General features: G+C 35.3%; 2 protein-coding genes and 2 long non-coding RNA genes across 5 annotated transcripts in view; 1 reads left to right on the forward strand and 3 right to left on the reverse strand.

The window, feature by feature from the left end:
- The window catches only part of LOC127876364 (ectonucleoside triphosphate diphosphohydrolase 3-like), a 29759-nt gene extending 24746 nt beyond the window's left edge, over positions 1 to 5013 (reverse strand). Inside the window, exon 1 of one of the 2 annotated variants that reach the window (XM_052421541.1) lies at positions 4901 to 5013. The gene's annotated coding sequence lies outside the window, so the exon portion shown is untranslated. Of the gene's footprint in view, positions 1 to 1981; positions 2049 to 4900 lie in introns of those variants that run through there. The other variant, XM_052421542.1, reaches the window with a different exon arrangement.
- Positions 5014 to 9994: 4981 nt separating this feature from the next.
- LOC127876367 (uncharacterized) lies at positions 9995 to 14605 on the forward strand. The gene is made up of 4 exons (XR_008047839.1): positions 9995 to 10123; positions 10451 to 10532; positions 12608 to 12786; positions 13457 to 14605. It is a non-coding gene; the product is annotated as an uncharacterized LOC127876367 (long non-coding RNA).
- Positions 14606 to 15582: 977 nt separating this feature from the next.
- Positions 15583 to 17383, reverse strand: LOC127876368 (uncharacterized). The gene is made up of 3 exons (XR_008047840.1): positions 17223 to 17383; positions 16811 to 16880; positions 15583 to 15835 (listed from the first exon to the last, which is right to left on the reverse strand). It is a non-coding gene; the product is annotated as an uncharacterized LOC127876368 (long non-coding RNA).
- Positions 17384 to 28358: 10975 nt separating this feature from the next.
- On the reverse strand, positions 28359 to 60268 carry LOC127876365 (ectonucleoside triphosphate diphosphohydrolase 3-like). Its single transcript, XM_052421543.1, has 7 exons — positions 59947 to 60268; positions 54801 to 54990; positions 54317 to 54558; positions 53074 to 53219; positions 52350 to 52493; positions 30286 to 30445; positions 28359 to 28922 (listed from the first exon to the last, which is right to left on the reverse strand). The coding sequence occupies exons 1-7, from the start codon at positions 60266 to 60268 to the stop codon at positions 28843 to 28845; spliced, it is 1284 nt and encodes a 427-aa protein (XP_052277503.1). The 3' UTR covers positions 28359 to 28842.
- Positions 60269 to 60948: the final 680 nt, after the last annotated feature.

The raw sequence follows: 60948 nt of genomic DNA on the forward strand, positions 1-60948 counted from the left end.
TCTTAACATATTGTTTTCTGAGTGCCATCTTTAAAACGTGTTGTTGTTATTTAATAAAACCCTTTACCGGTAAATATTATCTTATAGGCCAATGTGATAAATGGTTTCCGCGAACGGGTTGGATGATATGATTACACGACGTTGTGGTTTTATTTATTCATCATAAAGTTATTTAATAAACTTTTCATGGGCAGAGTATTTTGCACAGAGTGTTAAAGACATACAATGAGAAAAAAACCTCTCATGGGACACTTATAGTCAGCATGTGCAAGTTCAGTGTTACTCCGAGGAATTTTGAAACGCACTCTCTGTTCATTATATTTTGTAAATTATCTTTCACATTTTTGTTCAGCTCGAAAATATGTGGATTTTAATTTCAAGAGGTTTTATTGATTGCACGACCAAAGAACTAACATGCTATGTCGGAAACGATTTCAGTTAGAACGTGTTATCAAGGTTACATTTACTAAAATGACTCGTTATTACGTCGCGCTCAGTACTGGCGTAAAGTTACGTAACGTCAAAAATGCGGAAAATGAATGCTGACGTTATGGGTTTTCTTTTAGCCGTTGACTCTTGATTATTTGTATTGTTATGTGGCAGTTATTCTTCCGAATGTGAAAGCTTACATATCAAAACACGCAGAGTTTATTAATCTTTTCGACGAGATAAATATTGTTTTGGAGACATGTTGCAGAACAACTAGATTTCTTATTAAACTGAAACATCCTTTATATATTTACAATTACTGTTTAATTGACTATTTGTCTTAAGTTATTAAAGGGATTTTATAAATGGAAGTGTAATGTTTGTAACAACTATGCGAGGAAAACACTATGTCGTGAGATCATATGAGCCGCGTTCTGAGAAAACTTGGCTTAATGCATGTGCGTTAAGTGTCGTCCCAGATTAGCCTTGCAGTACGCACAGGCTAATCAGAGACGACACTTTCCGCTTTTGTGGTATTTTTAGTTTCAATGAAGTCCCTCCTCACCGGAAATCAAGTTAAGGCGGAATGTGTCGTCCCTGATCAGCCTGTGCACAGGCTTATCTGGGACGACTCTTTACGCACATGAATTATTCCCAGTTTTCTTAGAACACGACACAATTCTTAATTATCTTGATTATCTGCACTGTCTTGATTAGTAACGGTGGTCTAGACGCACTGAAATACAACAACTTATCCATTTATATCAGTCTCGTGCAAATTTAAAAAGTTAATGTAACAATTTACAAAAAAGTATCATATAAAAGTGTTATGAAATTAATGTATGTTCTGTGAAGAACTACACGAGGCTTCATACTGAAACAGCATTTTGTTGCTTATTAACATCAACATAATTATAAGAAAGACATGACATAACATAATAGAAATAATTCACACAACTTAATAATACATGTACATTACCGAAAAAGTTCTAGACAGTTACATAATTTTTATTTCAGTTTTTCGTGTACGTTTACATCCTATGAAACAGAATTTATTTATTCTAACGCGTTGACTATAAAAGGGCCTTGGATTGGAAAAAAAACACGCAATTCATTTTTAACGACAATATCTCAAACATAAAAAATGCCAGCATTACTCGGTGGCTAGACATTTTCGGCGGTCAACTAGATCTATCAACAAATACTTAATTAATTACCTTATACAGCATATATAGATATTTCCATTGAAAAAATAACTTTTCACCACTGCTTATTAATTTTGAATCATTCATTCCTTTCGAATGGATATATATGCTTGAATTTTGTACCCGGAAAAGGTTTTAAATTTTTGAACGCCCATTACATGACGGCTTGACATTTTCCAAGAAATAATAACATAATTTACGCACGTTCAATTCACAAAGGAACCATATCATCGGTTTCAGCTGTTCAAGAACTTTTAAAATATATGAAATATGATTAATCAGCAAATAACTTATCCGCTCGTACATACTTCTAATATATCAAATAAATATAAAACAAAAAATATTACCTGTTTTTCTTATTTGAACAAATTCTTTCTGCGTTACCGTTGTTTTTCATATCACGCTAAAGAGACGTATATTTTCCCGGGTAAAAACGGTATACAGACGGACGCTGTTTCGTTTTGAAATCATTTCGTTGTAGATATTTTTTACGCCTTACACGCATTTTTTTCTGCGTCATTTCTAAAAAACATCTCTTTATTAACCCAACAGTTTCTTTTTCCCATTTTATAATAACATTTTCAATTAGGTTTGTTTTAACTCTTTCCATCGATGTATACATTATGGATTTGTTAAAAAAAATGTTAATACTGTGGGAGATTTTTTAATAACCCTCCCAGCTTTTTCCTAGACTTGACGCCAGTACTGAGCGCGACGTCTATGCGTGTCAGTAAATGTTCATAAATTGGTTTTTAACATCGGAACTGTATAGCTCTATTGTAATAACAAATATATAAAACTATATATATTATAATTTAAGACAGTAAAAACGGAATACAGTGAGAACCATTGAGACTCATAACAGAGTCATTTACCACTTGGCTGTCCGTGCTCAATAGTGATTGAAAGCACATGACACTTTCAATAACTGATTCAGGTGTTATATCACAATTTAACGAACCTAACTTAACATTCCAAAGTATTCAATCGTTTCGCGTTTGTAACGATTGATAGTTTTATCGATTTCAAATGCTGATTATTCACAATTTAACGACCTAACTTAACATTCCAAAGTATTCAATCGTTTCGCGTTTGTAACGATTTATAGTTTTATCGATTTCGAATGCTGATTATTCAAAGACGAAATAGTATTTCCAGTATGAGTGCGTGTTCGCTCCCTTATCTTACATCTGTCAATACATAGTACATTTAGTAATTTCGGATATCTGTGAGTAAGTCCTTTAAAAGTAGTTTAACCATTTATTGGTCGCTGTTGTATATACAGTAACTGCAAAGTTAACAATTAATAACAACGTTGAGCCCTAACAATGACTTAAACTAAACATTATATGTTAATTTTCCTTAATACATTGTAAGAACTGCAAAAAACAAGCATACTCATTGAACGGAACTACATTTGTTTCGGTAAATTTTCAAATATATAACTAGTTGAGATGTGACCGACAAACAGTTTACAGTAAGAAACCGTAACATTCTTAAAATAAAGCAAAAATAAAAAAGAAGAAAAACAGCGATTTGCATGAAAAAAAAACTGATTAAACACATGTTTTTTTTCATTCGCGATATCCCATGCTTTGTACAGTACGCAAACATCTAAATTTTGTCATTCAATGATATTTGCATTTCCTAGCAAAAATATCTTCACAATGCATTATAATTATTTAATTAATTATGGAATAATATTGATGCATTTTTATTCAACACAAAAACATCGTTTGTAATTAAGTTGAACACCAAAGTGGTAATTATATCCTGAGGATGGTACTCTCGCAAACACAGTTATAGCGAGTCACTTTAGTCTTGTTGTATGCTTTCTTCGTGGGATGTAACGGGTAGTAAATGTTTTTGGGTCGGGTCGCGTATCGTTTGTCGGAACGGGTATTTTAAGGTCGGGTTAAAAATTGATCGCGAAACAAGTTTACATCAACTTTTAAGTTCAATTAATTATTACAAATCAACTTTACGACCCAGCGTGGATTTTTGAAGTGGTTCCGAATTCGAGCTAATTTAGATGGAACTGAGAATACGGGTGTGTTCTGGTACCGATTGAATCTCTGCTATATTTTAGCAAAACGCATACATAACAGACAGTCCAGTTTTAAAACGGTTTTAATATGTTATTAAATACAACCAGTTCAAAGATGTCTAAAATAATAAGCAAAAAACATGTATGAACCATACGAAAATACATATGTGAATATTTTACTACTATTTTCAGGAAGTGTACATTTCCCTTCAATCATAGCCTTCATATTGACGTAAAATAAAACGTAAACGTTAACATATTTTTACGATAAAATAACGTTCGCGTTATATTTTGCTATAAATTCGTATGACATACTATTGAGGTTTAGCTTATATGCCTTCTGTCGAAACATTTATTATAAAATCATGATAAAGACGATGGATAGTACTTCATGCAAACACACATTGCATCATGAGCAGTTATTCCTTTTTGTGTCAAGTTGGAAGCTATACAAAATGTTCAATTTCTGAATACAAACCTATTTCCAGAAAATATGCATACATTTTTAATATTATGAATATGTTTATTTACTCTTTGTTTCTGAAATATGTGCAGAAGAGAGACAAAGACCAACCAATATTAGTATTGAAAGAAGGGCGAGATTATAGATGGAACTATCCGGATTACGTAATATTTTTGTATAAGTGTGTCGATGGCAGCAGTATTAATAATAAATGGTTAAAAATTACTGTAACACCGTTTAAAAAACCTGACAGTGGACAGGCGATACATGTAGTATCGCTTCGTGTGTCTAGTGTCGCGGTCTGAAATTAGACCGCGATACACGAGATTCGGATAACATGGGCGATATTTGAAGAATAACATATCGTGCGTTGCCGCGACTGTCGCGTAAAATATCGTGTATCGCTTCGTGTGTCTAGTGCCGCCCTTTAAACGCGACAATAGATGCACAAAGCGATACTTAATCTTTTGACAGTCGCGGCGACGCACGATATTTTTCTTGACTCTCGCGGCGACGCACGATATTTTTCGCGACAGTCGCGGCGACGCACGATATATTTAACACGATATATCGCCTTTTGGGCTACATACACAAGGGCGATATATCGTGTTAAATATATCGTGCGTCGCCGCGACTGTAAAGAAAAATATCGTGCGTCGCCGCGACTGTCAAGAAAAATATCGTGCGTCGCAAATAAGTTATCCGCTCGTACATACTTCTAATATATCAAATAAATATAAAACAAAAAAATATTACCTGTTTTTCTTATTTGAACAAAATCTTTCTGCGTTACCGTTGTTTTTCATATCACGCTAAAGAGAAATGACGTAACGTCGGTAACGTCTATTTTCCCGGGTAAAATCGGTATACAGACGGACGCTGTTTCGTTTTGAAATCATTTCGTTGTAGATATTTTTTACGCCTTACACGCATTTTTTTCTGCGTCATTTCTAAAAAACATCTCTTTATTAACCCAACAGTTTCATTTTTCCCATTTTATAATAACATTTTCAATTAGGTTTGTTTTAACTCTTTCCATCGATGTATACATTATGGATTTGTTTAAAAACATGTAAATACTGTGGGAGATTTTTTAATAACCCTCCCAGCTTTTTCCTAGACTTGACGCCAGTACTGAGCGCGACGTCTATGCGTGTCAGTAAATGTTCATAAATTGGTTTTTAACATCGGAACTGTATAGCTCTATTGTAATAAAAAATATATAAAACTATATATATTATAATTTAAGACAGTAAAAACGGAATACAGTTAGAACCATTGAGACTCGTAACAGAGTCATTAACCACTTGGCTGTCCGTGCTCAATAGTGATTGAAAGCACATGACACTTTCAATAACTGATTCAGGTGTTATATCACAATTTAACGACCCTAACTTAACATTCCAAAGTATTCAATCGTTTCGCGTTTGAAACGATTGATAGTTTTATCGATTTCAAATGCTGATTATTCACAATTTAACGAACCTAACTTAACATTCCAAAGTATTCAATCGTTTCGCGTTTGTAACGATTTATAGTTTTATCGATTTCGAATGCTGATTATTCAAAGACGAAATAGTATTTCCAGTATGAGTGCGTTTTCGCTCCCTTATCTTACATGTGTCAATACATTATACATTTAGTCATTTCGGATATCTGTGAGTAAGTCCTTTAAAAGTAGTTTAACCATTTATTGGTCGCGGTTGTATATAACTGCAAAGTAAACAATTAATAACAACTTTGAGCCCTTACAATGACTTGAACTAAACATGATATGTTAATTTTCCTTAATACATTGTAAGATCTGCAAAAAACAAGCATACTCATTGAACGGAACTACATTTGTTTCGGTAAATTTTCAAATATATAACTAGTTGAGATGTGACCGACAAACAGTTTACAGTAAGAAACCGTAACATTCTTAAAATAAAGCAAAAATAAAAAAGAAGAAAAACAGCGATTTGCATGGTACGCAAACATCTAAATTTTGTCATTCAATGATATTTGCATTTCCAAGCAAAAATGTCTTCACAATGCATTATAATTATTTAATTAATTATGGAATAATATTGATGCATTTTTATTCAACACAAAAACATCGTTTGTAATTAAGTTGAACACCAAAGTGGTAATTATATCCTGAGGATGGTACTCTCGCAAACACAGTTTTAGCGAGTCACTTTAGTCTTGTTGTATGCTTTCTTCGTGGGATGTAACGGGTAGTAAATGTTTTTGGGTCGGGTCGCGTATCGTTTGTCGGAACGGGTATTTTAAGGTCGGGTTTGAAATTTATCGCGAAACAAGTTTACATCAACTTTTAAGTTCAATTAATTATTACAAATCAGCTTTACGACCCAGCGTGGATTTTTGAAGTGGTTTCGAATTCGAGCTAATTTAGATGGAACTGAGAATACGGGTGTGTTCTGGTACCGATTGAATCTCTGCTATATTTTAGCAAAACGCATACATAACAGACAGTCCAGTTTTAAAACAGTTTTAATATGTTATTAAATACAACCAGTTCAAAGATGTCTAAAATAATAAGCAAAAAACATGTATGAACCATACGAAAATACATATGTGAATATTTTACTACTATTTTCAGGAAGTGTACATTTCCCTTCAATCATAGCCTTCATATTGACGTAAAATAAAACGTAAACGTTAACATATTTTAACGATAAAATAAAATAATAAATAAAATAAATAAAATAAATAAAATAATATTGAAAGAAGGGCTAGATTATAGATGGCACTATCCGGATCCCGAAATATTTTTGTATAAGTGTGTCGATGGCAGCAGTATTAATAATAAAAGGTTAAAAATTACTGTAACACCGTTTAAAAAACCTGACAGTAGACAGGCGATACATGTAGTATCGCTTCGTGTGTCTAGTGTCGCGGTCTGAAATTAGACCGCGATACACGAGATTCGGATAACATGGGCGATATTTGAAGAATAACATATCGTGCGTTTCCGCGACTGTCGCGTAAAATATCGTGTATCGCTTCGTGTGTCTAGTGCCGCCCTTTAAACGCGACACTAGACGCACAAAGCGATACTTAATTTTTTGTACAGTCGCGGCGTCGCACGATATTTTTCGCGACAGTCGCGGCGACGCACGATATATTTAACACGATATATCGCCTTTTGGGCTACATACACAAGAGCGATATATCGTGTTAAATATATCGTGCGTCGCCGCGACTGTCAAGAAAAATATCGTGCGTCGCCGCGACTGTCAAGAAAAATATCGTGCGTCGCCGCGACTGTCAAGAAAAATATCAAGTATCGCTTCGTGTGTCTAGTGTCGCTCTTGATGAAAGAAGGGCGAGATTATAGATGGCACTATCCGGATTCCGTAATATTTTGGACAGGGCTTTCACTGATATTCAAATCTGTAAAGTCAAGTCAAGCTTATTGTATGCTTAATTTACTCAACATGTACAGGTTGGCTTAAATGTGATTGATCTCCTTCATGTAGCAAATGCATCAATACTAAGTTCTTGCATTATTTAGGTTCGAAAAGTCAGTTTTATTTTATATTATTGCAATTTTACACTTGACATATATGCAATCAACAGCATTGCTTAGCTGACAATTACATCATTATAAGCATGAACCAACAAGGGAGGCAACTTGTCAGATATTGGCAGTGAACAAAAAGTGGTACTATATTATCTCGCTTAACATGGTTCTAAATAACGTTTTAAAGCTCTTTTCTGATTGGATTGAACAGTCCGAAATCAGCCAATAAAGAAATTCGACAAATTATCTTGCAGAACATTCAATGCCATGCCGCAAGCAAGCAATTTTGAATAGAATTTCGTAAACCAAAATGTTTGTTATGATTTTTTTCGCGGTCATAGACAGTGTTCCTGGCTGAAAACAATAAAATATTACTTTCAAATCATTCATGTATTAGTATTTAGCACGAAAGTGGTAGAGTATTTGTGTAAAGGATAAGAATTTTGATTTAGACTTGTGTCTGCTACAATTTAACGAGTGGTTACGGAAATTATCAATTTGACAGATCTATCGACAGACATATGCAAAACAACAGAATAGCTTTCATATTTCAAGTTTATCAGCCTTGAAATCACCAGTGTATCAAATGAGAATACAAAATCATTAATTTATCAACCAGTAATAGTCACAAACACCAACATCTTAGTGCGCAACCATCGTGTTTTTCGGAAACCGCGACATATTGTTTTTCGGAAACCGACGATCGGTAATTTCCGTAATCAATTGAAACATTTCAGCTGAAAAGTTTTCGTTTCTAATGTTGTCCTCAAATATTCGACCACAAAATATCTGTATACCATTACACAAATGAATAACAAGTCATATTTCCTTGAATTGTGTGAGGAACACTGTCTATAACTGTTATACGTACGCCTTAAGGCTCAACTTAAGTGCATAAAATATAGAAAAATAAATCATATTTCAGTTTATCCTTCTATCCGATAGTTATATCAATTCGCATAGCTTGGTCACTCAATTATTTTGGAAATTATGACCAATATCTGATAAAACTTATATTACTTATTTTTATCTTGAAACTTCTCTTACATAAATGTGTTTTTTATACAAGTGGCCAATATTATATATAGTTTGAAAAACATTTAGACAAAGATTTCGCATTAAATATATAATGCAAAATGTTTAGAAAATATATTCCCTTTTAATCAGTACGTTGGTTTTATTCGTCAACAGCAATATCACTTTATTTAATTCTTTAAAAGATATAACAAACATTTAATATTTTCCGATAAAATTATTCAAGACACATATAACAGATTAATAGGAAGATATGAGCAAATCAGGTTTGCTAGGTTTCCCGCCTAGAATTGTCATGTTTGTATGGAAGTACTTTATATCTTAATGTATAAGTCTTTGGTTGTTATTTAGACATAAAATATGTAATACTATGTCTCAAAGTATGGAAAATGTTTTCATTTAGTAAAAAAAAGGCAACATAACTCTTCAGTGGCTGAAAAGAACTTGTGGCTAAATAAAAAGGAAAAGAGGCTAAATGCTTGTTGAAAAAAGTAAAAATGATTATGTATGCATTGATCAAAAGTGGCCTTTTTAGTGAATAGAGTAGAAACATTTTCAAGAACAAACAATATAAGTATAAATATTTTTTTGTTAGAAAATCAATTGAATTATTGTAAAGTTCGTAACCCCTTGCTGCCAAAAAATTCATAAAAATATATTTTTCGAAGAAATCCATTAAAACAAACAAAAATACCTTCTTATAACTTTAAGATTAATCATGTAAGCGTTTTCCACCAATTAATTATGTTTAAAAAAAATCATTGATTCATGCTACCATGATCATGGCCTAGTATCACGAACATACTTAAGTCGATATTTTGACTCAACTTTGAGATTTTGCTCAACTTGTGAGATGAGTGTAAACACCTTGCTCAAGTTGGTGATCACGAAACGTTTTTGAGTACTGAGTCAGACTCATCTTTGAGTTTGAGCAGAAATAATTGAGCAAGCGTTCTACCTGTCTCAAGTTATAAAGCAGTACTCAAATATGGCCGCTTTTGTTGAACGCATTCAACGTTTACGAGGACGTTAGCCGATTTAACGCGTTTTGAAGACAGCAGCAACCCTTAAGAAAAAGTAAGCGATATATATCGATTTCACTCGGAAACTATTTATATATTTCATTGTTGGATTGCTGATTTATGAATTGGACGCACCGACTCGTCATTCATTGCCGATGCAATATTTGCTGTCAGTTTTGATAGTAAATAGGGCAAAGAAACCTTTGTTTGACACCTTTATCATTGCTAAATTGCATTGATTTTCAAATGGCAAATACGTAGAATTTAACCCCAAAACGTATAGAGTAGTTCCCCTTTGTTGACATAGCATTTGACAACATATGCCTTGGTTTTAGCATAACATTTTAACGATGAATGTTTTAATACTGTATAAATGAAATCTTATGATAATAAGTAAGTTTTATCTAAAATTCTGGTGTTTCTTAATACATTATTTATGTTTACTCATTCTATAACTGCCAGCGTGTATTTATCGATGTAAATAAATGAAGACTGATTTACCCCACCCGCTAATGACTGTTGAACATGTAATACTTCAGGTTACAGTATACTAAATACTTTTGGTGTTCAATGCTATACCCTCTAAAAACAAAATCGCCATTTATTTGAAGACACAATTCTCTTTATGGGCACTTGCCATGACTTTATTATTGAACATGTCTGTGTGCATGTGGTAAGGAAAACATTGCTGCATACTAGAAAATCACTGTTTTGCTTTAGGTTGGAGACAGTATAGTACCAGAAAGGCTGTTTACCAAAAGGCGTTGGCGGGAAACCATCATCAACTTGAGATATAAAACCGGTAAAAAGATGGCCATAAAACAGTGAAGGTTGATTCGCGTGGAGTTCTTTTTTACATACCACATGATCTATATTTTTTATTGTTTAAATCAATTCGTCTTGGAATGCTCTTTAAGAAAAGGTATGGTTATGGGGGTCTCTACGCGCAAAAGTTTGACTTTATTTTTTGTTGAAGTTATTGCTTTTACATTGAATTTGTTAAGGAAATCTTTTAGTATATTGTGACCTTCAACAAGTTTTAATTGAACAATACTTAACTACGCTATTCAGGCCTCGACACTAACGGTGGTCCGGTAACCCGAGGCCCCCAGATTTTAGATCTTTACCTAGGCTAATACTAAAAGATTTCGAATTAACTTCCATGTTAGAGCTTTAATATTTAGAATAATCTTTTGTTGTATAAACAAAATTGGGTTAATGTCCATTTCATTATATTTATTATGCCCCCCTTAGAAGAAGAGGGGGTATATTGTTTTCACATGTCGGTCCGTCCGTCCGTCCACCAGATTGTTTCCGGATGATAACTCAATAACGCTTATGCCTAGGATCATGAAACTTCATAGGTACATTGAACATGACTCGCAGTTTACCCCTATTGATTTTCAGGTCACTAGGCAGGCTTCCTAAAAAGGCCATACCGCCAGTCTTGTCAGGCAAAATTCTTTACGGTCTGGCGAAGTTTCTAATATTGCCGGTCCTTGTGACAGGCCAAACAAAATATGACTAAATACCGAAAACTCTAATACTTGCCAAAAGAACGATTAAACCCAATTGGAATCACTCTTTTCGTGAATTTCGAGCCTTTTTGTCATTAAGAACACTAACGCTTTACTAGTTCTTAAGAGTACTCTCCCTTTGTTTTTGTTTTTGGAAAACGTCAATCTCATTGTTCCGACATATTACCATCTATCAAATTACAAAGGTTGTTTAAAAAAACTACACATGAAAAAAATGCTTATACAAATGATTGATATTGTCAAATTTGAAGTTGTCATCATCATATATAAGCAATGTTTTACTTTATGTATCGTCGGAACGCATGAAATAACACGGAAATGTGCTTATATCAGTGTAATATCGCATAATGCCATTATCATTTTATTTTTGATAATATAAAACAGATAGTTTTGTAAAAGATTGATATTGTACGGAGAATATATAAGAGTATATTTTGTACAAGTTGACTACATAATTACATATTATATTGAATGAATTCCATATTTTAAAATTACAGTGTGTTACATTTGCATAAGAATCACATGATGATTTGATGTTAGTATGTTCCAAAATCAATTACTTATAGTTGTCCAATACTTATACACAGGCTGCACATTGCAATAAATACGAGTTAAACTTTACTTAATTCTTCAGTTATAAACTCACGCTGTTCGGTCAGGTGATTTTTTGTTCAGACAGGCTTACTTTTCCATCAGCCTGTCCGGTTGACAGGCACTGTTTGGGACTTTTCAGGAAGCCTGACTAGGTCAAATGTCAAGGTCACAGTGACCCGAAATAGAAAAATGGTTTCCGGATGATAACTCAAGAACGCTTATGCCTATGATCATGAAACTTCATAGGTACATTGATCATGACTCGCAGATGACCCCTTATTGATTTTCAGGTCACTAGGTCAAATGTCAAGGTCACAGTGACCCGAAATAGTAAAATGGTTTCCGGATGATAACTCAAGAACGCTTATGCCTAGGATAATGAAACTTCATTGGTACATTGATCATGACTTGCAGATGACCCCTATTGACTTTCAGGTCACTGGGTCAAAGGTCAAGGTCACGGTGGCTTGACACAGTAAAATGGTTTCCAGATGATAACTCAAGAAAGCTTACGCCTAGGATCCTCAAACTTCATAGGTACATTGATCATGACTCGCAGATGACCCCTATTGATTTTCAGGTCACTAGGTCAAAGGTCAAGGTCACAGGGCAAAAAAACATATTCACACAATGGCTGCCACTACAACTGACAGCCCATATGGGGGGCATGCATGTTTTACAAACAGCCCTTGTCTTATTTCCAATTGTTATACTTAGTTGAATAAAATTGTATTGATATTTTCAGATTTCCTCAAGAACCAGCTTTTATGCTTTTGAAGCAGAAATGTTGGCTGCAAAATGTAGTTGGAGCAGTAGACGGAACTGTAATTCTAATTATAAAACCAGCTGAATCTGAAGAAGCTGATGTGTGCAGGAAAGGGTTAATTAACATTACTGAGGGGCTGTCATTGATGCCAACATGAGGTAAATGTAAATGCAGTTTTATGATTCATCACCTTATAATAAATTTGATAATAAAGCTGAGGAATACCATAACAGAGTGAACTAGTGTACTGCTTATCATCTTTGACATAAAATAATGATTATTGTATGTACATGCAATAATAACATTAACTACCAATAATTGACACCATGAGCACTGTGTAATCAAGCTTCTATTCTTTAATGCTTAAGCAAATGCAGCTATCAGTTATATCTTGAAAAATTGTCTGAAGTAAAACATTAACTCTTCTTCATGGTTCATTGATGCTGATGTAAAGATTGCAGAATGCTACATATGATACTTCGGTGTTTGATAGCAGTGGCTTTAAGATAACGTGTTGCATTAATTCACAAAATAGATCAATTGACAGCAATATCTGAACATTTTATTTGAACTCTTAAATATACTTTGGCTTGTCCTCTTTTTATCCTCTTAACTAATACAGAACACAAATAACGTGTTTCATAGGCTATTGATAATTTTTTTAAATGAACATACAGAATAACTTTATATTGACATCAAATAAACCTCAGTGGAAACAGCATGATTTAGTCAATTAAAATGTAGAAAATTGTTGACGATTTTTCAAGAAGGAGGACAATCTTTTAGACTAAGTGCTATGTTAAAGAAAGACTTGTGATATTTGTTTAGATGCCTGCATTGCACTGGTGGATGCCTGACTTTCCAAGCCAAACGAGTGCTGTGGAACAGCAAAAATTTGCATGCGCCTGCTCAACCTGTGCTTGGAATTATTCATTCCGCTGATAGAGGTAGAAGTTTTTGACATGATGGATCCTGAGGTTACAAACAACGCACCAGTAAAGAGAGCAGCAGTCAATAAGAGGCAGCAGCTGATCGAACTGTTCAGTTGAAAATGTCGTAAAGTGATTGTTATATATAGGATCTGGCACGAGTTGCCATATCATACCATATTTTATTATATCATCCAGGAATTGTGTTAGTAAGCTCGCCTTTTATGAAATGCCAACAAGTGTCATATCTTTTTTATCACATGTTTTTTAAATGAGCAAACAAATATTTACGCAAACATAATGATAAATCCTGAATGTTGTTTACATTTCGTGATGTCATTTGATGTTGCAACAGCATTTCAGCAAAATAACAAAATTAGATTGGTCAATCAAACGAAATCTAAGCCAATGAAAACGCTTAAAAAGTATATATCACATGTGTAAGATAAAAATATTTGTAATGGTAATATTACATGGGGAACAGGGTATGGCATGTGATAAAAATATTTAAAGTGATATATTGCCGTAAATTTTATATTTTCCAAATAAGAAGAGCTATATTACACGCCCAAATATCAGTTTTTGCTTCCTCATGCTTTAGTTCCAGTAAACATCCAATAACGGGATATAATGTTTGCGAAAGAAAGTGTAATTAAATATTCTTCATAATTATCCGAGCTGCAGAAAAGAAGGTATTTCTTCCTATTAACGTTTTTTTTTCAAGTGATTTTTCTTTGCAAACTGACCATTGGCTCTAATGGGTATTGGAGATTAGTACTGAGAATTCTCAAAGTGACATTAACACGAAGGCTTTTAAATGTATGTTTATAAAATTATAGAGAGTGTAGAGTATATAAACATGGATATTATTGTCATATTAGAAGCTTGGTAAATGAACAATTACATATTTTTGCTAAATGTTATCATTCATGTACTGAAAGACATCCTTGATATGATGCTTTGTTATAGAATACAGTCTTTAGTTACCCTAAAAACTATTATTTATGTTAAACCTGTTATTGACTGGTGCAATTTGTTTAGTAATTTTATAAACATATTAATGATTATAACATTTAGTTGTTTTTATGACCTCTCCCCCCCCCCTCGAATGATCGGGGGTATATTGTTTTTGGCCTGTCTGTCTGTCATTCTGTCCAAAAACTTTAACCTTGGTTAAAGTTTGATAACTTTTGCAATATTGAAGATAGCAACTTCATATTTGGCATGCATGTGTATCTCATGGAGCTGCTCATTTTGAGTGGTGAAAGGTCAAGGTCATCATTCAAGGTCAAAAGTAAACAAGAGGGCCTGAAAAGCCCAAAGTCGCTCAGCTGAGATAACAAGATATTATTGGGACAAATCTTTTGACCAAGTTTCACGAAGTTAGGAAAATAAATGTGGCCTCTAGAGTGTTAACAAGGTTTTACTATAGCCATATAAGAAAAATACCCCGCCCCCTGACGGCCATGTTCTTCAACCAACCGGCATCATTTTTGAACTTGTCCAAGATATTATTGGGATGAATTTTGTGACCAAGTTTTATGAAGATCAGACAATAAATAAGGCCTCTAGAGTGTTAACAAGATTTTACTATAGTCATATAAAGCCATATAAGGAAAAATCCCCCGTCCCTTGGCAGCCAAATTTTTCAAGCAGACGTAACCATTTTTCAACTCATCCAAGATATTATTGAAACCAATCTTTGACCAAATTTCATGAAGATAGGACAATACCGGTAATTGTGGCCTCTAGAGAGTTAACAAGGCAAATGTTGACGCCGCACAACGGACGACGGACAAAAAGCGATCACAAAAGCTCACCATGAGCATGTTGTGCTTAGGTGAGCTAAAAATACATTCCAAGGGAAGTAATATGATTAAAAAGGGAGATAATTTCTAAACCTGCCAAATTATATATTGACATTTAATTTCAAAGCAGCGCAATAGGGGTCTCGTGTTTCTGACAAACACATCTCTTGTTTTATAACAGTTGCAATTGCATGAGTGAATAAAACATTAAGAACATTCATATTTATTAAGAGTTATTTATAATATTTAGAGAGTACAATATACACATCATGTCATATCAGTAAATACAGATTACGATTTCTGGAAATAATTGAACGTTGAAATATTTCTTTTTTTAAAGACACAAGTTGGGCGTGAGTTCTTCATCCAAATTTGTGTTTATGTCCCGAAGAATATCATTTCTGGTTTTGGACTCGTATAGCATTTGTTCTGGGTTTATGTGAAGCTGTGACTTCATGCTTGACATGGCACTGCAAGTTAATAAATTTAACAGTTTAAATTGTATTTATTCCAAAAAGATATGTTCTAGACAAAACATACAGATATTTCATGAATCATGCGTGTGTGGTTGTTGAAAATAACACAAACCATTAATAATAAGACTATAATGCTTTATGAGCTGGTTTTGGTTCTAAAAGTTTTTGCATCATAAAATTTAATTAGCCTTACGAAATTAAACTTAACATGAGAATGTGACTCTCATGCCCTACATTCAAATTACGTCATTAAGTATATAAATGTTGAAAAAGAATTTAAAACAAACACAGACACACACATATACACCCTGGATAATTTATTATTTATGTTTAAACAACAAAGCAGCAATAAAGACTTACAGATATCCACAAAAAACCCAATTTAATATACCAGACATACTAATAAATAGTCATAGCCTTATAATAGCATATATATAAACATAGTGCTGTTTTATCATCAAACACCAACGTTCTGTACAGTTTCTAGCATTTTCAATGTGCTTTATGTGTTCAACAAGACATGTGCCTGTTAAACGTGCTGATGGATAGTAATTTTGCAAGGCAACTAGCCCAAACAGACTAGTGCTTTAAAAAAACAAGAGCACCACAAAATGGGTGTCAACGCTCGGCTGCGGGTGCAGTATTAAATAAATGAAATTTGTCAGATTTGTTATATTTTTTTTTTAGAGGTCACAGTAACCTTGACCTTTGACCTAGTGACCCAAAAATGGGTGTGGCGTGTAGAACTCATCAAGGTGAATTTACATATGAAGTTTAAAATTGTAGGTGGAAGCACTTTGATTTTAGAGCATATGTTAAGGTTTTAGCACCGTGGACGCCGGACGGCGGAAAACACGACGAGCTGACTATGACAATACCTTGGGTTTTCTCAGAAAACAGCCCGAGCTAATAATTAAGTTAAAAACTGTTACATTGTGCGCACAAACTATTCACTATAGAAAAGTTTACCTCTTGTTTTTGTTTTCCCAAACATTTTCATAATTTCTGAAAAGTTCTGTCGCCTTGAAGCTTCCAGTTGCTAAAACAAAACAAGTGAAGTATGTAAGTTACCTATAAAAATGATGAAAAAACTAAGTTAAGTGATCTTGATTTTTAAATGTGTACAGCAGGCATGGCATTACAAAACCCATCATTCACTAGAACATGACTAAAATGTAACACAAAAGAAACGTAGGCTACATAATACTAATAGCAAACCACACATTTCGATTTTACTTCTGACTCTTTCAGTCATATATTGCCTTAAAAAATTGTACAAACTATTTTGGAGTTTCCGTACATTGTCATCCTTATCACATGTTAAACACATTAAATGATTTACTAGACAAAATAGTAATTTGCACACACACTAGCCCATTACCTTCGCAAATTTGTCAGCATAGATTTCCATGTTTCAGCTCGCATCGTATTGCCGTTTGAGCCCGTCCTGTTGACCGTACAGATCATCGTAATGGTTAATTATTTTTCAGACAGAGCATTTTGCTTTCAGAAAAAAATATCTGACCAAGGCATTTTCACTCTCGTTGAGGTCACATAACCCCAAACCGGCAGTCAGTTTGATACTTAGCACACATTGTTGAGTGCATGCTGCCTAGGATTTGTAAAATACATTGCAAATGGTTGGTTTTGGTATCAACTTGAAGGTATATTTGTAAGCAATAAGAAAATAAGCCATTTTTGTGCTCTACTTTTTCACTCTGGATCAGCAGACGATTTATTTCATAAATCAATCTCTGGGTTAATAGTCGCCATCTTTCGAACTACTTTCAAAAGTACAACAACAACAATAACAGTAGAAGACAATTTTAATTGCGAAAAGTTGAAAAATTGAGTACATGTGTCACGGTTGTTGAGTGGAATAGTGTTATTTTCAACTGTGTACGAAGCATGTGAACTGGTAGTGGAATAACCGATTTGTTGGTGGAAATGGAATTTAGAAATATATCTAATAATTCATCATTTTTCATGTCATGATCGTGTAGAATTATCATCAGCATCATTTCTGTGGAACATTGCAATATTCAAAATACAAGTGTTTCATAGCTATGGTGCTTTTGACATAGTTCACTAACCATCAAGACTGAAATGATTCATGCACACAGGTAAAGTAAATAATAGTTCTGGCTTCCATAACTTTAAATGTCGCTTTTTATGATTTTGACTGGCGCGACTTTATACAGGTCTGTCAAAACTATATAAACTGTACGCTGAAGTTTTTTAGCTAAGTAAATAATTGAATTTGTGCAGAATGTTTATTTTTTACAGATTATTATTTAATTTAACCAATTTATTTTAGATAGATTGCGCTGAAACTCAAAGTCTAAAGCTTAGTAAGACACTTAAGCCAGTTTTATCACCCCTGACCATGCCTCGCCCGTTGTAGTTTTCTGCCTCCCGCTTAAATAGGGCCTATATTTAAGTATTTGCACATGCAGAGAAATTTGTTTCAGCCTTTTTTTCAGCAGTTGAGCGATACAGGGCCATCATGGCCCTCTTGTTTAAATACTCAAAAAGTGAAACCGTGTTCATGCTTGCATGAACGCAGTTTATAAATGCTGTCAGAATAATAAAATATGCAATTACTATAAATACAAATGCCAGGGAAAAGTGCTTTTTGTACTAAAAAATTTGAATGAATATTACAATAATACATTCTGAATACTTTGGTATGTAATTAACAGTTTTGTCTGAGAAAATCACTACATTTTATATATTTATTCAAATTCACATAAATCATATTTCAAAAACACATAATTACTTCAAATCCTTTCACACAATAATGAAAAAAATGCACAGTTTCTGATTGTTATTGATTCTTTATTAATTTATACATGTACCATTTTTAAACTTGATGCATCCTAAATTGTATTATGCACATCTTAATCTGTTTTAACAATTATAATATAAAGATTAAGGCTGACTCAGTAAAATAATAATCCATGATTTCTGCAGTACTTGCAGACAAACTAGGAATACTGCTGTAATATTATCTATCTATCTAATGGGTTATTAAGTTGGCTTCAATAGAAAAAAATCAAAGCATGCACATGTATATAATGTGTATGTATATATATATATATATATATATATATATATATATATATATATATATATATATATATATATATATATATATATAAATATATATATATATACTTGTAAAACTAAAAATAAAATATGTATGTTTCTATTACATCATTTTGGACTTTTATTTTCAGACAAAGTAGAGTGAAGCTTAAAACAGTATCCAATTGTTACAGTCAATTTTGGGAAAATCAACCTTATAATTATTTTCTGTGTTGGTCAATGTCATAATTGGTATAAAATGTATATTGAACTGGAAGTTTTCTTTATTTTAAATGATAACATTTGCTTGGTCAGCCATAATTGTCACAATCAAGTGGTCTTTTTACACTGTAGTTTTCTCACTGACTATGGGTTTGTTCTGAGAATGAGCCACACAAAGTATCATTGGGGAGATGAGTTGTCAATTTTATGTTTATCAGTCTTTCATAATCCAGTATACCTGTAAAAAGTGAATTTGTAACTAATAATCACACAATTTACACAATTAGAATTGTATGCATTTAGATTTATTTAGTACTGCACATTAATCATTTTCCAAAAATATGTAGCAACATTATATTATATAATGCTACAATACTAAAGTAATTTACTAATTAAAGGTCGCTGATGTGTAATGGATGTGGTGTCCACCTAATGATCTGGAGGTCACTGGTTTGATCCCCAGTGTGGGAGCATTCTTAAGAAATCTCCAAGAGACACCCAAGTACTGGTTCTAGGCCCAGGAAACGAACTCAAGATCATTTCACATACATGTATGTAGTAAGAACTTTAAATTTAATCGAACTAAAAATTGGATAAAAATTAAAAACTGAAACCCTTATTAATACATTTTATTTTGAATCAAGCAAATGTGGAAATTCATTAAAAATAATGAGAAAAATTTAAAAATTCTACTTTAAAGTAATCATGATAATTTAGATTATTTTCAGAATATTTAATGATGATAATGATACAATTATATATTACCTAAATGATAAAAATAAAACATGTAATGTTAATGTTTGAAAAAAACGTTTCAATTTTATCAATATCATGGTAATTACAACTAGATACAGGCAATTAGATCAGAAACGTGCATTATTAATTATATTATTGATCAACCCAGACATTTGTAGTGATTTATGGTCACTATTTTGATTAACGTTCTATACATGACTTGTCATAAAAGGTATTTTTTAGCCAGTACTACAATCGGCAATGATAGTCTGTATTGCATACATATTCCACAGTCTATTATCGATTCGCTTCCTCAAACTGAACAAATATTTAATGTTTACATCGCGAAACGTAATGCATCTAGTTTCACTTTCGGTTTGGTTGGTTTTGTAAACACCGTAATTTCATCTTAAAAATTGGATGATAGGGTGATGAAATAATAATGGAAAAGTAAATCACTTGGATAATAGGTCAAAATGCAACAGAAATGAACGTTAATAGTGCTCTTAATATCAAAGTTTCGGTAAAAAGTTTGGCGCTAGTTCAACGCGCATCGTATACAGCCTCATAACAATAGACTGACAACCTTTTGGGTAGTAAAGTAGTAATACAAGGCAATATGGCGACCGTTAGCCACGAGGCCTATCTTACGGAGGAATCCGAGATAGCCGATGTATCACGATTGCTACTTTTTGTGTTGATGGTTCCCGGCTTTGAAAGTAGGTCATACTATTTGAGCCCAAAATGGTTGTCTGCACAGCTGTCAAAACCGGTTTGCCTATTCTTAGGTAAATATTTTGAGTTTGCGCGTATAGAATTTAATGACATGCATTTTTTTCAAAAGATTATGCATTAATCTTTCCAATGATGTATGATGATGTAGTGGGTATGCGCTTGATCATGGTAAAAATTGATATCGAACTTCAACTATTTTATATGTAATATAGAAGGAAATTAATTGCGCATGCGTAACCTTGACGAAAAGAAAACTGACACTATTTCCCGTAAAAATGTTATAAATCAATCTCCTTTTGAAGAACGTCGCGTACATCTTTAATAAATAATAAATATTTGAGTTGAGTCGGAAAGTTGAGTCAATCTCAACTGAGATGAGTTTTGAGTTCGTTTGTGAGATCCCCTTTATACTCAGTTCTCAGCTGAGTGTATAATGCTAATTATCATCGCTTTTCGTACATGTATTGATATATTTACATATGAAACTTGCACTTTTTAAGCCGGATGTTGTGATCGCTGGGCACATGCGCACTTGCATAATTTACGGGTCTTACAGATTTGACGCTACATCGGCATTTAATTTCCGATTTATTTAGTAGGATTGTGTTTATACATTGTTTACAGTAGAAACTTATTCCAAATTTCTAGTAACTTAGGTTTGTTTAAAAATGAATATGATTGTTATGTACGATTCTAAGAATGTGATCTATAATAACATAAACTCAAATTTTACAATATATATATATATATATATATAATGTAAAATTTGAGTTTATGTCATTATAGATCACATTCTAATATATATATATATATATATATATATATATATATATATATATATATATATATATATATATATATATATATATATATATATATATATATATATATATATATGTATGTGTACATTGTAAGTTCCAAACAAGTGCCGGTATTTTTGTCTTGACACGTAAAATGTTAAATTTGATGGAACTAGTCCGACTGACCAAGTGGATTAAAAGGTTAATGTCTAGCCCAGTAAACAAAGCAGTGGCAATCAAGTGCATTTTACATGTTCAACATAAAACACACCAATCTTTTACGTATACGTGTATTGTTTTTGAAATGGCATCGTTATTTATGCTTTATATTAGGGTGATTCTAAAGAATGAAAAACTCAGGATAGTGTTCTCCAACCCTCCATCACATGATGCTTGTCGAAGAGAGACTGTAAAAAAAATGGCTGACAAAAACAATGTTTCTGCACTAGACATAATTATTCACATAGCTCAAATATAAAGTTTTAAGTTAGAGGTAAGGGGTCAGATGTGGACACTACATCGCGTTTCTGGGCTTTTACTTCATCATTATTCGGGCACTTTAAAATCACGTTACCACAAAAAAAATTCCCATGGCTGGAAACAAAACTCAACTAATAAGTACATTAAAATCACACACACACACACGCGACATAATTGTTGTAAGAAAGTCTACCAACAGAAATTGTATCATTATAAGTAACGACAGCATAACGGAACTTTAAAAATGTTCGTCAAACTAGCATTTTTAATTTTCGATATAAAGCTAGGTTAATCATGGTGAGTCACACTTGCCAGGGAAAGAATAACTCCACGCAATTATCCAGTAATCCATGTATGGTGATATAGTGCACAATGAAACTAGTTATTGATCTTTTGTTCTGTTGCCAAAAGCGACTCATTTTGTCTTATATTTATATTGTATTACAATTTGAAACAACCCAAAGGTTAAGATGTGAAGTTTGAAGGCTTCACAGATTGATGAATTGACAACGTTATATGTTTTGTAAAAAAATAACAGTGATGAACTATTACACATATTCAAGTACGAATGGCCGTAGTAATTTCTAGCATACAGCATCGCAACTTCAATATCCAGGATTTGATCTGTCAAAGATTTCAAGTCAAGTTCGATGTAAATTACGACTGAATTTTACAGTAAAAAAAATCACAGCTTCATCAGCCTTAACTTATCGTCGGACATTCTAGTTTTATACATTGTCATGAAGTTACGCGAATTAAACGTTTAACGATGTCAAGGAAAGCGCATGTGCGTAGAGTTACGTTAATGAAAGCATGAACGTGTCGTCGGAAATCTCTGCTAAGTGAGTTTGCAAAACTTTACGTTTATGAAAAGCATAACCTTTTTGTGGGAAATCCTGGCTTAATACATTTGCGGAAAATACGTCAATGCAAAGCATGGAAGTGTCGTCGGGAATCGAGGCTTTATGCAAGCGCCTTACTTGATCAGTCTAGCAGTGTTGTGGAAAACCTGGCTGTATGCCTACGTTTAAGATCCGCCATTGATTACCCGGTGCTATATCCTTTAGTTGTATGGTATACTTCTAGATAATTGTATTCTCTTCCATCAATGAATCTACGGTACGCGGAAATTCACTTCCTGGATAACTTACGAATGGTTGAGTCCTGCATATATTTTTCATAATTTTAGAATTAATTTTATTCGAGAGTGAGGGGATTATTCGCTGTTTGACATAGTATTGTTTACTAACCAAAAGACAATAGTACTTTATTTTAACAGATATCAGCGTCTAGTGTAGAAACAACCATAACTGTATCGTTACCTTGCCATTTGTATATTGCATTAAACAAGTGCGACTGCTCTGCGAACATTTTCGTATTAGCTGAGTACTTGTCAACTCAATTACATGTTGATGACGACTGAGACGAAAATCGTTACAGCGATATAGGGTGATGAGGCTATCGACAGACCGCTCTTTGTCAGAATTATATATACCACAACGATCATAGTCACGACTTGAGTTTAAATTATACCATGCGAAACAAGTCAAGTTTATACTTAACTTAACCTGTGGCAGAGGTTACAGGTAATTACACCCAGCACATGACATGAACATTTGTATTCAGCTTCCTATCTGGATCGTCGCCACAATAGTGTAGAAAAGCAACAGTGGAGGCCGGATCAAAATGTATGCACTTTTTCTAATTTTGTACATGAACGTGCCTGTTAGTAGCATAAGCTATTTTTATTCTAATATTGTTCTGCAGGTAAGGTTTAACTTTGTATACCTCTCAATACTGTTATTTTACAAATAATTTGGCGTTGAACTGTTAGTCACATTGACGTTAATTTTTTGTAAGTTGCAGATCTGACGACTTTGTTTACTCTACACTGAGTAAAAAATCACACTCACTATAATGGTATTATGAGTATGTTGTGTCAAACCAATTTGCAATAATACAAGATAACGAAAACACGACTGTTAATTACGGGCGCCACCTCGTTCTTGCAATGCATTAATTGATGAGCCAATGCATCTTCCGAGGTGGCGATAAGGACCGGATGTTTTGAAAATTCACGGATAATTCTACAGGGTGAGTAAGTTTGTTTTTTTTTTCAACAAGGTTCGCATTATTTTAACAATCGGACAATGTAGTGCGATTTAGCGAAAATAATGTACAAAACATACCTTCACAACCCATTTTGCAACGTGGGTACCTCTATAACTTTTGTCATGGGGGAGTTTTTGACAGCAAATCAAGGTATTTCGCCTGTGTGTCGAGAAAATTTCCAACCAATAAAATCGCCAACGACATCAAACACTTGCTTTGAACATGTACAAGTTGTTGAATGCACAAAAACATTGTCATTTTGTCTATTTAATTGATAATTGTGTATGTTTCCAAAAGATATTGAGTCAATGCCAAGGAGGTGGCGAAAACGCACATTTTTAGATGTTTTAATGTCCGAACTTTGTGTGTGGTATTCGATCTTTTTTCACAAACACCTTATTTGGCATAGTAAATTTTAGTATAAATAAGAAACATATTTTATCTTTGCCAATTATAATATATCTGGTGGTTACAAGGTAAACATCCGTCTTTCTTGCGCTTTAAAGCTTAAAAATAATTGCGTTTGTCGAAATGGACGTACACGTCTAGAAATCCTACTTTTTCGGTTTTAAAAGCGGTACCGTTTGAAAAATAATAAATAACTTGCTAACTAGGCTAAAGATTTAATGACTATTTTGCACGGTTTCAAATTCTCTCTTAATGTATTGATTTACATGTATTTCATTTCAAAGTCAAATAGATTTAATGACATGTTTGCACACTTTCAAATTCCATCTATATATATTGATTAACATGTATTTCATTTCAAAGTCAGATGCAAGGTGTGTGGCTTTAATTCGATGAAAGTGAAATATAATTGAAAACGTCAAGTCTTCATATTTATGAAGAAACAAGTGTTGCAAACTGATTTTGATGAAACAAAATTAACGATTAAAGACATAGCTATCCTAATTCTTTGAGATATAAGTGGGGACAAAAGACATAGTTTAGCCTTATTAAAATTCGTACACATTTGCATTTAAGTGAATTAAGTATTATGATTAGGCGACAAATCTCATCGTTTCAAGCAGAAGTATTATCTTTTGATTATTTCGTGAATTATCTTACTGTATACCCACACTTATTGTCGAAGAAATATTTTGAGAATGGTTGGCTCCATCTCTTTTGGACAAATGCAAAATAATCTAAAAGATCCGCAAGAAGCCAATGTATGTGTGCATACATTAACTAATATACATTGAACGAAATCGTTTTATGTCATTAGCGTATTAATCTGTATGACATTTTCTCGTCACACAGGCAAAAACATCGATTTGCCTTCAAAAAGGCCACCATGGTACAACTTATAAAGATCCCCATGTGTCCAAATGGGCTGTGATTGTATGTTTCTTTACATTTGTGGATGAATTAATCTTCGCTAAATCGCACTACATTGCCCGATTTTTTTTATATAATGAGAAATGTGTTGTTAAGTCATATAAAAACTACTCAATTATCCTTGAAGAATTATCTTTAAAATTTCAAAACATCCGGTCCTTAGCGCCACCTCGGAAGTAGCATTGGCTACTTTATAAATGCATCGCCGAAATGAGGTTTCGCCCGTTATAGGCCGTGAAAAAAGTGACTTCAAATGTAATCACAATTGCTGGCGCTTAGCACATATGCTGTTTCTTAAATCGAAATTCCGACCATTAATATTATAAGACGGTCATCGGTCTCAAACACAGTACATTTATTAATTTAAATTATGCCAAAATATCTTTTGTTTCCACTGACATCGACAGCAACAGTAGGGTAGTAACGTCGGCAAAACTGATGCTATGTCATAACTTTCGTAAAGATTCACAATAATATATCGAGTGTAATTAATATGATGTATATAATATGATCTAGAAAGTAATGGTTATCTCAGTAAATTAAGCAAGAATTACATGAAACTCGAAAAATGGAACGAAATACAAATTAAGATTGATCAGGTCAGATTTTCTATACGCCAAATCGTGGACTAGTCCATTTGTTGAGTAGTAACCAAGAATTATATCGATTTATATCAATATAACTTCCATTGTGATAGTTTGTCTTAAAACAATACCTCTTAGAAGAACGTGCTTTTTATTGTTTGCAAACCCACCGAAACTCGCCTTCCACATTGGCAGTCGCTAACAAATAAAGCTTCAAGCTCAGTTAAGCCCCGTTTTAATCAAATTACTGGCGTGTTATTTTCCGTCACTATCGGATAAACAGGGCTATTGTATTGGCCATTATCATGTTGTCCGCAGGATGTGTTTGCCTTGGACAAAGGTACGCACTCACTGACGAGGAGGTCGACATCCTTCGTCAATCGGGCATCACGGTGATTATACACTAAAACACTCTAACCACACTCTCACGATCGAGCATCATGTGTACCCGAATCAAACGTTTAACAGAAGTTAATTTAATAAGTACAATCGTTTAGATTTGAAAATAGCATTCATGGAAAACGGTACTAATTGAAGGAGGAAACATCGCTATCGAAGTCCAAAATACTTATGCAAAAATGATGTTAGAACACAACTAGTTCGACTAATTCAATAGTTATTACATTTAAGTTATTTTTAATATGTGTCGACAGATGGACGAATACATTAAATACTAAAATTTACAAGCAATTATTTCGCTATGTCGCATCGTAAGAAAAAATAAACGTCTGATACAGAACTTGATTTTGTATCGCGCACTTAAACTGTTGGATATGTTATTATTTATCTGCAAGCATTCTATTAAACTTGACGGTGCACCATGGTATGTCGCAAAGGTGAACACAAAATGGAGAAAAAAAAGAAACTCGTTTTTCTCCAAGCGGATGTGGATGCCGGGCTGTTGAAGGGGTGCTCGATTCAGACCGACCGGATGTGCTGGGGGCATCGCCGTCACAGCTACTGATATTATAGTCTCATGTCATGATAACCCCGGAAACGGTAAAATCCATATACTGGATAAAAGAGGTCACCTGAAAAAGGTACTGGGAGCAAAAGAGGAAGAAGCGTCCTATATATTCGATCTACCGTCTTATTTAGCAGTCAGCGACGACGTAGAGAAGATATTCATCGCGGACGGCGATCTGAAGCGCACGGTGACTTGCATGTCGACAGAACGGTGAGATCATATACGACTATAGCGTGTCTCCGTTCGGCTACTCTAAGACGACAAACATATCGGAGTACCAGATCCCCTGGTCCTTCAAGATCATTGTCGACGAGGAGGATCACGTGTTCGCCAACCTCGGCGACAATGATATGATCCAGCAGATTACGGACAAGGGCCTCAAGGACAGGACCTTGCTCAGGAACACGGAGAAGCTGTCCGGGCCGCACACGATGTCTTACAGGGAGACAGACGCCTGTCTGGTAAGTGGGCTTTGGGACCAGGTGCAGTCCTTCCGCTTCAAAGAGATTGAAATTAAGAAATAAGTGTTGCCTGTTATTTAATGTCTCACAAGTCGTTAAATTACTACTCAACTGCACAATTTTTACCACGTGGACTTTACACTAACAAACACGTGTAACTTGTCAAATTAGCATGACAGTAACCTCTATGTCCGTATCGTACAGATACATAGTTGTTACGGGGTAACTAAACTTGTGAGAAAAAACGTCCAAGCATATGTATAAATATATGAATCAATCAATTCGATATTGTATTTGACGCTGATAGAGTTTACACGCATAGGGTTAATTTGGTTGTTCAAAACGTGTTACATTCAAGAGAAGCGCATGTACGAACGCTTGGTGTTCGACTGTCAAACAGTAAATCCCATGTAGAAGAGTTCTGTATGCTGATATTCTTAATATGTTAAGTTTACACTAATTGGGCTCCTTATTTAAACTTAGGTGTCGAATTACCATCAACACTTTACATAATATTGGCAAGATGACTACATTAATATTTTAAATGCTGAACCACATATCATGTTTGTTCCAAAAGTTTTAATGTTTATATAAAGGCGTAGATAATGCAGATAATACCATTGATTTTCCTAGCATACGAATGAATTATCACGTAAATATGACTTTGTTTTCACACATTGTTTAAATGTATGTTAATAGTATTGTATTGAATAAAATCGTAAAAAATCATTTTCTCATTGACTTAATTGATGGTCTGAAAAAGGTAATTAATCTCTATTCTTCAACCTTGTACAATTGAACGAAATTACAGATAAAAAAGACAAAGTTGTCTTTAATGAATACGAATGGAGTGGGTGATTAATTGTTGTAATTGTGCACAGCCTTATAAATGCTGATCTTCAGCTTCTTGAATGGGCATTTAGAACGTTTCCGTCATTGATGTCGATACGTCTATAACTAGTGGTGAAAAAAAAGGGAATAAAAACGTAAGCGTGATGCGGAAACATATATGTGAGATTTATTAAGGTGTCTCTATGACAAACAGAGTTCATCACAAAAAACATTTGATATTTATTGGGAGTTATGATACTGCTGGTTGACTCTTAAAGCATGAGCAAGTAGCACCCTTACTACGATGAAAAGCGGGCATGTTGTTATGGATATATTTAATAAACCTCATGACTAATTTGCATTTTTAACCCGCTAAAAAAACACACAAAGTTACATAAAACACACATTAATACAATAACTACGCCCTAATTAAGGGACTGGGCTCAGTTTTTAGTCAAAATCTTTTGAGATAGCAACACGTAATTGCAAGACAATCATTTTCTATTTAACCTCCGATTTTTTTGTAATTTACAGTTTAAGAATGAATATTCAGTTACTCTGACTAGTTAAAATTCTATTCGTTTTTGTTGCCAATTTTTACAATCACCGCCATGTTGTGTCTTAATCGAGCCCGTTGACAAATATCCTTTTATGGCCCGCCATTTCGCTGCACAAGTTCCGTGTAGCGGTTCCGCTCCTCTTCGTAGAGCATTGCCCCGAGACTCCACGCTGAAAATATACGCGACACGATTATATATGTAGATATGGCAATCACCCTGTTTAATTCCATCGTTTTCATTATTTTTCCGAAAGAAGTTTTTCCTCAAATGTGATGCTACACTAAGAAAAAACATCGATGTTCATGGATATTTAAGTCGCTTACTCGGAAGAATAACAATTTCATTGTCAACACTGACATTTTAAAATCTCAACGATTGAGATGAAATTTCAAACGAGGTTGTTAATTCGTCTTAAAGCTATTATTGAAGCTTGTAATTGTTTATTCGTCCCCAAATCCGTAGAATCTGCTATTTGAGTCAACACATTAACCTTATGGCAAAAGTTCGTGCACTTGAAAAAGTCTCTGATGAAAGGACTTGAAATTATAGCGTCTTGGAATGAGATAATTAAATGGCATTCAGGGGATTATTTAATGACATTCATACACACAAAATTCATTTATAGTAATTTTTTGTCAGTTCATTTCAAGAAGGAGAGCGTTGTGATTTATTTTCGATTTTCAAAATGAGTTGTTCGTTTGTGTGCGTGATTAGTCATAACCGTAGTGATAGCAGTAGTAGAAATAGCATGATTATTACCTAAAGTCTCTATAACGCTCAAAATCAACGAAAATTTCGTAAGTATTTCGTAAAATAAAGTTGACACCTAAACAATCAGAGTTCCTTATAGCAATAGCCACAATTTCAACGCTAGATGTGGTATGATTACATTGATTTTTGTAGATGCAAAATGCTCGTTTTTATTTATTTGTGACCACAATTAATTCCATGTTAATTTCCTTCGAATATATCTATTGATACGACACTCAAACACTAAAATGGTACCATGTTAAAACCATAATAAAAACGATCATTTTGTATCCACAAACATCTATTTTACCAGACCACATCTGGCGTTGAAATTTCGACAATGGCCATAAGGAACAATGATTTTTAATTGTTTAGCCTTATTTCACGAAATATTGTACGAATTTTTCGTTGATTTTGAGAAGTAATGTTAGAGAAGAGCATAAATACCCGCAGCGATAGCGATGTTTGCGCAGAAGAAGCAGTAGCAGCAATAGCAGCAAAGAAGTGAATGCAACGGAAGCAATTTAAAAAAAAGTAGTGACAGCGATGCTGTTGTGATGTTTTGGTTGCGTGGTTGCTGATATGGTTTTGCTATTTCATGATGTGTGGTTTCATGGTGCTAGGTTGTTGTTCTATTTTAGTGTGGGTGCGATTGCTGTTGGAATGTTTTTGTGTTGTTTTTCAGTTATAAGAAGTATTACGTGTTTTGCCTATTTAGCGTGGTAACTGCTTTTGAATAAGTAAACATGCACTAATATTTAAATACATATCTCACAACCCACCGATAGACGACTGGTTGATACTGTCAGCCACATATACGTTCTGGGTAGCAGGTTTGAACCCCAGAGCGGCCATCAATAGCGGGATGTAGAGACCGTCCTGGCAGTTCCGGGACGCGAACTTGGGCGACACGCGAAGTGTATCAACGACGTAACTGAGACTCTGAAATTGCAAAATTATTGACCAACTATGTAATTCAATCTAACTGAAACAGGGGGTCGATCATACTGGTATCGTCTTTTGTTCTTCGAAAATGCTTCAGTCAATTTTGGCGCGAATTCTTTTTATTGAAAAGGCGGCTTTATTACACTTTTTTGAAGAAAATTCTGATATCCAATCTGAATGCAGACTTAAAAGTATGGTAGAATATTCTGGACAACCAATTAAACAGTAACTGCGAAAAATTCGTTTTGTTTAGTCAAACACCAGTTGAGACAAAAAAATTATTAAGACATTATAGTAGTTTACTTTTAACTTAACTGATAACCAAAGTTTCAATTACTTTTTATAAAATTTAAGTATTTAATGGTATCATGGCATCTAAAATCAATTATTGAACCGCGTACCTAATTATGAATGGTAAGAGATCAGGAAAACACCACTTCGAGATAACACATTCTTTCGACTTAAAAATGACCAAATATGAATAACGCGGTTAACGAAGAACGTACCCGATATATTAATGTGAACATGTGCGTGTCGAATGCCTATGACACATACTGATTATAACAATACTGGTCTTGATAACATACCGATTAGAAGGGGGATCGTTTTTAAATGATTATACAATGTTAATATTTAAATGCACTGTGACACATCAAAAACAACAATTACCATGATTATTTGTGTAGGACTTCAAGAATACGTTATATTTGTTTTTTCTTATCCGGAATAATGATGAGGCGAAATTCAGTGTACACACATGGTAGAAGAGAGCTTTAAGATTCATCACGAGTTGGTATTACCGTTTCCATACTGTTTCCAGGCTTTCTTATGCTCGAAAACATGACATGTATACAATATACACATCATGTGGTTGCAACGATAAACATGGAAATTTGTCCTTGAACCTCATTTTAACGTATAACGAAAACTATGGTGACGGATAATATCCGTGTTATTAAAAAAAAAACTTTGACTGTTAAAAATTTCCTCCACATTTGTTGGATGAAGAAACTAGATTTTACAAATAGGTTGATCGATCTATTGTTGGTTGATATTTTGACTCTTTATGTCTCGTTTATAGAGACAATTATATTTCTCAGCACTGTCTCTGATTAGCGGCGTGCTGCGTCCCCTATTTTTACAGAAAGTCCTTTGCGTGTAAAGCTTATCTTGTTTGAGATGTCATGTTCGTGTATAGCCAAATTTGGTGCAGAAAAATCTACAAGATTATTCAAAAGATCCCCTCTTTGGTATATTAAGTTACGTTGTAATTGTAAACACTATTGCAACTTGTAATCGATCACTTTCGTACCAAACTTTTCCAAACTGTTAACAATCAAACTGTGCTTATAAGAACATTACATGCTTAATACTCAACAACGGGAAATTCTGTATCTTTCAAACATGCCAAGTATTGATATATTAGCAATTATGACCGTGTAATGTTCAACAGTTATGTTGAATTACTAGAATGGAAGATTCTATGTATTTCTTTATGTCTGTCTTTAAGAACAAAACAGCTACGGTGTAATAAATAACGCTGTGATATAATAGTGAACTTAATAATGTGGGAAAACGCTGTGATATAATAGTGAACTTAATAATTTGCAGATAAAAGACACGTCGAATGAATAATGTTTTGACATACTTATAGTTCCACGGAAATTGTTGAAAAATCAAGCAAGTTTCGGGGACGAGTACCCTAGTAGTGGTAATCACATAGCTGACTCACGGGAACAGCTTTATTAGTTGTGGTAATGATATTTCTTACCCTTATTATTAGATAACTAACCCGTGGTAACGACCAATCAGTTTGAAAAGCATTTAGATGCACGAGCCTATCCTTTTCATATCATACAGAGTCATTTCTTGTATGAGTCGTTATATACATACGTTAAACAAATTACTAATGTTCTGATTGTCAAGCTATGTCGTTACCACGACCTACTAGTTTCGTTGAAACGACTTTTTATGTCGTTACCAGAGTAGGTATGTTGTTCCTGCGACTTACTCATTCATTTTCTCAAGCAAGATGTCTTGATCCCACGACTTAAAAAGCCCGTAAGAACGATATTCGGAGGCATGCTTATAGCATATGCCAAAAAAGCTCACTTAACCTCTGTGCCGGTGTACACGATGATACTGACGAACGCTTACCTGATTGGCCGAGTACTAGTAAATTTTAAGTATTGTGTTACCTTTAATTATCATCGACAACTTTTCAACAATGGCCTATATATGTTATAAGGTCCAAACATGAATATAAACGTATTTATATGGCAAATCTGCTCGTAAAAAAACAAAACGAACTTGGTAAACACGAAATATATGGTTATATATGCTTTAGTATCGTTCTTTTTTTTCAATCAATGATGTTTTCTCTCTATGATAAAATTGTTTTGCAAAGTTTTTTCAACTGTTTTGTACCAACTACTCAATTATGATTCGCTTAATCGTGCTATTTCGTAAAATAACCATTTAAGAAAGTGTATGAAACTCATCTTGCCCGAGAGAAGCAGCATGTTTTTTACCTACATTATCTTATTTAAGAAAAGATGCATGACATTTTTTTTATTAAGGATTCAGTTATTGGGTGTATAGGTAATTACACGTTTTGGTCATATAGTGAACATTCTTTTTTATTCAGGATGCTTGGGACTGTTTCACTGAAAGGGTGAATTGTTTAGAAAAAACTCGGTTATTCGAAAGGAAAGTCTGTATGTTCTGTGCATTTTTTGGACAACTATTTTTTGTTGAGGATTAATGAAAAACAGGTACCAACATTTAGTCATGTGGATATAATATTGTTATATGTCGATCGAATGATGCCTCATGCATTGGTGCCATTTTCTGTTCTAAGCGCCACCTCCTTGGCATTGACTCTCGCTCTTTTGGGAAATGCAAACATATCTAGAAGGTCGGTTATAAACCAATATCTAAGTTGATGCTACAGTTTGAATGAGTTAAAAACAACTGCTCAATGTCATTACTGATATAAAAAAAAATGCTTCATAAAGGCAAAATAAGCGGTCCGCTGCGCCGATTTTTAACACAACGTATTAAGGTCCGCATGTTTTCAACTGGTTTGAAATTCTTTGGTTTCAAAACTTCACCATGTTATAACTTAAAAAGCTGCTCACATTTCCAAATTGACAGTGGTTGTATCATGCATGTTTTTGTACATTAAGGGATAAATAAATATTCGTAGAATCGCATTCGATTGCTCAATTTTTAAATTAAGGCAAGATCTTTTGAAAATAAAAACAACTCATTCAACATAATAACTTTCAAGAGTATGCAACTTTTGGCATAACCGTGTTTATGTGAAAATAAAGTATTTTATAGGTTTATGGGCAACCATGTCGGCAGCCATCTCAGGCACGGATTTACCGGGGGGCACGAGGGGCACGTGCCCCACCCCAGCCGTTAAAGCCTTCTTTTTTTCATGTAAGTATTTTTTTTGTGTGAAACAAAGTTGGCCAGATGTTCCGATTTACTCGATTTCCGACAGAAGACGTGCCCCTTCCAACCTTACTGCCTACTATCCACAGGGGGTCACCTGTTGTACGTTAAGACTCGATTATCACCGTCGCAAGAATCTCTTTAGTGCGATATGCTCTCTTTTCGGCAGATATTTGTAGCGTCTGGGTAACATTATGCGTCTGTCATGTACACTAAATAAGCGTCTGGATGATCTTGAACCTTGTTTTGATGTCAAGTATACCAATTAACACTGTATTGTCAGATGTAATAAACATGGGAACATTAGATAGAGAAACTTTTCTTGCGGTATATAATACAGGTATCACGGCATTGTCTCCATACCAGCCAAATCACGGAGCATGGCACACAGGCGCCCCCCTTTTCCGGCCTTCGCCAGGAACATTTACGGTTACTATTAGGCAGTTGTATTAACTAGATAAAGAAATAATTCATACTTCCTAGAGGCATTTAACATCATAAAGCCCTAAAATGTCTGCGACTGAACATAATTATAACCTAACAAACCTAACCGTCATGTCGTGGAACGCCCGAGGGATAGGAAAACAAAATGAAAAAATGTACGAATTACACAATTATATTAACAAACACGAAGTACATGTAATCTGCCTACAGGAAACCAACTTCAAAAGCACTCACCGACAAGTTCAACTCAAAGGGTACCAACCACCAGTTAGGTCTAAACAAAGAGACAAATGATAGGCACTGGAGTAGCAATTTACGTAAAAGAGGGCATACCTTTTACTGAAATAGAAGTCAACCAAGAAAGCCCCATTGAATCATGTGCCATCACACTTTACATGACTAAACACCAATCATACCGTATTCAATGCGTATATGCACAAACTAAAGATAATACCACCAAAAAATATTCTAAAATATTTCAAAAATGACATACAGAAATAGTAATATTATTGTTGGAGATTTCAACTTAAAGCACCCCTGTTGGAACCCTGAGGGCGACCCACGATGTGACGATCATGCCGAAAATTTCTTGAAATTTCTTAATGATAACAGCATTAACTTCATTAACGACGGCCAAGTAACGAGACTGGCTGACCGCGAAGATCACCGTGATAGCGCGATCGACCTTGCCCTTATTTCATCCCACCTCCAACAAGTAAGCGAATTCAACGTAATTGATAATTCCTTCGGCAGTGACCATCTTCCGATAATAATAAACCTTAAGCTTAAAATACAAAATACCCTTCCGTCCACACAACACAAATGGAAAACTAACAAGGCCTCACCTGAGCAATGGAATAACTTTAAAACTCAGTGTGATAACGAATTCACCCACAATCAAGATTACACTGATATCAATACCCACTTTAAAACTTATGTGACCAAACTTAAGACAGCGCTTGATAATTCCATCCCTGTTGTAAACAACAAACCCAAAAAAATTAAACGCTCAGATCCATGGTGGAATCAGGAATGCGATGACGCCATTAGATATCGCGAAAAATGTAGGAACAAATGTATCCGCATCAAAACAGGACCTAAGTATGAAAAATTAAGAGAAGCCCGCATAAGAGTCAAACAGGTAATTAAAAAGGCAAAAACAGATAGTTGGAATGAATTTTGTAATAACCTTTCATATAAAACAACTAGCAAAGAACTATGGGATCATGTAAGTCGTATGCAAGGCAGACCTCCAACTATAACACCTATTTTCCGCGTAAATAACCAAATTCTTTTGACTAATGCAGATAAAGCCTCGGCTCTGGTCCAGCATTATCAAAACATAAGCAGTGACGAAGGTTACTCTGAAACATTTATTGCAAGAAAACAAGTTCTTAAAAATGAATTCCCTGACTGGCTACAATCTACCGACCAGGGCAAAATCCACAAATACAATGCTCCATTTAGTCTGTTTGAACTCGAAGCGGCTCTCCTAACTTGCAAAAATGGCGCACCGGGCGACGATAACATTAATTACAAAATTCTAAAACAATTGCCGATATCCGCGAAACAAGAACTAATTACTCTCTTCAATAAATCTTGGGCCGAAGGTACTCTTCCCGACCAATGGAAAGAGGCAATAATTATTCCAATCATAAAAGCAAATAAACCAAAAGACTCCCCAGCTTCATATCGACCCATCTCACTTACCTCTACCTTTACCAAACTTATGCAGAAAATGATAAAACCGAGACTCTGCGCGTACACAACAAGATTGCTCAAGTTCAATAAGGCTGCAGATCAAACCATTCTTGCGAAGATCATATAGTCCGCTTAGAAGCCGATATAAAAAAGCACAACTTCTCGGTCAGACAGTGGCAGCCGTTTTTTTGGATCTCACGGCTGCCTTTGATAAATTATGGAATGAGCGTGCCATTCAGCTTCTTTATGAATTAGGAATAGAGGGCACCATGCTTAAATGGCTAGCAGCGTTCCTTAAAACCCGTAAAATTAAGGTGAGATTAAACAGTGAAACCTCCGAGACTGTGGAAACTGTTAATGGTTGCCCCCAAGGTAGTGTACTGTCGCCGATAATTTTTTCAATTGCTATGAACACGCTTGAAACAGCAATAAAGGAGCAAAACTCTAAAAACTGTAACGACCAAATACAATTATCACTCTTCGTAGATGACAGCGCGATATGGGCCGCATCTAAATCACCGACTTTAGCCATTTAGAAAATACAAGCGGCTCTAACTGCGATTGAAAACTGGAGCAAAAATTATGGATTTTCTTATAAATCCAACAAAAACTCAAGCCATTTTATTCCCTGCTAGTACACGCAAATCAAAAATATATAACGAAATCCCGCAACTCACGCTATGCGAAATACCACTTACGTTCCTCGATAACATTACGTTCCTAGGAATGACATTCGATAAACAACTAACATGGAAAGACCACATATTTAACTTAATTACTAGATGTCAAAAGGACCTTAATTTTCTAAAAGCAATCCAAAGACACAACTGGGGAACTGACAAAAAAAACCTCATGCGCATATATAAAGCCACTATTTGGGCAAAAATAAACTACGGTAGCATCGCATACCACTCTGCTAGCGACTAACTATTAAACAAACTGCAACATAAAAAGCGATTCGGACTTCCGTATGCACAGAAAGTGCGTACGTTAGGCAGTTACTATAAAACTGACAAAATTATAACACAAGCACCCAGTTACTTTAGCCTTAGCTCACTCTCCAGACCTGACATCGACTTGCAACTAACAACTCTGATAAAAAAATCCGACAACGACCCCAAAAACGGTTCTATAGCCCAAACTCATATAACAAATAACTACTCTAATTACATCCAAATATATACCGATGGAAGCAAAAATGACGAACACAAATTAGCCGGCGCCGCATATGTAGTATATAACACTCAAAATACTGTCATCCATCACAGTAAAGTAAAATACACAAAACACCTGACTATATTCACATGTGAATTAGCCATAATAAACAGCGCGCTAACTTGGCTGAACGAATTAGAAACGCAAGAACTTTTTAATTACGTAATTATATCTGATTCACTCAGCGCTTTGCAGGCGTTAAAAGCAGGTACATCCAGATCGCGACCAGACTTAATATATTCAGTGTTAAAGAAAATTACTAAATTAACAACTAAAAACATCTCAATTAAATTTATTTGGATTCCGTGCCACGTAGGTATTTTGGGAAACGAGCATGCTGACCAACTCGCTAAGTTAGGATCACATGAGGGTCTACTTTCAAACCTACTCCCTAGCGCACGCGAACTGATCGCAATAATTAATCAGAAAATTTATAACGTACAGGACCACCGATGGTCAATTTACTGTGCAGATCATGATTTTCCGCTATTTAATAACCCTAGTCATACGATCAACATCTACAGCCCCATTAAACGGGAAGATAGAGCATACAAACGCCTGAGGCTGAGGGTGTCACGACTGCATGGGGACTATTACAAACCTGTCAACTGCCCGCAATGTAACATTCCAAATACGTTCGAACATCTCTTTTTTGTATGTCCGGCATATACTGTACAACGCCTAGAATTAAGTGCAGGGGTACTAGCAGCGTACAAAGAAAAATACTGTGATTGATCGCGGTCTACTGCTAATGCCGCCGAGCGGGATCAGCTCTATTGTAAGACAACATGTTTTCAAATTTTTGCGAGACACGGGGTACCTTGATAAAATATAAATATACTAATTAAATCACGTACATGTACATCCAAACACATCGCGTTTACTGACGTATGCATTTACAGCAATGAAAACAATACCATGAACTATGGCCTTGAAGGGTGTCCCCGGGCGGGCACGGACGACGGGCCGTTCAACGAGTGTTAACGGTCCTCTCTTCCGGGCCAGCTCGGACTGCACCTGGCCTTAGTTACCCCCTCACAGGGTGTAACCGAAGGGCCACAGCGACGAGTGTCATCGGGGCCTCTTGGGCTGCGCCCTGTGAGGACGCCGTGAACGGGAACGGGCAGCCACGCTAAAACACAGTAGAACAACAACAACAACAATCTATAATACAACGACGGAAGGGTACCCTTTTTGTCACACGTGTACCCTACAAAGCGTGATTAGAAACCGCGTGCCCGTGCCCGTGCCACTAGTTCTCAAATGACCTACCAAATAAAACTCAAACTATCTAGACACACCTCGACACACTACAACCCCAGTAAATAGGTAATCAGGATGAATATACATGAAGGGGCAAAACAGTCATAGACTAATATAACCTGTATATTGTCTAATCATAACCCAGAACAACACTATCAAATGTCTGGAATAATTTTTTGTGAGAATTACGATATCACATTGTGATCATCAGGCTACAGTATAGCCCTCACATAATTGAAACCAGATACTACATATCAGCTGGAATAGATTCAATTTACAATTAAACATGATAAATAGCAATGTATGATCCATATACTAAAACCCACTCCCAAACGACTGGAATTGATTTTCGTGAGAATTACGATATCACATTGTGATCACCAGGCTACAGTATAGCCCTCACAAAATCGAAACCAGATATAAACATAATAGCTGAAATAAACTCAAATGAGAATTGGAATCTCAGTACAACACCAACAACACACAATGCTAAAACGACGGAAGGGTAAGTTTTCCCCAACACGCAGGTCACTCAGCCTTTTTTCGACGGGAGGGTACATTCCCCTTAATACATATGTCACTCGGCCTTTCTCGACCACTATGGATAAGCTCTAATCCTTCTTTTAAAACCAAATATCGCTCTAGATAACACAATCCAGGGTTCCGCGAGACCCTCTTTTTCCTTCTCTCAAGCTGTAAACAGCCACCGACCACGAAGGCAGGGGAAAGTACACAGACAACATACGTCCACGCAGTATCGGAAGATATTAAGTGCGCACGTGGGCAAATCGCATTTTCTCACAGTGCAACCCCTATAGTTGTAAATAATGTTGTAAATAAATATGACAAGTAAACTTTTCCCATATCCACACTATCAAAACATGTTGGGTGGAGCGTGTCGGCAGGGCTAGTAGGGCGCGCCTGGCGAAATACCAACTTGTCCGTGCACTCTGGCTCTGTTGAAATGACCCACCCATCATAACCAAAAAAAGAATGGTGACGGTTTTTATTGTTGTTTTCCCTACTGTAGTGTAGATGATGCTTTCCCGTAGTGTAGTTTAAACAGAGCCCGTTATATGACAGGAGTGTTAAATGAATAAGTTAGGAAATTCTAATTTACCCATGAATGCAAACCAAACCAAACCAAACCAACGGTGGCGTTTTTTCTCTTGTTTATCGCATGCTCTCTTATATTCTTCATATTATCTGGTTTATAGTGCATGATATTTGATATATATGGGCGACGAGGAAACAGTCTAATTAAGGAAAGAAGCTGTATACCTACTCTGCAATATGCTAGATTTTCACTCACTGGTCATATATCTGGTTATTAGTGTGTGTGTGTTTAAATTGTTTAACTAATACTGTTAATCCTAACCTAACTGACTAACATGTCTTCCGCGAGGGACGTTAAACGGGGGTGCAGTGTATCGGTGTTCTACACCGGGCACTTTAAAGAACCAGGAACGCCTCTGGAAGTGGGGCGTTTCCTGTATCCCGCTCGAACCCCCACTAATATCTCTTCTGGAGCGGAGAGCTCTATAAAATCACACTCAATTTCGTAAACAAACTTATAACAAAAAATCATAAATAATAATAATTATAAAAATGATAATAATAATGGTTATGATGAGAATGATGGTTATGTTAATGTTAGTGATGTTTATGATGTTGGGGATAATGATAATGATGATAACAATACTAATTATGGTTATAATAGGACAAAATTTGCACACTTAACGAAAGATATTCCTAATCATTTATCTATTTTATATTATAACGGGTCTACTATGCTTAACGTTTTTTTATAATTGTAATATAATTCTCCTCCTGTTTTATTTTTTTATTTAATACCAGTGAACGATAAGGTCTCATTGGCCACTGTGCACTGGTGTATTTGTATTAAAAATAGTAATAATAATAATAATAATAAACCTTTGGCGAAAACCCGAGCAGTTGGGGTAAATTTGACCTACTTTGGTTCAAAATTAAAATATTTTCCCCTGACAGGTCACAGGGGCAGGTCGGCACATAAGGCTGTCGTGAAGACGCAGCGACACCTGTAAATAAACTCTGACATTCACACACACATTGTCTCCATACAAATGAAGCGAAAGGCAACAACACTGGATCGATTTTTTTGGTCTATTCAACAAACCAAAAAACACAGAGTCTTATTCTGAGCCAAAGTTGTCGAGTCTAAGGTAAGAATTTATTTTTAAATTGTATTATAATGCGTTTATTGCGCTAAGTTTTTCAGTATGTTTAAGTTGTTTAACTCTAACGTATTGAAGTAATATAGGAACAAAAAGATTGAGAGTAAATTTATTTACAAATTTCTTTATATTAATAGTACAATAAATAAAGCCCATACAATGATATACATTGTATGCCTGTTCCGCTCTGTATACACCTTGTAGATATTAATTTCATTATCCCCGAGCTTTTCGGAGAAAAAGTGGGGATATTGTGGTTATGTCCGTCTGTCCGTCCGTCCTGGCCACCTGCTCCTCCTACACTATTAGCACTAGAACCTTGAAACTTGCACACATGGTAGCTATGAGCATATGTGCGACGGTGAACTTTTTGGAATTTTGATCTGACCCCTGGGTAAAACGTTATGGGGGTTGGGGTGGGGCCGGGTCAGAGATTTTTACTCATTTTTTAGGTTATTTTACTATAATTTCTTCATTTCTATACCGATTGTCTTCAAATTGATACTGAACCTGTCTTATGACAATACGGTCAATCTCAACTATGCATGGCCCCATTACCAACCCTGGGGCGCCCCGCCCACATAGGCCACGCCCACCTAAAATTGCCTTTTACTATAATTTCTTCATTTCTACACCGATTCACTTCAAATTGATACTGAACCTCTCTTATGACAATACGGTCAATCTCAGCTATGCATGGTCCCATTACGAACCCTGGGGCGCCCCACCCACATAGGCCAAGACCACCCAAAATTGCCTTTTACTATAATTTCTTCATTTCTACACCGATTCACTTCAAATTGATACTAAACCTCTCTTATGACAATACGGTTAATCTCATCTATGCATGGCCCCATTACCAACCCTGGGGCGCCCCGCCCACATAGGCCACGCCCACCCAAAATTGCCTTTTACTATAATTTCTTCATTTCTACACCGATTCACTTCAAATTGATACTGAACCTCTTTTATGACAATACAGTCAATCTCAACTATGCATGGCCCCATAATCAATCCTGGGGCGCCCCGCTAACATAGGCCACGCCCACCCAAAATTGTCTTTTACTATAATTTCTTCATTTCTACACCGATTTACATCAAATTGATACTGAACCTCTCTTATGACAATACGGCCAATCTCAACTATGTATGGCCCCATTACCAACCCTGGGGCGCCCCGCCGACATAGGCCACGCCCACCCAAAATTGCCTTTTACTATAATTTCTTCATTTCTACACCGATTCACTTCTAATTGATACTGAGCTTCTCTTATGACAATACGGTCAATCTCAACTATGCATGGCCCCATTAACAACCCTGGGGCGCCCCTGGGTCAAACATGCGGCGTGGGGATACGCGTCGGCCTCTGCCGCGCCATTTCTAGTTAAAATTGAATTTTATCAAATGTTTTGTTCACTTTTTTCAACTTTTGCATTTTTTACTAATAACATTCACATTTTATCATGCTATGATAATACATGTATATGGTATTTGAAATATTGATCAGACCAACAGTATTTATGTATATTTTGAAATAAAATGTTTGCATAGTTAATTCAACTGAATTTTACATTTCTATATACTCTCTCTTTTTTTATTTTCAGAACTCGTCATGAAGATGACTGTTAGAGTCCACCTACCAGCTCAGTGTGGTTTAATTTAGCTGCAAGCCCCCTACCATGTGGAGCCACAGTGTATGTGTTACTTGTTGTACTGTTAAATGTCAATTACATTTTTAAATAAAAATTAAACATCATTAACAGATAGCGTTTTATATTTACTTCTTTATGTTGAAATCACCTCTATTAAGTGTAAACGTATTGATATATGACCGTTCATTGTACACTGACTTCTTGTGGCCGCCCCCCCCCCCCGCATTTGTTTTATGGAACAAATTGTGTGCCCCCCCCCCCCCCCCCCCCCCAGTTATGCATCTTGGTTAACAAACATAATCTTTTACCCTAGACTTTGAAGATTTTCATCAACATTTTAAAATAAAACATTATAATTATGCAGCATGAGCCCCTATTAATAACAAAGCTCAATGTGGGGGATTGTTATGCCCTTTGTTGATAAATGATTTCTTATCTTTATTTTTTACTATTATAATTAAGAGAAATGTATTTTATGTTTAAAAACAATTTGCATGCACCTAAACGTATAAAAAATCCTAATACTTTAACATAACAAAAAAACTAGTATATCTGAAATATCTTGATATGCACATTAGGCATTAATTTTTCCTTTATATTTGTCATTTACCTTACACACTTTTCTTGGTTTATATATCACAATAAATGATCATATTCACTTGTACATATTTTTCATTACTTTTATAATATTTCACACAACAAAATATTTATATAAAAAGAATAATATTCTCTCAATTGGTTAAATTGAAAAGCTTACCAAAACATGGAAAATATATATTGTTTGTGTCATTTGTGAAAAAAGGTATTTCCTAGCATTTGTATCGGCCATCTTGGCGGCCATATTGGATTTAGACCCGTGGGTATAAAATTATTCTTGGGATTTTTTTTAAACAAATACAATAAAGAACATCATCTGCATAAAAGAAAAAAACCTTCCAACCATGCACCGTGCACCTTAGTTCCTACTAGACTAATACTATTTTGGTAGCTTTAATTTTCTCATCTTGAAAGCAAAACTTTGTTATCAACGTTTATCGATAGTCCATTATGCTTCCCCGAACGATTGAGCAAAGATCTTTCTAAAAACATTATCATTATGAAACAATAATGAAATGGAATTTATATGCATATACAGATTAAAGATATTTCTATCAATATTTGCTTTGCATTTGATAATGAAATTACGGTTCTATTGATCACTTAGTAGCACAGATATTGAGTTAACGGGTTTTCTCCCGTTGAACCGATAAGGAAATCGGCTGATATTAAGGTCCCGCTGCGTCTTCGCGAACGCATCTATTGGCCGACATGCTCCTGTGATCTTTTAGGAGCGCTGTGTTACGCGATTATATAACAAAGCACACAGTGGACTTTTGTCATATGCAAAACAGTTATGTAAAGTTTACTCTCTTGCGAACAATAGTTGTGAACAGTAGTACTCTTGCAGATTGATTTTCAGAACCCCACTATTAACCTTAGTTGTTTGCAAGCGACCAAATAAAATGCAAAACAGCAACGCTTGTTTAACTATCTAGACACGAACACGTTGTGCTTTTACAACCTTTGTCATTTCATCAAATCGATACTCTACAGTAAACAAATCTACAAATTTTAGTGCGTGCAATTACTGATTTGTCTCCTATCACATTATACCAACAGACATGGTATACGTTACAATACAGGATATAACTTTCCGTCTCTTTGTGTAATGTAGGTTAATTGTCTATTATATATTTGTACTGGTACGGAAAGTACGAACATGACAAAGCCAGGAATATGCAGCGGCCAATGCTCCGAGAAACGTTCAATTCATAAACAAGGAGATCTAGACTGCGGTTTAATTTCGAAATCTCCTAATTACATACGTCAACGATGACCTATAGTAACCGTAATAGCAATGTTCCCAGCACAGATGGCAAGCTTGCATCCACGAGCGTGCGAACTATTTAACCCACGGTTATCACATGACAGGCTGAGAACATTTCCCGCAAGTAGACCCGAAGGAATAACTGGAATTTTCGTGTTTGTGAATAATATATTAACAGAGCAAAACAGAAAACGTTTTGTATTGTCTCAATTTTCCGATTGTATCTGCTACGCATCCAATATCTATAATTAATAATGTTTATTAGCCAATATTAACATGTTATTAACATTCATGTAATCGGAGGAAAGATCGGTTATGAAAATCGGCAACATTAAAGGTTTATGCTTTTAGTGTTCTACTCGCCGATGAAACAAGAAAATATTTCATCAGATAAAGCAAAATGTGTAAACCGATCATACACAAAACTGCATTACAATTACAAAGCCGTATATCTCATCCGCCACCTCCTTTTGTAGATACTTTCATAGACGAGCCGATGATACTTCCGAGATGGCGAATTGTCGGAAATTGTTAGAAATTCAACAGAAATTGAATACAGAAGTATGTGTTAATAAGTTTTGTGAACATATAACGTCTCATAAAAGGGGCCTTTTCATAGACTTTGGCATGCATTGAAGTTTTTCGTTGAATGCTTTTTATTCATAAATGTAAACATTGGATCCAAAAAGCTCCAGTCAAAAACAATAATAAATTAAAGAAAGAAAAAAGGTAACCCTCAAATGGGCTCGAGCCACTGACCCCTGGAGTAAAATCCTCGTAATCTCACAAAATATAACGACCACTACAGAACTCGCCAAATTATTCAATCGTTTCGCGTTGCAACGCTTTATAATTTTCAGGTTGTTAAATCGTCAAAAGATGCATATAATGGATATTTTAGAGCATGGTAAATGTTCAGTATTACTGTTTCCTCACAAATATCATGACTACAACGAACATTAGCGAATCGAAAACATTTTTTTTATTTTGTGAATTAACCAAAACGTGAAAAGGCCCCTTTAAACAATCGGACAATAAAAAGCGATTCAGAGAGGAATACTGCATCAAAATAAGTACAGAAATATATAATCGAAGCATATTTCGAATCTGAAGGACCAATGTGATTGTGACTTGTTAACTTAGATACCCTTAATTGATAATTTTGATTATGTAAAGAGAAAATCTGCACCCAATACTACTGATAATGACATAAACATTTGATTTCATAATATAACAGTTGTTGTGTGAACCAAATCATTGACTAACGGTCAATCTATCTATTAGAGAATTTTACTCTCTTTTTTCGAGAGAGTTGGAGCTAAGGTCAACAAGTTTGCACTCAGAACAGGAGGTTGCGTTAACGAACATTTTTATCCTGAATAAAATTTAAATTCTTTATATCAGAATGTGTACAGTGTTTACAAGATTTGACATCTATAGAACTCACGGTATGTATTCCGTTGCCTCTATAATATATTTATCATGGGCAAACTGGCAGGCAAAATTTCGTTTTAATAAATATGGATGAGCCAACACATGCCCAATGCAAAAAAAAGTTAAGAAGTTCTTTTACTATGATTAATGGGAGGGATATTATTACGTTCACTGATGCTTTTTATCGTATGTAAGTGGGCGCATTTATAAGGGAGGAAGCGTTTTATTTAACTCAATATGCGGTATGCATGTTTTTTCCCCAAAAAATCATGCCTCAGTCCTGTTCTGGTATAGAGTTTATACGAAATCATTTATGTCACATCTATGTAAATAGAATAATATCAGATAGATAAAAAGGTATGTTTTCAGGTCTCGATTTGAAAATGCCAAATAATTTTAAATGAATTTTCCACTTGTTTTCCAAAATTTCTGATTCTTCAAATGCGGTCACTTACTTCAATCCAATATATTTTTTAATTGGATACTTTTTATGGTCATTAGTTAAGTAACACATATGATCAAATTAAATTTAGCGACATCCCCTTTTGTGGCCAAAATAATTGTTTTTCGTTACTCTTTATTTTCGGATATGCGCGTTTTCATCTATTATTAATGACTCTAAATTTTCGGACAGTATATTTTACATCGCTATTTTACCACATTTCGGCACTTTATTCGCTTATCTTGTGACACTTCGATCATGGATTTTTACAAACGGATAAAGGTCATTAAACTTGGGAGACTCATGCCTGCGGGCAATGGACAAAAAACTTAGAGTAATTGGGTAAATAACAATGTATAACGGTAGAAAACAATCGCAACAGCATTTTAAATTATAGCTTCCTATTACGGAAGCGTAATGTTTAATGTTTTTACTTTTTTGTTCTGTTCATTTCAGACAAGAGTTAGCAAAGCTTTGAAGTTGTATTAATTTCAAAGTAGAAACACTATTGTGCATTGATTTATTTCTTTTATTTCAATATAATTAAATTTGGGGACTTTTACTTTTGTCTCTTAATTTTCGAACACTTGTATTTTTTTTTAATTTTCCGTATCTAAATTTTTCGGACACAAACAAAATATTTTTTATAAGTGTCCGAAAAGGCTTCATTTCCAACCCTTAGATACTGATGAGCAGCAAACAGCATAAAACCTGAACATACTGCAAGACGCTTGCAGGCCGTTCTGGTTTTATGCTGTTTGCACATAACCATTTTCACTTTGCTTCCAAGTGTGAAAGGGTAAGAGAATGCATGCTTTTGATTAAGTTAGAGTATTAACCATTGTAATGTTCACCACATGTGCTGAGTAATGTCTTTTCTGCATGAAATTCTGATAAAGGAAACGATCGGGAAATAGCTTTGCAAAAATATCGGAGACAGCTTCGGTTTCCATCAAACTCTTAAATCTAATATTCAGTATCGTGATCTCGTATTCACAAGTGGTTGTTATTGATAATTCCAATAAATATCGTCAATAATTCACTTTAGTATTTGATTCGGTCGTTTTGATATATTAGCATTCCTGTTGACAAATTCCAGAAGACAAAATTACATTAACTCAATATCACAAACTTCTGCAACCTACAAAACCAATTGACCGTACGTTCAAGAAATGGCTGATTAATTGGCGACGAAGATTCAGAACAGAGCGGCAAGTCAATATCAGGAATCCATCCCGCTAGGGAGGTGTATCACAATAAGATAACATTTTCTTATTGGTGGATAGTCCCATAAAAATATATATTTTATAAAAATGAAAGATAATCTTTAAAAAAAAGTGGCGCCACGATCTTCGCAACTACATTCCTTCAAAAGTGTATACGAAATTCCAAATTTTATGCTAGGATAAGGACATTAAAATTTTTGATGAAAAAACGTTTCGACACCTGAGTACGGATTTCAGTAACGAAGAATGATAATAATTATATTTATTTAATGCTTCTCGGTGGTATATAGGGCCATATCAGTAAATCGACAACGATAATACATGTTTCGAACATTTAAAAATGACATTGGGAATTTTCGATTATTTTCACTGTTTAACTGTAACTCACATCTTTTTTTTCACGTCATGATGTAATTATCCCAGCTTTAATTTCCAGTTTAAATCCTTTAACATTTAAATTAACGTCGGAAAAAGCATAACAATAGCATTAAATGTCTCTGATCACTCGTGAAAAAAAATCGATAATCGCACGAAACAAACATATATCCTATATATCATAACTCCCGCAAACAGCTATCTAGACCAAGAGTATTACTCCCTACATGATACATATTACCTCTCATGGTAAAATATTCGGTACATCAAGAAAAAGTAAACCCCACTTCGGACCCAAAGGCACTATTACAGAAATCTGCCAGAGAGCCACAAATAAGATGTGGACCTCAGCCATTGACTTCCGTTAATTGCTGACTGCCCGGCTGGTCACTATAGAGCAAGGAGGGGGGGGGGGGGTGGGTAATGGTGTTTCAAACGTTACCGAGACGACATGCAGAAGGTTGACAATCAATACGACATTATTTTTGACACTATGATACATTTTTCAAGAAGCAAACCTATTTTGTGAGACCAATTCTGTTGCCATACCCATTCGTTTGTACATTATAAAGAAATTGTATTTAATTATCCAAACAAAAAGGGCAAAGAGGGTCCTAAATCACGCATCGTAATACATTTTTGAGACAGATATTTTATAAGTTGTACATGTCAATATAATAAAATATAATCTTGTTTTACCCGAAGTTTGTTCTATGTCACAGTGTTGTTACATATGAATTACATACATTTAACGCGTTATCACTCCATACTTAAGCATACTTTTAGATGGTGCATTGAATGTTTGTAAATGATATTTTTAATATGAAAATTAGTACAAAATGACTCCTATTCTACCAGAATATATAAGAAGCTTACAGATTGAACAGTGCTTTTATTACATACCATTATCAAACGTTTTGTTCTATTAACTAGCCATGGATTAAAGATATAGATAGATTGAAAATCATTATAGCGAATTCGTCATCTAATCCACGCCAATGTCGACCCTGCTGCCCTCATAGTATCAGAAAAAAGTAATTTGTCAATCAAATCTATATAAAGGATACACATTGTAGATCCAGACATGACCGAATGCGACTTCTATTATTTTTAAGATACATTATACACGAAGAGTTTGACCCTTGTGGTGTGGTTAAGTTTCAACCCAAGCGCATGATTTGAACAAACTGTGTAGATGACCGGAATCTGATGTCACGTGATAAACGTCAACAATCTGAGCATTTTGATTTCATGTTTGAACAAACGTAATTTAGTGGAATTCTTCACGATGTGACATGTCAAATATTACAACTCTGGACCCTTTTGTCTTAGAAAAAATATTTTCAACACATTTATTTACCGGTATGTATACTTGTCTTATGTAAAAAAGACCCCACGACAGCTTCGGACAAAATTTGTTCATGACCATAATCTGATATCATATACCAAATCTACAAGCTCTCGGACTTATCCTTTGCTATGTAAGTATATAACAATATATGACCTTTGGGGTAGTACCATTTTTGGCCAAGGTAAAGATTTGAAAAAAAACTACAAGACTTGGCAATGAATCTTTATACGATGTTATGCAATTGTTAAACTACCGACCATGATAGTATAATTAATACGACTATTTTAAGTTATATACAATATAAGTCTATATTAATAATGTGGCCACTGGGGCGTGGCCAGTTTTTAATCCAGGGGCATTATTTTATCAAACATAGCATACGACTATTAAAATATGCTTGTCACAAAGTATGAAAGCTCGTTATAAAGACTTTGTAAGTAATAAGGCGCTGTATTCAGTTCGTTCCTTTATTTCAACTGACAATAACAAACTAATAGGATATGACGTTAATTATGAAACAACGTTACATAAAGTTACTTTAACGCGCCAAAACCGCGACATTCTGGGGGCCTCAATATGATTAAGCAACATTTATCAATGACTCTGATCAAAATGTTAATCTAACAAAAATACTTGAAGTACAAATTATTAGTCAAAATAATTATCTCAGTTACTCTCAAAGTATCAATTAATCACCTGAACTCAGAATAGATTGCACTGTCTTTAAAAGTTCACTTTTGTGTATCACATATGTATCAATCACATGTAAAGCACATTGTTTATCAACTGTTTATCGCGCTGTTTCTCACATGTTTAATCACAACGTTCATCAGTAGTTTCTCTCGGTTTCGCTTCCACATAGCACTTCTAACGAATAGAGTTTTATGATTGGCCTGGTCCCGGAAGGGCAGCGACAAAAAGGAGGGGATGTTACGCGCCCATTTCACGGACATGAAGAGCAATTTTGCGGCCGCCTCGTACGTCTGCTCCACCGGCGCTCTCTGCGCATGCGGGTACATGCTTCTGTTGACAGCCGCGCACGTGGTGTACCGGAAGCCGAAGCCGACGGGCGCGGCTCCTGCGATCGGGTGATGGTACGGCGCACGCTGCGAAAGCGGTGACCAGCTGGAATCTTGGTGAGAAGCGGTGACCGTAGAGCTGACCGTCGGACTATCGCCACGTGACTTTTCGGACACCACGATCGGCTTATGATCTTCGCTCTCGAAACCGGACGAGTGCTTAGAGTCGGACGACGAGTTGAAATTGGGCATGCTCGTGTCACGTGACTGGGGGCTTGCTCCCTGAAAACTCTTCGGCGACGGATATTGGGAAACTGAGATCGTCTCAGTTTCCAATCCGCCGTTCGTCCGCTCGCTCTTCATCTCTACCGAGGAGGCGCTTGTCTGGTCGTTCGAAGCGGTTCCCGCCGGATTGACGGAGCTCGGCGGCCGCTCGTGGTTGCCGTCGGCGCTGCTAGGATATGGCGGTTCCGGGCGTTCTGAGCGTCCGCCATAATTAGGCCACAAGGGAGTCGCAAGGTTAACGTTTGCGTAGCGGCCTTTTTGTGGGAAGCTGTTCCGGTAAACTGAATGTGTAGGATGTGGCTGCAGGTGGGCGGCGGCGGCGGGGTGATGGAGCGTCAGATAGACGCCATTGAAGTGAAATCTAGCGGGTGGTTCGTAGCCAGTACTAGGCGGCGACATCCTGTGGATCAACGGCTGGAAAATGGCTGTGGGTGTTTCCGGTACGCCGACCCTGTTTGAAAGGCCGCTTACGGAAAAGAATTCAGTTGCGATGTTTACGTGAGAGTTGTGTTGGTTTGATTGCCGGTACTCTGATATTGTCCGGTCGAGGTACTCTCCGTCAGATACGGCAACCGTCTATCGTCTGCCGATCGGGAACCGTCGTATCGTTCTCGCCGGAACTGGAAGCTGCGAGGCGCCCTCTCATGCTACACGGTTGTCAGATGAATGGTATCGACTGGATTTTGTAACGCATGTGTATTTCTGTTCTCCATTGTAGTTGATGTATTGTCGGGATGAAATGTCGTCTGTTGAATTTCCAACCTCGTATCCGCTTGATCACGCTGTGCATCCAAGGGATGAAATGTCGTCTGTTGACCTCCTAAACCCGTATCCCCTCGACCACGCTGCGTATCAATTGGATGAAATGTCGGATGCTGACTCCCTATACTCGTATCCCGTTGATCACGCTATGCTAAGGGATGAAATGTCGTCTGTTTACCTCTTACACCCGTATCCCCTCGACCACGCTGCGTATCCATGGGATGAAATGTCGGCTGCTGACTCCCTATGCTCGTATCCCGTTGATCACGCTCGGCGATAAGTGTGTCTAATTTCATGCGTAAATCCATCATGTAAATATCTGTTTCCACAATTTCATCTTCAATTTCTTCAGTTTCCGTGTTTGATAAGATTTTTTCGTTAAGTGTATCCAGCATTTCCACTTTTGTCTCCAAATTTTTTAGAAGTATGTTGATTTCTATCAGCGTTCCATTCTCTTTCGTTTTTCGATTTTCTCCAGCAAAATAGCGATTGTGCGTTTAGTACCTCCTCTATTTGATCGTAACTTCTGTAAATTCATCGTACTTGTAATGTAATAATCACGGCACCAAAATATAAAGACTTTGTAAGTAATAAGGCGCTGTATTCAGGTTCGTTCCTTTATTTCAACTGACAATAACAAACTAATAGGATATGACGTTACTTATAAAACAACGTTACATAAAGTGGCGCGGCGTTACGGCGGCGTTACGTTAACGCGCCAAAACCGCGACACTCGTGGACTTGTTGTCACAGTTACGACGATCTTTTACATAATGAACAGATTGATCTGAAATCATTGAATGAAGGTTACCCAAGAAGCATTTATATGAAGTTTCGTCAAAATCAGCAGAGCGGTATATGAAGAGATGTCGTTTGAATGAAATGTTGACGCACGACTAACAAATGACGTCGCACGATGGACAATGGACGCCCAAAAAGATCACACAGGTGCAATAAACAGGTGAGCTAAAATGTTTGTCTTATAATGTCAACAATAAATTGTCATTCGGTCAATATGACGAATACTTTGAAGAAATCAACGAAATTGGATGACAAGAAATAAAGAATATAACGAGTAATAACACATATTCATACGCAACATCAGCATCAGCTAGACATTTTATATCGGGTCAATACTGCAGTTGCAAGTACAATTAGAATACCTAGCCTGCCCGATTATGTTTACCTGTCCACAATAGTCCCGTGCCTTCTCCTGGAAGTGGACAAGGTTCAGCCTTCCATCTTCATTGATGGCGTTTAAATCTTTGGCCAATAAATAGATGAGACCAAACGAGAAAAACTTGTTGTTCCTTATAGATGGCTGGTACACCTACAAGAAACACATAAGACAAGATAGTTTGTAAATGTTAGAATTGGGGTTTTCACTTGAATGTTAATATTAATTAATGGTGTATTTTGTTGACGATTTTCTTTTTTTCAAACTTGTATTTGGTTTAAATGAAATCGCGCTGTACTTGACAAAGTTTGTGTACAATTAATGTTTTATGTGTATTGTATTCGTTGCGTTAGATCTTCATCCTTCACTGTCACTATCATTTTTAGAAGAGCATCAGAAGGGCGTTGACTCACAATCGTTACTTTCGAAGTACATAATTGTTCAAGTGAAAGCGTATTTTCAAAAACCTACTTCCTCCTCATATTATACGAAATAGGGGTTTGCGTTGTTTGTTTTTAATCTTTTCCGAAAAGTATTATATACCAGCAATGTTATACTTAATAATATTTCCAACAAATTACCATATTATTTCATATGAAAAAAGGTATTCGCTTTTACTGAATATTTACGATAACTTAAATAGCAGACGCGTATATATTTTAAAAAACAAAACACGCGTCTCGCTGAACAAATGCAAATAGTAAGAGTTTCTTTGTATACAATACGAACGCACCTGTCCAATGGAGCACGGTTTTGGTGAACACATCTCGTCGTCTGCTGGTGACAGAAAGTGACGTAACACAGACTCACAAAGGGAGGCGTTCCCTTCACCCACTATTCCGATGGTCACATGACCTTTTGTGTGATTGGTCGAATCGCCTGGAGTAAATTGATTTCTATAATTCATGGCTGAATGGTCGAAAGTTGATTATTTAGTCATGAAAGCAAATAGCATCACACCGGTCCAGTAAATGAAGGCTTTGTAGGCACAGAAGACCTTGTATTGCATTCAACAAAACATATTAAATTGAGGATACATGTGAAAATGCCAACTTTGTAAAGCAAACTTAACTGCGAGTTTCAGCTGCTTTTACGTTAAAATCAGTTGAAATTACCAAAGTTGATGTGTTATATTACAAGAAGACTCAAATCTTTGTATATTAACACATACTTTACGAGAATCTCACATTTCTGAGATATGCTTAACCTATTGTGTACGTGTGCCTCAAAAGAAAACTTTGTAAGCCTGTTCAGACAAATAACGAATTATTATTATCATCCGGGAGCCGTATTCCAAAACTCCTTATTGAAATCTAAAGGAAACTCCTTCATTGAATAAAACTTTTAAGTCTTCGGCTAGACATATTAACATAAACCAGTTTAAATGAAACAAATATTGCTAAAACATTATATTTCAATATTTTCACAGACAATATAATCAGAAATCTTCCTTTAAGTACAATTAAAGTTAAGATGCACCTAAGGCGAACTGTGAATACCAGCCCTGCTTGAAATGTCTGAATGTCAACAAAGATATATAATGTAATGCTAACAAGGAAATAGCCTGCAAAAATACGATAATTTATATCCTTCAGACATCATAATTGATATGTAAGCAACGTTGCGAATATAACTTCGATATGAGCAATATCCACGTTGCGTGTAACTAGAATGAAACATCGAGGACTGGGAAATGAAGTGGGCATTATATCTAGTTCACAAGCAAAGACCTTTTTACTGATGTCAAACACAGGAACGTAATCTACATCGCTGAATTTTAATATCATGTATTTAATGATACAACTTTTTCAAATAGAAGCGTTCTCTATTATATTTGTTTTCTGAAATGAATGGAAAATACTTGCAATCCATAAAAATGCAGATGTGAAGGAGTGTAAACTATCCCTGGCTACAGGAAATATTGTCTATTGATGAAGATGTCATAACAAAGACTGAAATGAAAAGACAAATTATACCTTTTAGCATACAGGGATTGTTGATGACGTTGGCATTCGGATTCTCCCGTATCAGGAAGTCGACAACGCGCCTTCCCATGATGCCCGCGCCAAACGACAGGTGACTGTGGCAGTAGACACCGTACTCCTGCCCAACAATGTTCGCGGGCATTTTTCCCGCGTAAATCGGGTCGTGTGGTATGAACGCGATTTGAGCTGATCCTCCCCCGAGTTCTATCAATCCAAATGATTCTGGCGAAGAACTTAAGCAGGAAAAAAAAACACATTTCTATGCCATGTTCCGCAAATTAATTGTTTGTCTATGAACTACCGAAGAGAAAAAATGTTCATCAGCATTAATATGCAATACTTTTTTACAATTCGGTTGAGATACCAATTTGAACACATGTTTTTTTAATACCATTTAATTCCATCACACGCCGTGTAAAAGGTCAATACCAGGAGTATATACTTGTAGCTTAAGGTGTCAAACAATGTAACTCACGTATCGTCTGTTGAGAAGTACCCGTTGAGGTAGTTGACGGTTAGCCACGCAAACAGCGCTTCCTCCTCCCCAGACAGGATGTGCGCGTTCTCAGGCTGGTACCGGAACGGGTTCAGCTCTTGGTTGCCTAGAAAGGTATGTATTGTCTTCATTATCTCTGACGTCACTTCCTCGTCCAATAGGCGCAGTCCTGCAAGTGAAATTGAGTGAATAAACGTAAAAACCACTAACGATCGTGAATAACAATTGATTATGCTTAACCGTTCATTAAATACTTTAAGTGGATTCCAAATTGACAACAATTAAGGAAACCTTATCAAGAAGGCATCGCGGTTCATTAAATATAAAGAAGAAAAAATGCCATGCCTCGATTACGACTACAAGAGCCTCTTGGAAAATTCCAGCTATAGTAAGAAAAGTAAAACTGGAGGTTATCATCAATTCATGCGTGTTAATGTCGAGGGAAATTTGTTATCGCAAAGCATTAGAGAGTTCTTTCTGTAATGAACTGTAAACTGGCAATGGATATTAAGTCATCCACGCTTGATTCAGTAAGTCTTATCATTGAAGGTCATACAAAAGTAGTAGTAGAAGTTGTAGTAGTAGAAGTATTAGTATTAGTAGTAGTAGTAGTAGTAGTAGTAGTAGTAGTAGTAGTAGTAGTAGTAGTAGTAGTAGTAGTAGTAGTAGTAGTAGTAGTAGTAGTAGTCGTAGTCGTAGTCGTAGTCGCAGTAGTAGCAGTAGTAGTAGTAGTAGTAGTAGTAGTAGTAGTAGTAGTAGTAGTAGTAGTAGTAGTAGTAGTAGTAGTAGTAGTAGTAGTAGTAGTAGTAGTAGTAGTAGTAGTAGTAGTAGTAGTAGTAGTAGTAGTAGTAGTAGTAGTAGTAGTAGTAGTAGTAGTAGTAGTAGTAGTAGTAGTAGTAGTAGTAGTAGTAGTAGTAGTAGTAGTAGTAGTAGTAGTAGTAGTAGTAGTAGTAGTAGTAGTAGTAGTAGTAGTAGTAGTAGTAGTAGTAGAAGTTGTAGTAGTAGTAGTAGTAGTAGTAGTAGTAGTAGTAGTAGTAGTAGTAGTAGTAGTAGTAGTAGTAGTAGTAGTAGTAGTAGTAGTAGTCGTAGTCGTAGTCGTAGTCGTAGTCGCAGTAGTAGTAGTAGTAGTAGTAGTAGTAGTAGTAGTAGTAGTAGTAGTAGTAGTAGTAGTAGTAGTAGTAGTAGTAGTAGTAGTAGTAGTAGTAGTAGTAGTAGTAGTAGTAGTAGTAGTAGTAGTAGTAGTAGTAGTAGTAGTAGTAGTAGTAGTAGTAGTAGTAGTAGTAGTAGTAGTAGTAGTAGTAGTAGTAGTAGTAGTAGTAGTAGTAGTAGTAGTAGTAGTAGTAGTAGTAGTAGTAGTCGTAGTAGTAGTAGTAGTAGTAGTAGTAGTAGTAGTCGTAGTAGTAGTCGTAGTCGTAGTAGTAGTAGTAGTAGTAGTAGTAGTAGTAGTAGTAGTAGTAGTAGTAGTAGTAGTAGTAGTAGTAGTAGTAGTAGTAGTAGTAGTAGTAGTAGTAGTAGTAGTAGTAGTAGTAGTAGTAGTAGTGGTCTAAGTAGTAGTAATCTTTTCGTCAAAATAACTTCACCGATTTTTCAGCACAAGTAATATAAGCCAATTAATTCGCTCAGTTTAAAAATATTTAGTTAGAAATAAAAATATATGTTATTATATAAAATTGATGTTTCAATACTCAAGACTATGTAACAAAGGATTTTTCCGCTCAGGAACGTCAAGCCTTGAAGGTTAGCAGGTGCTTCTTTGCAGGATATGTATCGGAGACTTAATTAGCAAATAATATCTGCCTCGTAAAATTTCATATTTTAGAAGTCAATGTCTTCTTTAAAATCATTTATTTAAATGGATTTTTTAAGTTTGATATGTGACTATCTAAAATATATGACAAGTTTATTCTCATGTATCGTGTGCATGTATGTTGAGATAAATAATATTTCCTATTATATTGTTTAAGTATAATTCAAGAAATATTTTATGTTATATTTTTCTCAATCAGTTTTACATCGATCGACACTGTGTTATACTTGAGACATTTATAGAATGTAACTTTGGAATAGTAATATAAATGTAGCAGCATCATGTAATGCATCTTGTTGTTAACAATCGTTATACGTATCTAAATAATACGACGTATGGTTAAGTCGGTGAATTAAAGCCTAAATTAAGTTATATGTTTCCACGAACGTGAATTTCTTCCAATATGGCGTCGTTTCGGTGTTTTACGTGACGGAGTAGCGGATATTTACACCCCGGTAAATCATTTTTTATATTTCATTTTAAAGGGATCTTTTCACGCTTTGGTAAATTGACAAAATTGAAAAAAGTTGTTTCAGATTCGTAAGTTTTCGTTTTAGTTATGATATTTGTGAGGAAACAGTAATACTGAACATTAACCATGCTCTAATATAGCCATTATATGCATCTTTTGACGATTTTAAAACCTAAAAATTATAAAGCGTTGCAACGCGAAACGATTGAATAATTTAGAGAGTTCTGTTTTTGTCGTTAAATTTTGTGAAACTACGAAGATTGCTTAATTAAGGTATAAAATACGTCAATAATGTATACTCGGCGGAATAGCTCAGTAGGCTAAAGCGTTTTTACTTCAGGACTCTGGCAGGACTCCAGGGGTCACTGGTTCGAAACCTGCTCCGGGCAATGTTCTTTTCCTTTTTTTATTTTTTTTTCTTGATTTTTTACTGGAGCTATTACGATCCAATGTTTACATTTATCAATATAAAGCATTTAATGAATAAGTTAAAAAAATGCCAAAATCTGTGAAAAGGCCCCTTTAAATGAATACGCCCTTTCGGCCTCACTGTGTTTGCGCTTTTGTTTTTGTTTCAAGATCATAGACGTGCGGATAAAAAAAGTTATTAAAGGAACACCAAATCTGTTGTCTTCTTAAGAGAATTCGGATGTACACATATACTTTTCTCTTATTATACACAGTATTGACGCACGTGTACAGTTAAATAAAACTAAAATCACGATTATCTCATTTAATCTCTTATAACTAATTAATTGCCGAAAAAAAAGTTTAACTCCTGACTTCCTTTTAAGCCATTTTGGGATCCTCACTACCAAATGGCAAACAGACCTTTTCTATGTTTAAATGTTTTACATAATTAACAGTCGCGAATGAATTTCGCACTAGTGCGAATGTTTTGGAGTTTTAGTTTTTGGAGACCAAGAGTTATTTTTTAATTAATTGTTATATTATTAATTTGCATTATTATATGTTTTCTCACATGTTTTAACGCAAACATTTGATGTGCGCACACATGTAATATAATGAATTTGACGGTATTAGTTACTCTGTGGAATTCTTAACCGTTTATTTTAGCACATATGAGCATACGTGTGTTTGAATATGCCTAAAACGGAATACTTTGCTTACTAAACAGAACAGTATGCAGAATATTTCCAGGTATCAAGACGCCAGTTACAGACGCTTGGGATGACAAGATTAAAAAAGAACGCGTTACGTAATGTGTACCGCACTAGAAAGCGAAAGTTACACGAAAACCCAGCAATTATACAAACAAGATAAAGTCGAAGTTCCACGCCATGTTTTTGCTTGGTTATTGTGATTTTATTTGCTTTTTTAGTCCGGCTCTGTTGAAGGATTATTTTTGGGATATTATACATTTAAACTGATGTGGTCCATGTTTGAGGCATGGTATCTAAATCCTCCGCTGATTTTAAATTCGTTGTTATATATACTGCAAGGAAAGATGCACTTAATACCACCCCTAGTGTGCATTATCTGAACAGAGCGTAATAGAATGGTTAAACAAAAGTTCTTGTCAGAATAAGGTCGACGCGTCATAAAATACATTAAATTAATTAAAATCTTACTGAAAAGGGCTGATAAACATTCCATTATTTCGTACATGAGACGTCCCACAACCCATCATCTTGAAAATATGTAACTTGATTAAGTTGGTCGGAAGTTTTTTTTGCATAGCATTATTATAATTCTCAGTAAGTAACGTGATTAAGAAAACACTTATATTTCTCCACATCACATGACATAAAAGTATAATATTGAAGTACACATATTAACTTTATTTCATATAGGCGAGTATTTCGAGTCAAGCTCTAAAACATAACAAAGAGCTGTTTGTCATTTGGAAGTCAGGTCCCAAAATGTGCTTAAAAGGAAGTCAGTTCCGAAAAGGGGTTAAACCATTTTGGGGATATACATTAGTTATCAGAGATAAACCGTATGCGGGAAAATGAAATAATCGTGATTTTAGTTATATTTAACTGTGCATGTGCGTCAGTACTGTGTATTATAAGAGAAAATGATATTTGCACATCAAATTTATCGAACGTCATGTAAGTAGACAACAGATATGTGGACTGTTTTCCTTCAATTACCTGTTTATCCCGACGTCTACGGTCTTGAAACAAAAATCCGAGGGAAGCGCAAACACCGTAGAGCCGAAAAGGCGTATTCATGAAAGTGAAATATTAATATAAAGTTGTTTACCGGGTAAAAAAATCCGCTACTTCTTCAAGAAAAACACGAAAATGGCGCCATATTGGAAGTGGAAGTAAGTTCCAACTAACCTTACTTAAACCCGGTAAGCTCCCGTATACCTATGCCCCCCCCTCCCTGATTTCAGTGGGCAATATATGAGTATCAAAGAAACTAATTAAACAAAAATAAAGCCGACCTATACAAATAACTATTCATTGCCTTACTCCAAAAATGTTATATTTAGAAATTTGAATCTGGAAGCATTATTCAAACATTTAATTTAATGATAATGTAATGCTACTATATCCAAATATAACGAACAAATAATATCGAAGAACACTTTTGCGTTACTTTTTATTTTGCAGTTGGTTAAAACATTAATTTATAAGACGTATAATGCATTTATTTTAAAATACGAAAGTTTAACAAAGCATGTACTTAACATTTGTACTTAGGGGATTAAACAGATTTAGAGCTTAATCTTTTAGTACCCTTTATTTCCTTTCAAACAAATTGTATTGATTTCCTGCATATTTCGAAAGAAAAAGACAGAGCAAAATAAAGAACGAGTTGTTGATGAAAATAATTTAACTAATATCGTGCACTTGAATTCCATTTTAGTTTACCTGCCGTTGCCATCAGGTATATGGACGTCTCCGACCAGCGATCTGGTGGTATATGCCCCTTTAAGTCCTCCAAGATCTTGTAGAAGTAGTCAGACATGTCGCTGGGTACCGTCATCAACGCGTCGATCCCAGGTGAGAACTTGGCAGAGTGCACCTCCACAAAGCCGGGAACCTGCATCGGCGCAAAATGCCAGCCGTATATCCGGACTTTAGTGCTGCTACTTCCGGCGTCCATGAGGATACCATACTCCCCGTTAGGGCTCACTGGCAAACACGCGACACACCAAAGCGTCCCTAGAACTATCCACATCAACGCGAACATTTTGGCTTAAAGTTTTGTTCGGTGTTATACTTTGATTAATACAGATAAAATTGAAAATTATTTATACAAAAGACAATGTTATTACAGTTTTCAACAGAATGTTTAAGCAATTTCAAAAGTGAATTCTTCCGCTAAAATTTTATATCTTCGCAAACATGTCAGTTTTCAATCTAATGCATTTACAATAGAAAAAAATATTCATGTAGGTAACACCGTCTTTAAGGAAAGATTTGTGTCCGTCTGTCCAAATTTGTAGCAAACAAATAATTCCCTACTGTTAGATTTAATTTTTTCAGTTTATTTAAAGTGCTATATTTAGTTTCAACATAGTTCATTGTCCTTAAATATTGCAGATTTTTTTCCAAATAATCAATTTGTTTGTTTTTAATTAATCCTTTTCAATTATATTTACATAACTTTAAACTCCAGTTGTAGCTGTTTAGTTAATGTTTCTTGTATACAAATCCAAGTATTCGTCTGATTCGAGTGCTGTCGGTTTCCACTATTTGAGACTCGCTTATTTCCCGTCACGTATTGGCTTGGAGCTCACTGCTCACATGGCATTTTATAGCATGAAGATTATTGGTCGTTTTCAAATATGTTACTAGGATGTTATTTACACAGCTTGCAAAAAACATCGTTGTTATCTCGGTTCCTTAAAATATTGTTTTCAGAGTGTC

The sequence above is a fragment of the Dreissena polymorpha genome, chromosome 4 (genome assembly GCF_020536995.1).
Source record: "Dreissena polymorpha isolate Duluth1 chromosome 4, UMN_Dpol_1.0, whole genome shotgun sequence".
In the NCBI taxonomy this organism is placed as follows: Eukaryota; Metazoa; Mollusca; class Bivalvia; order Myida; family Dreissenidae; genus Dreissena; species Dreissena polymorpha.

Excerpts from the sequence above, each read along its gene's own strand:
- LOC127876365 (XM_052421543.1), bottom strand. The coding sequence starts at position 60,268 with ATGTTCGCGTTGATGTGGATAGTTCTAGGGACGCTTTGGTGTGTCGCG. Across the intron at positions 52,494-53,073 it reads AACCGTGCTCCATTGGACAG|GTGTACCAGCCATCTATAAG; the intron begins GTGCGTTCGTAT and ends TGTTTCTTGTAG. Across the intron at positions 28,923-30,285 it reads TATCAACCAGTCGTCTATCG|CGTGGAGTCTCGGGGCAATG; the intron begins GTGGGTTGTGAG and ends GTATATTTTCAG.